The following is a 56417-nucleotide window of genomic DNA, read 5'->3' on the forward strand; positions in this document are numbered from 1 at the left end:
GGAATGTTATAATGGTATATTCCACCTCAGTGGGAGGAGTCTGAGATACTTATGTCTTCTGTGGCATTCAGTCATTCTGAGAAACTGAATAATGAGATTGATTCCCAACTGTTTTCCTTATTGAAGATCCTTTTCTTACTTCAGTACTAGTAGATTAAACTTTAGCAGGCAATTTTCAGGGGATCTGTGCATCTCTGTGGTATAATTGTGAAAATCATCTCTGATACAGTTTTTCTCACACCTGTTAAAGACAGGCCATCTACATGCCTGAGGAATTAGCAAGGCCTGTTACAGGCAGTTTAGATACATACATCGTGACTGGGACGTTCCACTAGCACTGGTGAAGGCTATAATGTCCCAGGTATATTTGATTTAGTGTACACTTTTAGCTTTCGGTTCCAGAGGCTCCAGCATTGATGTACGAACTCCACTACATAACATTGGTAGCATTTACCAATGAAAGACATGTCTTTTGGATTATAAGAAGCTCTCTGATACTTGAAAGTATAAAGATACTTGAAGTAGAAAGATCTAAAGAATATCTAAGTGCTGAAATATTGCACAGTACAAATTATACTATGGCATACTTACATTAAGACAGAGTCAAAGCCCATTTGTAGGGTACATGGCACTGCTATGCTACCAAAGAGCACCCAGAAGTGTTGCTTCCCATCAAGCAACATTTCTACAGAGTGTTTATTTCTCATTAACACATTTAGTTATTTCTGAGGGCAACAATGATCCTCTCAGGAGGCAAACAGTACTGCTGTTAAATGCCATTCAACTGACTAGGGCTCAGATTTGCTCTGCTATCAGTAGTGAAAGGACTATATTTTGCCTCAAGATTCAGTGATACCCCTAAAGAAGAACAGGATACATTTTTAAGAAAAATATTTTCCAACTGTACTATGCATAGTAGTGTCCAGGTGGTTTAAATCAATATACACATGAGCAGGTATCAGCTAATGTGCCACTTTCTCTCAGATTGCCTGTAATACCTGCCCACATGCCACTATAGACCTTGTGTTAAGCTAGAGGTTAAAATAGAAGGAGTAGCTGGATTTATCAGTCTGTCACAGGGTGTATCATTATTTTTTGCCTTATTTAGGCAATGGAGGCCTTAGTGAAAGATGAGTCATTTTATTGTGGCTATTTGCATGTAGTCTTATGTGTAGACTTACATAATGTCTCTCTCTCTCTTCAAATATTTGAACCATCTATTGTTTAATCTTTGATTGTTTTTTAATATTCATTTAAATATGATGATTTTCATTATTGTCTTTGGTTAACATTTCATGCTGAGTGCCCAGTGTTTCTCATGTTCATTTTTCCTGTGTATATTTAAACACAAATATGTGAGTTATTGCATTGCTTGTGTTTTTGTTGTTGTTGTTTTCCTTTCAGTCTGAGACCTTTCTAAAACATAATTTATTAATCCACAGAATACTTTAAACTCAGCAGGGCATTAAAATCAACAGCTCAAGTTCAGTGGAACCTTGACATGACGTCAGATGGCCAAGATGTTTATATTACACAGTCATAAGATACACTTGAATACTAAATGTCCCAGAGTGGTGCTGTGTGACCTGTTAATTTGTGGAGTATGTTTAGTTGAACTTCTGCAAGTCATTTACTTTCTTGATTTGTGACACACCAATAAACAATTGGAGACTGATTCAGAAGTATGCACATTTACTCAAGTGAGTATGAGTTTGAGAGTATTTCTTCAGATTTATAGTGTGTTTCTCAATTAATAAAGTGTTTTCATAATGTAGGATATGCCTACTGAACAATCTATTTAATGAGATGGTGGCCATATTTTAAAATAATTTTATTACTACTTTTACCGAATAGAAATCAATGGCTGTTTCCTTTCAATACCCCTTTCTACAAACTGTTTGACAATTCCATTCCAAGACAGTGCCATGTTTGAGAAACCTACCAGGCAATTCAATAAAGCAGACCAGTAAAAAATGTTTTAAGTGTGATGATGAGTTCAAGCACTGTAATTTCAATTTAATGAAATAGTTTTGCCCATGGATTCTTAATAATAATGTTGATAACACAGACTTGACAGGTGTACTGTCTAAGGAAAGGTATCTAGCCAAGCAAAACTGAGGCATTTGTACAGTGTAGAGAGAGAATAAGGTACTTCAGAATAGGATTCACTAATGCCATCACACTGACTCCCGATGCAGTGAATAAGAACTGCCAAGAACCATACATATAGCATAAAATAAGCTTAATGGTATAGGATTCTCTCTTTTCTCTCCAAGTTATGGCCTTTGTCCAGTCAGGATTCCCTACTCTTGCTACACCATCTCTTTTTGTTATTTTGCATGATGAGTACAAAATGAAAGTGTGCTGCCACTGCTAGAATTTTCAGAGTAACTCAGTGTTGGGAAGTAGAAGATGAAAGACATTGGACAGAGTTCCAATTGGTATTGATGGATCTTCTGTCATGAGAGATGTATATGTCAAAGCACCTACCAAGACTTCTGTGAATATTTCACTCACTGCAGGGCACTTCAAAGGGAGGACAGGAGCACTGCCCAGCTATACAAAGTACAGCAACAAATCACTTTCAGCACCAGCACTTCTCAATTTTCCTTCTGGGATCTTAAATCCTTCTGTGGTTTTATCACTAATCACACTAACTGTCATTCACAGGCGGAATACCAAAGCTTGTCTGCTGTAATTGTATTTCATAGTCACTCTTTTTGTCTTTAGAAGATAAGTTTATTTTTAAGTTACAAAAGATCATGCTATTTACCTTCTTAGTACTTGATCAGCTTTATGACAACATGACATATATATTTAGTTGAGGCAGAGTTTTCACACAGTGATATGCAAGCTTGGTGTAAGTTCAGACATGAGGAATAGAGTAGAGAAAGCTTAATTTACCTTTGTAGGTACTTCTTGAAGTCCCAGAGTGGCCTGAAGTCAAGATATCAGTGAAACTTGATAAACTCTTCGTGTAATCTGCTTTTCTTTCACCTTCTTATTTATTTATTTTTTTTTATTGTCTTTGGAACACTTTGCTGAATTAGCTGGAATGAGGCTGGTTGTTGTTAATAGTAAAATGCTAAGCTAGGAGCCCAGCCAAAATTGGTTCTGTTGGAGTTCCTTATAGTCATACTTTTTGCCTCTCTTCTGCAAAGTCATTCATGGAATTTTCATGAGCAGAGGGATCAGAGACTAATTTTTGTATTACAATTTAAACACTCACCTTCACAACATGCTAGAGCCCAAGATAACTACTAAAAGCTGAAAAATATTGTTTTCTATTATCAAAAATAGCTCCTGTGGCTGCTCAGATTTATCTTGGAGGTCACTCATTCTAATCCAACATTTGTAAGGGCTGATAGTGCCTGAGAGAACCTGGTAAAGTTATAGGCTGTTACAGTGCAAATTTAGGAATCTTTAAAAGGTTAAATAAATGTCTGTTTATCTAATTTAATGTTCCCTGTATCACATATCAGTTGAAATTGCTCAATATTTTGATTATGGAATATTCATTCTGAGTAATGTTGTAAGGCTGCAGAAATTTGTACGTGTGGATAACAATATAAATTCTGTTGCTTAGGGATATTTTCTTGAACTGAATTTATCTAATTATTTACAGCTTAAGGATTTGACTTTTAGGTCTTTAACTTTTAAGAACGCAAATAGACACAGTGCTGCTCTTCACGTACAAATTCAAATCTCGAAAATATAATAAATTTAATGTGTTAATTTAAAACCTTTGTGCTAATGTTCCTAGCTGTTGGGATTCACTGCTGCTTTTTTCAACACTGGTATTTGATGTAGGTATTGTTTTATACTTGTCTTTCATGTTTGGACAGTCATCGATCTGTGCAGGCACTGTTCAACAGAAACATATGACATAGTAATAGTGGCTGAAGACAAGTGAATAATGGAAGATTCAGAATAAGAAGGATTCATTCAGCAGGATATCTATCTAAGTAATCTTCACTGACAAGTAGGCAACATATGAATCTTGAATTCAAAAACTGAAGTTGTTCTTAGGCTAATACGTTCTCTTTTGACGGTTTACCACCACAGGATTCTGAATGAGCTACAGTAAGAATGAGAATATATCTGCATCTATCTGTGCTGATCCAGTGTAATGAAGACTTCTCATAAAGCTGTGATTGAGACTCAGAGAGCACAAAATATTTATACTCTTTAAACAATTAGTTATATTACAAACTGTATTTATATTTGCAGCAAAAGAAGCAACATAGGTGTTGCCATTTATGTTTTTTCTCCTAGATGAATTTGCTGCTGGTAACAGAATACAGTCCATTACTTACCATTACTTCAAGTGTAAATAATGAGCAATGCTTGTGGTTCTAATTTAAATGTTAAGGAAGATCTTCTTTAACTCTTCAAGAAAGCTCCAATTTTTGACTGTAACTGCAGAGATAAGCAGGCCCATTTTTATGTGTTAAGAATGTCCCTAAGTTCCCAGAAGTGAGACCCAAGGTACTTGTGAAGTATGTGAAAGGTGACAGTTGAAAGCTCTTTATTCTGTTAGGAGATCGGAATGTATCTGCTTTTCTCAGTGTTTTGCTGTACCATGTAAAAGGTCAATCTTTTTTACATTTGCTTATGTAAGGAAAAGGCCTCCATTTAAGTAGCAGAAGCCCGCTTATCTTATTAGCAGAGAGGGAAAAGGTCTTTCCCTTTTCCCTCTCTGCTTTCTTTTCACCCAAGTCTACCTATTCATGCAGGGAACAGGATTAAACTTAATTTTGCCATAATAATAGCCTTATGTTTTGCCTCCAACTTGTTCCCATGTTCATGAGTTTTCTTTGGTCACCGTGTATGATGCACAGAAGCTCCAGTATGCTCCCTGCTACTCAGCCTCTGCTTATTAGCCATGACAAAGAGTAAAGCACTGATCTTTGGCTCCACCTTGTGATTTCCCTGTAAAGACCAGCAGAAATGAAATGGAAATCTCAATCCTGATTCCAGGGCTGATTTGATCTCTCTGCCAAATAGGAAATGAAAAACAAGCAAACAAAAAAATCCCTTAGGTCAAAATATTGACTTCATAAGAAAAAGTATAAATAAAAAGAAGCAGCCTAAAAAATGTAAAATAAATAACTCCAGAGAGCAATACAAAGTAAATGGCCATTCAAGAAACTTGATAGGCAACCTGGGGGCTATCAACAGAGGAAAGAACAATCATTTTGTTAAAGAGTCAATACTAGAAAAGGTAAAGGAGGATACAGATTTACCTTTTTTTCCAAACTTATTGACAAAATGAACTAATGAAAACTGTACTTCGGTAAATTTCCTCTCCATTTCCTTTAAAAAGAAATGTAATGTGAGAAATAACTACAAAGGTAACTTTTTAGTTATTATGAGGGAAAAAAAAAAAAAAAAAAAAAAAGGAACTAAAGCTCTGACATCCGTTTCTGTACTGTGTGAGGATACCGTGTCGAAAAAAAAGATTTTTGAAATCATTTGCACTTTCAAAGCTTGAGTGAGTAGCACTGCATCAAGCGGATAGTGTAGGCTGGGCCCCAGGAAAGTACTTCACTTTAATATTTCAGGACTGTTACTGACATCAATAAAGCACAGAACTGTAGAAGATCAGCTGCTCAGCAGACAAAAGGTCAGACTATGAAACTTTTCTTGCCGTTTTCCAGAGCAACTTCATCATATTAACTCGTGGAAAATAAGGGGTGCTTTCTTATTGACTTCCTTTGGGTCTACTACCCTGAATTTGTAGTTGATTTGTTAATTTATTATTTTCTTTATTGATCACAGTGTAGCATGTAAAAAATATTGCTTCTTGGATACTTTATATATGTATTTGCACTGCTGTAAAAACTATCAGCAAGCCAGTGTACTGAAATGGAATATTTGCAATGTGAATATATTTGTTGCACAGCTTTGTTATTACAGTTATACATGGACAGGACTACAGTCAGGTCTGATAGATGTTACACTTAGTTTGTCCAGTTTCACTGTCTTGTGTGTAATGCAAAATTGTAATCAAACCATATTAAGACACAGAAGTTCAAAACAAATGGTGAAATATTGCTTAACTTCTATTATGTAGGCTAAACATTGCTAATACTGTCAGAACATATCATGGCGTAAAGATAAGTGTTGTATCGCCTTGTGTTAAAATTTTCCTGAGGGGGAAAAGAATTAATAAAGAATGAAAATAGAGAAAAGGAAATAAAATTATTTCTAAAAATGAATAAATTTCAATAACACACTTAAAAATTTGGCTACAAGTCTAATTTAATAATAAAATTTACTACACACATGAAATTATTTCTAATATGGCTTATCATTATCAGTAAAATAAAGGTATATATTTTGTAAACATTTCTCTTTTCTTTATTCTAGATGAAAGTGTTAATTGTTTTGGGAATTTCAGCAGCTATAGCCTTCACAGCTGTTTTCTTCTCTTTCCTTCAGACTGGCAAAGATGTCGTCTTTGGTAAGTAACAGATAAAACATATATCATTTTATTTCATTGAGCAATTTAGCTTAATCTTTTATTTTCTTTTTAATGTGAAAAATACTCGATCTGACTTCCATGAGAATTATTCCATGAGCACTTGCTTTTGAAATGCACCTTCATCACTCGACAATGGTGAACACGACACATGCTGTGTATCTCAGTTATGTATGTATGTCTAAAATTGATTGAATTTTCTTAGTGGCATCCATATGTCAACTGTAATGTTTAGAAGCATGATGGCTGGATTTCTCTACCAGAGTGAAAGTCACTACCTTTACTCACTCTGGACTGCAGTCAGTTGCCATGTGATGTGCCAGCTGGTACACTGCTGCTGTCCCATGAGGCTGCACATCTCCATGGATCTGTTCCCATTAGCACCCTCTGGGCTACTGGAGGGACTTCAGAGCATCTCAGACTGCAGAAGCACCTATATTTAATTGATAAAATCCCACATTTTTGAGTACCAGAGCCATTTATTTTACATCTGATCAGTCTAAATCAGTGAGGTTTGGTAGACTAGTACAATAGATACAAGACTGATTTTTGAAAGTATTATTTTCAAGAGGCTGATTTTTACATTAATAGAGATTGTGAAGAAACAGGATTTTTTCAATATTTATTTGTCAATAATTTTTTCAATATTTACATTTCCTTAACTGTTAGATAAGGTTTGGAAGGGAAAGATCTTCATCTGATGTAACTATAGAATAACAGATAAAATAACAGATAAAATAAGTAAATACAGTGATATCCAGACTATAAAATAAATAACCCCTGAACCAATATCCAAGACATTATTTTAGATGGTAAACAGATTTCGGACTATCTCTGTGAAACAGGATCAGATTGATTTTCTATAGTGGATTCTCTGCTTGATGCTCCCATATTAATTGCTGGTAAATATATAGTTTAAAATGAGGTTATATTTTAAGTTAGTTAACAGAAAATGAACATATGAATAAATGGAAAAGAATGAGAGAGAGTGGAATTTAGGTATAGAAGATGGATCTCCTCTGAATTAGAGCCTAAATCAATATGCCATGATGAAAAATACTTTAAGCAAAATATATTTCACAGAGACAAAACCCTTAAGTATAATTTAAAATCTTTCTGTATCAAATTCTAAAAGTCTGTGTTAACTGTAAAGATCAGTCTCTAATTTTAACTTAGACTTAAAAGCATTTTCAGTTGTAACAAATCCGAATAACATTAAATGAATCATATGAATGGCTCATGCTACCTGCAACGTGAGCTTGGATTTGTCCTTTCAATCCAAGGACAGCCTTATGCAGCATCCACATGAAGCCTATAGAGCATAATCCTCACATAACAACACGTTCTCAGATGGACTTGTAGGTGTAGCACTACACGATATATGTAGCTGAATTTATGCTGGAAGAAAACAAGGGAAAGCCTAACACTTCATACATTATGGAAGAAATGATTTACTACTCTTAACTTATTTTTCAGAAAGATCAGAAAACACAGCAGTAAATAACAGAGATATTTTAATGGGGAATAATTGCATATGACAGTATTGCAAACCTATTTATTTTATAAGTTTATTTAAATAAATATCTTTTTTTTTTCTTTTTTTTTTTCCTGTTATGTTGTTTTGTTCTTCTGTTGAGAAGAAATTGAAGATAACTGCATTACTGAGGCTATCCAGAAGGCTTCTAATCTGGTGGATTATGCTACACAATATGCTCTGAAAAGGTAAAAATAAATAAATAAAAACAGATAAAGTGAATTTATTCAGCAAAAGGGTTTCCTAATAGAAGTTTGATTAAAATGAAGCTATATATTCACCCCAGATAAATCACTGGGTCACTGGACTTTTTAACTTCCCTCAAAATACTGAATATGTGGCATTATACAAAGTTGATATCACAGGGGTCCCTTTAAAGGCCTTTATGATAGTAACAGACTCACATAGTGTCTGAGGTTTGCATCTAGCACAGCTCCTGCTCCAGCAGGGACACCTAGAGCAGCATGCCAAACCACCACCTCATCCAGGTGCCTTTTTTGGGTATCTCAAAGGAGACTCCACAGCCTCTGGGCAGCCTGTGCTGGTGCTCCATCACCATGCAGCGCAGAAGTGCTCCTGGTGCTCAGACAGAACCTCCCATGTTCCAGTTTGTGCCCATTGCCTCTCATACTGGGTACCAATGAAAAGAACCTGGCTCCATTCTACTTTCACTCTCCTTACTGGTACTTGCAGACACCAATTTAAGCCACCTGTTCTCCAGGAGGAGTCCCAGCCTTGCCTCATAGGAGAGATGGTCCAGTAATAATTATAGATATATTACAGAAAAGGTAAACAAATAAGATCTTTTCCCTTCTCCTACTCTCCTCCCTTCCTCTACCCTCTCCTTTTCCTTCTCTCTCCTTTTTAGCCCTTTCCTTTCCTGTTTCAACAGCAGAACTTGAAAATTAGATCAGTAATCCAAAGCTTTTAAATTAAGCATTTGATCTGACAGGAATTGTTTATGATCTTTGGATATTTCTTTGGGCAGAACACTGTTAGTAAAAGCAATGTGTGAGCTGTTTATGTCTTTTGCAGTTTGGATTTAACCCTATAAGCAGCCACAGGGCGAAGGCTTACACTGTCAGCAGAGCATCCAAAGATGTATATTAGTATCAGCACTTGCATTCCTGTTTTATCCCATCTGATGCACAAGTGTCCTGTGCCAGCATTAGAAACCTTATGTCCATGAGAATATAATTTACTCTTGTGTTAACTGGTGTAAAATAGTAGGACTGTTAAAAATTAACAGCAGTAAAAACTATTTCTGTTGCATGCTCTTATTTAATTCAGTACCTCATGGATTTAATCAGCTTATTGAGAGACTTCTTGCTGTTTTAATCCAGGCTGTTACACATGCTCAGCACCTGCCTCTAAGACACAAGTCTTTGGCAATTTGCAAAGTACCAAGGACTGAACTATTAACTAATCTCATTATTGTCTTGAGGAGGGGATGCGTTTAACTCCTTAAATTATATAATTCTACATTTTCATATCATATGAATCTGGAACTGCTAGTGCCTTTTCCCTTTGTAACAAAGAATGCTGTATACTTGAATTAAAAGCTTTAGTCAGCACAAAGGCTAAAACAAGAAAGAAGTGCTTCTGACTGCATATTTGAAATACTGGAAGTTATAGAGGTCGCAGCACTGTGAAAACTTATTTTACTTAGGCTTACAAATAATTGAAGGAAGCTGCAGTGCAATACAGATGAGCTCTGTGCTATCTTTGAGACTGAAAAGGCAGTTCTGAGATGAAAAGGCAATATCTTTTTCAGGTTAGAATCGGAAAACTCTTAATCATTCCATGTATAGTAGTGCAACCTGATGTTTGCTGAATTTCTGATCTTGGGGTCTGAGCTACAAGCTGTCTGAAACAAAATAAATGTTTGTTTGTTTTTTCCTTAGACCTCAGCTTAACCTTGAATTGTGGTTGAACTGAACAAATAGGTTTCCTCACATCAGGTGTTTAATTCAGGAATCTGAGTGATTATATTATTCTTTGCTTACCATGTCTCAGCAGTTTCAAAGGATCTGAATTGTAAAACCCCAAACTTAATATGTTTTACTGTATTTTGTAACAATCTATGCCAACTCAGTTTGATTGTCTATGAGACTATATGCATAATGAATTGCAAAATCATTTTCAATGTTTTGAATCCATTGTTATAGTTACAGTTGGAGAAACCCACTTGACATCATACTTCAGTTAGTGCTACCTTGTGCAGCGTTTGAGGCACGGACTCAGATGTGAACGATCCAAATCGTTTATTACAAGTTCTCACATCCCTTATATACCTTCACAAGTTGTTATTTTCTAACTTTCCCATCCGCCCTTACAACTTTCCCAAACATCTTACATGTCAACAAAGCATTCTACAAAACACTTTTCAACTGTCCATGCAGGCACATATCCAATCAGAGCTGTGAGACTCTTCTTCTCCTTGCAGAGGTGTCCTTGGTTCTCATGCTGTTTATCTCGCTCCACACTGCTGCTCTGAACAGCTTTTCTTGTATTCCCACAACCTTGGTCTTACAGCAACAGTAGCCATGTACATACGTGTTTTCAGAATGAAGATACTCCCTTTATATTCTGTACAGTGCTGCTGTTATGGGAGATCAGAACAGCAGCAAATGTCTAAGGCATTTGATCTGGCTTGGAATATCTAAAAAATAAAAAATAAAAATCTCAGAAACAGAATATCAGATGCTGGATGGCAATGCATAGATTTTACTTTTGGAGAATTTATTTTGTGTATATAGATATGCATATATTTTAATGTTGATCTGAACTGAGACTCAGTAACTGAGCATCTGGCAAATATAAACAATCTTCCTCCCAGGAATCTATCTGTAATGACTGAGATGGTCAGTGATATTAAATGTTACATAAAAATGAAGCCTATTCACTTAGATGTCTCAGTAGGAGGAGTTCTATGTTTTGATTATTCTTCACGAGTCTTCTCAGCTACTTTGTGCTGCAGACTTTGTCCACCATATCAGATTTTGTTTCATCCTGACAGCTTCACACAAACTTTAATGCTGTTGTGTGTGCTCAACAGAAGGGCTCTTTCCAGAATTTTCCTTGCAAAACAAAGTAAAAATGTAGTTTTCATTTTTGCTTACCAAGCAAATTCTTTCATTCAAGTTATACCTCAAACTTAGAACATGCCCAACATAGACAATTACACCTATTAATGAGTTCTTTGTTTTATTTTCATTATAGAAATATCCAAGGGAAGGGAATAGCAAGTCCTACCTCATTGCTGACCTTCTCAAAATTTCCAGAACAAGACAGTCAAGATATTTCCCAAGCAGCGGAACGAATGGAAATGTCAATTCAAGTATTGAAACAAAAAGTTTGCAAGAAATACAAGCGTTCTTTGCATCCAACTGGTAAACACATCAGTAAAAATACCTTTTGATTTCTTGAATATGGTCTTTTAGATAAAAACTGTAATAGCTTCTTTTATTTTTTTTTTTTACTTCAGGAAGATATACATATCTTGTCCCCATCCTGGGGCCAGGATGCTCTCCTTGTTCTTTTAAAAGCACCCCATGTAGACACATTTTTCTTTACTGGAGAGTTGACTGTGTTCCCACAGTTGAGGAGAGCAGCACTTTGCTATTGCCATCCTTTGAACTCATGACCATATTGTCTATAAATAGTCTTGCATATACATATTGTTGTAAACTTCTTGTTTATAGTGAAATGTTTTGGGGTTATGTGCTTCTGTGACAGAGCTCACAAGCAAAATAAAACAATTCCTATCACACTATGACGCAGGCACTTTGAAATATATTGCCTCTGGAAACAGACAAACTTACTGATAGTTTGTTTAAAGAAAATATTTTCATATTTCCAAAATTAATAATACATTGCAGTTGTAAATTTTATTTCAATTTGTTTATATTTCAACTGTTTTTATACTAGATGAAGAAATAAAGGGAGGTAATCAAGAAGGTTCAGTGCTGTATAATTATCTAAGTAAAACATTGTTGCTGTTCAAGATTACTTTCAAGATTAATTTCAAGATGAGTCCCTGGTGTCAGGAAAGCCAAAAATTCAGATATTTTTTCCTTCAAAGTATAATTCCTTCACTTAAAGTAAGCTGGAGATTTATAATATGTATTCTCTGTATTGATATTATACCATGACACTATTATTCAAGGTATTGAAGTATTAGAGTGTTGTAGTCAAACAAACTTATCTTTTTCTTTTTCTTTTTTTCCTTTTTTCCTCCAGAAAATGTCTGATGTACTAAATGAATGAGATTCTTGTAGAACTATAAATATTTCTATTTCTGTATGTGTATATTTATACATTTACAGACTCACAGAGATACAGTGATCTTTCTAGTGGTACAGTTTTAGAAGAACTGGAGTTTTCAAGTCACAAAGTCTACAAAACTCATAAATTTACAGAACCAATGCAGTCTGCACAGAAGTTGGATAGACCCAATGCATTTTATTTGCTGTGTCAAAAGGTAGTGTTATGTGAAACAATGAACAAAACATTTTAAAGCAAACATGAATCAATACCTAAGAAATACTGATGGTGGGAATTGGATTCAGAGCATGACTTTGAACCTGAACTAACATGTGAATGCATCTGTATCCACAAATTCAACATGGGTAGCTAGGACATAATAGCAACATTATATAGCTGGTCAAGCAACCCATTTTCTATCTGCTCTCACCACTACCTTGCACAGGTTCTAATTGCTCAGTGGAACATTTTTCAGCTGATTGAAACTTTTTTTCATTTGTTTGTTTCTGGCTTACATTTTTCACTTGATAATGGACTAAATCAGTCTAGTTCGGGGTTGGATGAGCTAAACTGATAAGAGATGAGACTGACTGACCTGCAGCAGGCAGTGAGGAGGCAGGGGCAATAGTCACTTTCTGCTTCTACTATTTTGTTTGTTTTTTGTTTTGTTTTTGTTTGTTTGTTTGTTTGTTTTTTAATCACATGAAGGTTACAGTCAGTTTGAAAGACAAAGGTTTCAGGAAGGATTCTGCTCTTCCTTCATTTTCACCTTTAATTCCAACCTGCTCTTCAGGTATGTGTGTGAGAGAGGTTGCCAGCTCACAGAGAAATACAAATTTGCACCTCATCAGAAGGACTCTTATAGTTTCATAGTTTCGTGCAGGTTGGAAGGGACCTTAGAGATCATCGAGTCCAGCCCCCGGGATTCGAGCCTCTGTGTAGCAGAGCGGCACTTCTACCACTTGCGCCACAGGGGGGATTCGAACCCCGGGCCCCAGTGTTGCAAGGCGGCGTCTTTAACCACTGCTCCACCGGGGCACTCTTATGACAGAGCTTGCAGTGTAAGAAATGCATCCTGTTTTTCCCTGGCCCTCAAATTCTGGGCAATAATTCTATTCCTCTCCCTCTCTGCAAGTAGCTATAGATGTATAGCTATCCTAATTTTAATGTTCGGTTTCCTTCCCATCCCATGATTTTGTCCATTGGAATATATATCTGCTCCTGAACAGTATTTTTTACACCTTTGTTTTAAGTGTAATTACTTGCCAAATGATTTGACCACAATGCATGGAAAGAGAAGAGAATGCAGGGGGAAGATCAAAGGAGAGGAATGAGCAGGTCCACCTCTGGTCTCAGATATGGATAGATGGCTTTCCTCTTATTCTCTACTCACGAGATAATAAAAATAGCTCTTCACACTTTATATGTCCTCTAAGTCCCTAAGACTACCTACTGCAACACATCTAACTAATGCTCTTTCCCAGAAAGAAAAGCAAATGCTGTAATTGCTGCAGACAATAATGTCTTTTCTCCTATAGAAGCCTTATGTCAACAGAATATTTGGGTTCTTCCTTTCAGATCATTTATCAGCTGATCTGCTTACTATGATTGCTAACATTTCTGGATGTCTGCCTTATATGTTGCCACCAAAATGTCCAAGCAATTGCTTAGCTAATAAGTATCGACTCATCACTGGTGCCTGCAATAATAGGTATGTATGATAAGGATTATGCCCTGAAAAATCTTTCCTCTTTTTTTTGTCCTTTCTCTGTCTTTCCTTCCTTCTCTCTCTTTAAACTCAATAATTTACCTTTATTTTTCCTAGAAAAACTGGGTAGATGAGTTCAATCATCTGACATCACTGTCTCTCTAAATGAGACGCCACTTAGAGCTCCCAAGGGTAAATACTCTTCATCTCAAATTAAGTGCACTAATTTTTGCAGAGAGGCTCTACCTTTGAAAGCTTCTAAGATTATGTAAGGAGCTCTAAACACAGAGTGGACTTATTCAGTAGATATGAATTAAAGAGATTGAATTCTCACCCAACTTCCATCTTTCATTAAATTAGAACAATGTTGAACAGGAAAGAGTTACATCTTCAAAATGAACAATAATAAAATCAAGTAGATGCTCATTTTTTTAATTCTACCACAACCTTAATACTTAGTGAACATATACATAAAAATTATAGGTGATAGTTTTATATATCTATTTTTATGAATGTGCTGATTGGCTGTCTGAATGTTTATTGTTTACTTATTATCTACTTCTACCCTAGTATAAGTCAGGATTGTTTCCTACAAAACTCACCATAACACAAGTGACTATATTTTCAAAATACTTCAATACAATAAGGATGTAAAATGTAGAATAAGAGATCTTTCAAGTATAAGGATAAATGATATTTATACTTGGCCTTGGGTTACCTAGGCTTAAATTCACAAATGGAAAGGCAGACCAATGGAAGACTATTAGCATTACACAGGTTAAGGCATTCTGCAATACGGTTACTGAACAGTGGGAACATTCTGCAGTTTTGTTATTCAGTCACTCATTTTAAATGAGATGAATCAGTATTTCTGCATCACAAGTCGTTTGTAAGGAACTTGCATGTTAAGCTTTTTGTTGAAAGGACACAATCCAATATGCATCAATGTCATATATCTATCTGGATATACATGAATTCCTCCAGGCACTTGCAGAATTGCTTGGAATCTGAACTAACAGTATAATATTTGCACTGACAACTCTGTTGGACCTTGAAAATATTGGCCAAGCAGCCAAATAGAAGCACGCAGCTGAAGCTTCTAATACTCAAGCATTGTTGCTGAGGTCTTTCTCTTCATTTTTGGGGAGAAAAACAGTTGAGGGTATACTAAAACATTGTTTTCTCTGTGGTAACTAGTAATACGAGGATTTGTATAGAAGTTTCTAAAATTGGCTGTTTTTTAAAAAAAAAAAATTGATAATATATTTAAAAGTGAGCATGGAATTTCTTAACACATTCTTTACTTAATCAATTTGCATATCTGGGACAGATCAGTGCAGTTACAAAATGTTTATTCTGCCACCAAAGAATTTATTTTTGCATAAAAATCCTGGAACAAATGCATAACAGAACGGTATGAGCATGACTGTCTTTGGAAACTATTGTCATGACATCAAAAAATGAGTGTCATTATCCTCATTCACTAGTAACACATATCAACAAATTTTACTTTTTTGTGTGCCTGAAGGCTTATGTGTGGATAATAAGCAAACTAAATGTACAATAATAATTAAGAAAACTGGAAGATAAGGTACACCTAGGTTGGTTTTGTCATTTTTATCCCAACTAATTGCATTGATATATCTGTTTTTTTTAATGTTTAGGGCAATGAAAGTGATTCAAAGGCAGGGAAATTACAGTACTAAAAGAAAGGCATCTCATGGTGCAAATTAATGTTCTCTAATCTTACACTTCAGAGGTACTGATATGTCTACTGCAAGATTGTGTCTTCAGTTGTTCATAATAGTGAGAGATAGTACAGGATGACAGGATGGCACTCATGAGTTGACTCTTTTTCTGGTTTGATGCCAGGAGTTTAGATGACTGTATTGCATTTTTTGATGCTTGGTATTTGAGCATCTACCAGGAAACTTATCTGTCAGATTTTTGTTTCATTTTTGTGCCTTTAATAGTTTTATTGGGCAAGGACTCAATGGTTAGTTTGAAGCTCTTATACTATAGGAGTTATGGTTTTGAATATGGTACACCCAGGGTAAAGAATGTACTGTAAATGAATGTACAGTAAAGAGTACTGACTGAATCCGTTAACTATGAAAAGAAATCAGGATGTTTCCTTTAGAATGGCTGCTTCACTTACATATAAGCTAGGTGTCATTCAGAAGACACAAATATGGAGAGTAAGCAGTATCTTGAAATTCCACTTTCCTCCTAAGGGAGTCAAAACAATATCCAGACAGTGTAATCCTACAGTTGCACTAGTGAAGGAAAAGTTCCACTTCCCATAAACAGAATGTATTGTTATCAAATTTGTCTACTGTGTAAGAGTATGATACCAAATTCTCATCATTTTGTCTACCCTAGATAAAACATTTATATCTCATGCACGATTCCAAGGCATTAACATGTTTAATAGAATAATAACAAGGCATCTGAGAGGGGTTTTACTAAAGTAGTGTTCCAGTGAGCTTCTACAATATAAAAGCAATCAGGAGAAAAATCACAAGTTAAGCAGCAAAATTAACATTTCATTATTTTTAATTGAGTGAAATAGCACTACACTATGTGCAGTATTTTATGCAATTTCAATAAAGACAAATCAACTGTAACTAATTTGAATGCTTTATTGAAACATACTTCAACTTTCAAATGTGAATTATTGTGGATAATTAAGTGCATTACTCTGTCATATTACTTGGCAAATTGAGTCATATCAGTGTGCCAGAGATCAATGGAGGATTAATAAAGTAACTGCTCCCTCTTCAGTACCCAATAGAAATATAAACATATATTATAACATGCTATATTTTTACTGTCAGAGATCACTGTGTACATTTCTAAAACTGTATTTTTTCTTTTATATTTAGCAATTCTTGTATATTTAGCAATTTCTTATATGTTTAGCAATTATAAAATTTATTGCACAGATCATGCAAAGCAAATCAACAAGCAGTAAAAAAACACCTAAAATATTCTTCACTTCAGGAAAATGCAATAGGGATTTTCATGATAGTAGGAAAACTAACTGGGTCAAGCCCTATGACTGTTTAATTAAGGATGACCTTACTGCTATCTACATTCCTTTGCTCTTAAACTCTTGTCTGAGCCATTTTACACTCCTACCTTCTTCCAAAAATGCTGGCAGCAGCATGGAAAACTGGTCTGCACTAATCCCAAGGTGTGTGTAGACAGGTGTTGATTGGAAAACTGCTGGATGATATTAACAACTAAATGAANCCCCCCCCTTTTTTTTTTTTCCTTTTAATCTTCCTTCACTTTTATAGTAAGGCTCCATCATCATATTCTCCTAAATCTTGATTCCCAAGCTATTCCTCTAAACAAGCATCTTTTTAAAAAATGTGAAAGCCCTTACCAGTATTTCTGACTCCATAGGAATGTGAGTTCATTATCAGCAAGTCACAACATCGCAAGTACTTCAAAGACATCAAAAGGTAACCAACATAAATTAGAAACATGAGTCAGATAGCATGTCTACTTGTTAAATTGATATTGGCTTACATGAAGACCAATAACTGATTCCTTTGCTGAGATCACTATATGAACATCTTGTTACAAGGGAATATTGTCCTGTGGCTGACAATATTTTATATTCAGAATTATTCAGAGGTGAAGGTTCTTTGTGTGCAATTCTTTATTTTCTTCTTTTTTCCCAGGGAGCACACTAGATGGGGAGCATCCAACACAGCCTTGGCTAGATGGCTCCCACCAGCCTATGAAGATGGACTCAGTCAACCTCGAGGATGGGATCCCAGCATTCGATACAATGGAGTCCGGCTGCCCTTGGTTAGAAAGTATACCATGTGAAACATTGGCTGTAAACACACCTGCCACAAAAAGCCTCCATTTATGCCAAGAAATCAAACAGCAAGAAAAGCTGGACCATAGAATGGGCAGCCAGGACTCCCTTCAGTTGCAGGGCAACCAGTAGACACAGGGTTGTTATTGCTCAGCCTTGAGAAAAGGAACCATAGGGTAGCCCTAGACATAGTCCCCTCATGCTGAAGAGGCTATTACAGAAAGAGGAAGGTACTTTCTTCACAGTGATGCACACTGACAAAGCAAGAGCCAACAGCTACGTGTTACTCCATATTTTTTCTCGATATAAGAAAAATGCTTTCCTGTGAGAATTATTAAATGTCACAATAGACTATCTAGACTACTTCTGGAGTATCCCTCATAGCAAATATCTAAAAGCCAAAAGCTTGCTGCTCCTGGAGCTTTAAATAGCCTGTTTCTTTCTTGTAGCAGAAAGTTGCACCACTTGGTCTCCAGAATTTTGTTACTACATAAAGATGCTGATGATTTTATGACTCCTTATTCAGGAAAGAAAGACAGGAATGGTTATTAAATAAATAAACATAATGCATATACAACAATCTATATGTATGTGTACAAATACACAATGTTGCCACAGTGATTAACATACCTTAGTTGGAAAATATTACTATCAAACCCGAATTTTATTTTTTAGAAGGTTCAGTTTACTAAGCTAAGAAGACTTTGCAGTATTTACAAATCTTTACAGACCATGTGATTAGAAAATAGCAGTGAGAAAATTCTGAACAAAAAGTATCTGCATAGGGAAGCGAGTGAAAAATTCTCCATTGCAGTGTACAGTGATTTCAGCTAGGCTTACTATTCCTGGTTTGTCATCATTTCTTGAAACCTGACTTTTAATGGGCTCAAAGTCTTGTTATTTTAACCACCACATGGACGAAGAAGAGAAATTAGTGTTAATGTCACCTGCAACTCATGTTATTAATCAAATAACATGATTTCTAAGCTACATAATTTAGTGCTTGGAGAGGAAAACCTGACATTTGCACAACTAAATTTCCAGGCTCTACAAACTGCCTATTTTTAGACTCATTAGAGAACATTCTTGTGAAGTAAAACACATTTAAAAAACCTTACACGGTTTCATAGAATTTGATTATATCTGACAAGAAAGCTTCTCTGTTACAAGTTGAAGATATGATAAAACTAGTGCCATGGCTGTTTTTCCCTACGTACGTTATTCCATCCTTTCTTTTACTATTGACTAACTACTCATAATTTTTAAAAAGAAACCAATAAAGTGAGTGTAAGGTAGAAGTCCAACCTGGAGATGTTCAAGGCCAAGTTGGGTGATGCAGCCCGATCTAGTGATCGGCAATTCTACCTATGGCAGGGAGTGGAAGCTCAAGGATCTTTAAGATCTCTTGCAACCTAAGCCATTTTATAGTTCTATGATTTTATGATTCTTTCAAGGCTGAGGATTATTATAAAGTGATAGAACAGAACATAGTTGAGAAATTCCAATTACAAACTCTTCTGAACTTGAAGAAAAAAACTGTGAGACCTGTGATCATCAAAGTTATTCAAATACTGATATAAGGACTTGTATTTCTGATGAGTGGCACTCTTGACTATTTCAGTATAAAGACTGATGTTCTTAGCAAGTCCCATGTTGACTCTTGTCCTCACCAATTCTATTTTACTGTATCTGCCTTACGTGTTCATTATATAACCCTCAAATTTATTAGACTTTTACTCTGCTGTCCATTCAGTTGCTTGGCTCCTAATTGATGGAATGTTATGCCTCATAAGGGAGGAATTTGTGAGTGATATCAATATCCTAATCATGTCAAACTGACTGCTGATTTTGCTCCAAAGGCTCCAGTGTCAGCTGAGCCTATAGCGTTGGTGTCTGCAAATGTTCCCTTGAAAATCATATGTATCTCTGTGCAAATTTCACAGAACTGATTCAGGAAATACTTTGTGACTTCTCCCTGCCTGGAATAATGAAGCAGAGTTTCCAGTTGCTATGTATTTGCTGCCATGCCTGTCTTCTGGGCTGCGCAAGGAGCTCTCGTTATGCAAAACAGCCCAGAACTGCCGCGCATCCATTTTGCTCAGCAGAATCCATTTGTTAAAGAAAAAGAAAACACGGGGAAAAAAAAAAAAAAAGAAAAAAAAAAGAAAAAAAAAAGAAAGCTTACAGTATAAAACAAACAAACAAACAAACAAAAAACAACAAGGTTTGCAAAATTATCTGTGAAGGAACAGATCAAAGATAAACAGCTCATTTGGCAAATACAAAGAAAAATGTAACTGAAAAGTCTTAAATCTCCGTTGGGCACCAGCGTTTTGTTTTGTTTTGTTTTTCTACTTCTTCAAGCTGGACATTAAAAGTACTCTACAATATCATTAATCCCAGGGAGGGGTTGTGGGAGGAGATAGCTTTTATTACTATTCATCCTGATTTTAGCATTTTATCAGATTGTGAGAAGTAAGTACTACTTGACACTTAAGGTAAATTGGTTCTTTTCCCAGGTCCGAGAGGTGACAAGAAAGATAATTCACGCATCTAATGAGGCTGTCACCGAAGACAACCTATATGCTGACATCATTATGGTGTGGGGACAGTATATAGACCATGACATTTCATTCACTCCTCAGAGCATAAGTAGAACCAGCTTTTTAACGGGAAAGGAGTGCCAGATGACATGTGAAAGACAAAATCCCTGCTTTCCGATAAAGGTAAGATTTGAAATGAATTTCTTCAAGACAAATTCCAGGCTCCAGACAGGTAAGTAATGTAAAATGCATTAGAGATATACATATGCTAAAATAATTGCAAAGGAAATGGATAGATCATCAATAATACAACAGATGATAGAAATACTGATATCTAGTTTATCAATCTATCTGTATATCTATATATCATCTTATAACATGTAACAGGTACGGATTTAAATTACTTTACAGAGATAACAAACTACAGCTACAGTACTTAGTACAAATATATTTTTCTACTTCTCAGGTTTATGTTGCAGAGAAACCTTATGTTTCCCCCACTGTTACTGTTTTTATGCATCAACATTCTGAATTCTATAATAGAAAATAGATAAAGAGATAATAAATAATTCTGCTTTTTAAACTGCTAGTCAGGTAAAGTAAAAGGATTTTACCTGCACTCAGTGCAAGCAAAGATAATTCCAGCAGCTAATGCAAATTTTTGCAGAAAGATATCTTTTCAACGTACATATAAAACAATCTCCAAGGAGTTGCTGAAGCTTACATGCATCACATCTTTGCTTTGTATAGATGGAAAATTTGAATTCAAAGCTTGATAGTTAGAAGCTAATTAGAAGGAACATAAATTGGTATAAATATATAATTTTATCTTGTCAATTAATTTGAAAGTACAAGCATTCTTTCACTCAAAATAAATAAATGAATGAATGAATGAATGAATGAATGAATGAATGAATAAATAAATAAATAAATAAAAGTGAGTAGCAAAGTCAAAATTTTTTTTTTTTTTCTCAAAACACAAACCATTACTTTATTCTGCAGAAGGGACTCTTGCTTACCATAACCCTTGAACTGACATATAAATTTGTGTTCAGAGCAATGTAAATTATGGACCTTAAATGGACCTTAATTACCAATCAACTTCCGTGTGCACTGAAGTTTGCATAGGGTACAAGTTCTAGCAGAGTAGAAAACTATTTTCCCATAAGAAAATGTAGCTGATGAGTGTACCAGAGTCTCCTTTTGATTTAAGTGCCGCATGCCACTTCAATTAAACGCAAAGAAAAATATTCTTCTGACTGCAGTGAGAACTGAATTAGGCCCTGTGTTGAAAGGTGGCTCTTCTTCTAGTCAGTGAGATAATCCCTAAGGAGTGCTAAGTGAAATTAATGACTGCCTGCATTTTTACTAGTCAGGTAAATTTATTCTCTCTTAGAGATTTGGACTATTGGAAGTCAGCAGTCATAGCTTGAGAGTGTTCAGAAAGAACACAGATGTCTTAAGGAGTCAAATGCTCAGATCATATCTTAAGTATTTAATGTATGAATGTCTGATTAAGCTGATTTAGCCACAATGCCAAAATGTACCCGTTTCTATCTGCCTCAAATTCCCATCTTTTAACTAGTATGTGATTTCCTGTCTTTATACTCTTAATTAATAGTCATAGAAATATTCCCATTCCTCTATTAGGATATGCTAGGGCAGAAAGCCCATCCCTGATAAACAGTGTTTCACATGACTTGACGAAGGAGGTAGAGCATGATTCCACCATATGACAGAATAAGGTTACGTATTATATCACATTAAATATGGTTTGTTTACTATACTGGAGATATAAAACTGCAGAAATATTTGAATGACTATGATTCTTGTTTTTCTACATGACATATGTACAAGCAATGATGATCTTTAACTTCAGAAAGCCCTCATTCTCATGTCAAGGTAAAAGCCCTCATACTCATAAGTAGTAATTAGACTTTTAAATTGAGAACATGCTCATACTATTGTTTATGGTTTGAATCAAACATGAAACACAGGAATGACAGGAGTCTAGTCATGGCCTCTAACTAGTTTAAGCTGCCTAGTAATCCTACCAGCTCAAAGAGAAAGCAATTTAAGGGATCTTCCACAAAGGACTCCTAAAGTAATGTTACCCATGTACCAGAAAAATTGCAGTATAGGAAGAAGTTGTAAATGAAGGGCATAAGTCTTGTTTCTATCTTAGTGTTGTGAAGGGTTTCATCACTGAGTGTGCTTCAACGTTCTGTGAAGACAAATTACATGTACATGTCCTAAATTCAGCTTTGAATCTATCCCAGGAGCTGCTCATGCTCAGTATTATATAGCCTAGCAGAGGAGTGGAATCATGACAGAACTCATGATCACCTTTAGGATTCAGTGTCTGACAGCCAGAATGGCCACGGGAAAGAAAAAATAAATAAATTTGGATGCAATCCTGTTTTAGATAAGTTTCCTGACTTATGGGTTCATTACTTTAGTATAGTTCCATTAATTTTCAGCCTCATTTTATTCCACTGTTACTCACAGCTTAAAGAGGGGCAGAGGGGCAGTTCTTTTGCTTTTTTTATACACCAGTATTTTGTGACTATTTTTGTCAAATCTTCAGTAAAGCTAACATCTACCTGTGAAATATTTGGAAAGTGGCCATGCTTAGTTTCATACATTCATTTTTTATATGAAGACACTGCAGCTAGTTTCCAAAGGTGCTGAAATGTATTATCCAACAATGCAAATGCAGAGGCTGCTGTTTGCACTCTCGCTGTGTACCTAGAACTGTGGCACCCAAGGGAAAATTCAAACACATGAGAGGACAAATGTGCTCAGCCGTATGGCCGCTCCAGGGCTTTCACTTTGGAAAGGCAGCTCTTGGCTGTGCAGGTTAGGAAATATGTCTGGAAAACGTTATGAGACAATGCACTTCAAAGACAGATTGAAATTTGCAAGAGTGCATTAATATTAATGACAAGTATAGGTAAATTATTTATAGGTTAGTAAGAAACATTATGATTTCCTGTTCTGGACATTTCATAATAAAGGCTATAGAGAGTGAATCACTCAGTGATTCTCGCACTGAGCCTGTACTTATCTTGCGGGACATTATCTGTGTCTCTTTGGAATATCACAGTTTGAACAATAAGAACAATAAACTAGCTTTTTTTAAGGCCTGACACATGGAAGTGAGATGCTGAGAATTTGTCATTCTTCCAATGATTTTTTTAGGCTAGACCTGAGACACTAGAAAGACTTTCACAGGAGAGCTACTGTCTTTATTCAATATTAATTATGTTGTTGACATTAAGATAGGCACAGTACATAAATATAATAAGATATGATCCTGAAATGCTTTCATTTGGTTCGCTCCCCTACATAAAAGCTGGAAAAGAGAGAGAAACGAAGTGAAGTGATTTGCAAAAGGTATCATATAATTTGACTAGTCCATTTGTCTCTCCCCTTCCAACATTTCTGCTACAGTTCCTACAGCTGTTAAGCTATTCGCATGCCTTTCTGTATGTTCACCTGTGCCAAAGCTTCCAGGTTTGGGCTGTATTCTCCCCTCATGCCCTTATTTGTACCGCAGGAAATTAGATAATTTCCACACATCTCTCCCATGCCCTTTACCTGAATTTGGAGTAGCTGATTGAGCAGTAGTCTGAACCAGCCTATATCCATGCTGACTAGTCATTCACCTCTTAGCTGTCTGAGGTTCAAAGCTTGGGAGGAATATAACGAGAATTCTTTGCTTTTTATAAGGACAGTCAAAAAGGTCAGGCTGAATGGGGCTCTGAGCAACCCAATCTAGATGTAGGTGTCCCTCTTTACTGCAGGGGAGTTGGACTGGATGACCCTTAAGTGTCTCTTCCATCTCAAAAGTCTCTATAACTCTGATTTAAAACTTCTACGAAAAGCTGTCACCATAAAATAATGTGGGAGAATGCTTGTGGGACCAGCAGAAGGCAGAGTGAATAATTATGTATGCCTTTTTTAGTTTTGTCACCAAATTAAAACTGAGTATTGAAACAATGCTCTATGGCATGCTCCTGCAGACACTGAAACTCTTCATTACTTTTTTATGTACACATGTAAAACTGCTGTTTCACTTGGTGCTCAGCAGAACATAATTTGACCAGATGTTCGCATCTCCACTGTGATACGTTTTGTGATGAATTTTAAATGTGAAGATGGGCTAATTCAGGCATAGAACTATTCGAAAGGTGTTACATTGGTAATTTGATCTAATGATAGAGCACGTGTTTAAATTTATTTCTGTCTTTTTCTTTTCACTTAAATCTGAGGAGATAGAAGACCATATCTGTGAGTTTAGAAAATGTCACATCCTTGCATTAGACCTGGGAAACAACTGAAAATGGAGACCATGTATGGAAATACTTATGCAAAAATTAATTCAACATCTGTGTTGCCTTCAGCTCATTATACAGGTTTTCATTATACAGGTAACAACCAATGACACATTATCCAAAGGAGTGGATTGCCTGCCCTTCTACCGCTCATCTCCTACATGTGGCACTGGTGATCACAGTATTCTTTTTGGAAATCTGTCAGCTCTAATACCAAGACAGCAGATCAATGGTTTAACCTCTTTCATTGACGCTTCTACTGTCTATGGAAGCACTTCCAATGTGGAAAATAAGCTGAGGAATTTAACAAGTGAAGAAGGCCTTCTCAGAGTCAACAGTAAACATCGTGATAATGGTCAGGAATACCTGCCTTTTACAGACCGGGTTCCATCACCTTGTGCACAGGACTCTAACACAAGTGAAGATGAAAGGATTGAATGCTTTATGGCTGGGGACAGCCGATCAAGTGAGGTCACATCATTAACAGCCATGCACACACTATGGCTGAGAGAGCACAACCGCCTGGCCCGGGCCCTCAAAGCCATCAACAGCCACTGGCAAGCTGAAACTGTCTATCAAGAAGCACGGAGAATTGTTGGAGCTCTCCATCAGGTGAACTGCCTGTTTGCTTATTGACACATTGCAGTGAATATCCTAGAACAGAATCTATCACAGAACTTCAAGTATGTTTCTGTGAGTAGTTTCAGAGATGGTGCTGCACAGTCTGTGCAGACTCTGTCCTATGCTTCCCATCTGACGTGTTTAAAGTTTGCTCTGTCCCATTCTTCCCCAAATGCAGTGTTCTCAGTATTCATATCTCAGATCTTACTGCCCTGATTTTATGGCAATTTCTACTTTTCTTCGTATTTCTGCATATTTCTCCCATGTCTATTTTATCTGCTGAAGTCTAAAGTAGCTCTTTTAGATACATCTCTTTGTAGTTTTTGGTAAAGGAAATAATTTGAAAACTAGGTCTCTGCATTGACATGGTGCCCAAAATATTTACTTTCTTATGGTAATTAAATAAACAAGTAGTTGCTTTGTGTAAAAATACTTGCTGAATTTCTCAGTACTGTATTAATGAAACTTCAAGGTCTAATCTCCAACTCTTCTCTCCCCCTTTCCCTCTGCCCTCTTTCCCCTTTTACCTTTTTCATTTCCCCTTTATTTTCCCCTTTTCTTCCTGAAATAGTTATGCAGGCTTGTGCTGTCCAAAAAATTCTCCTACTTCTCCTGCAGAATATAGCATAAATTGCAGCAATCATGCAAAGGGCTCTGTCAGATAAGCATTCATATCAGGAAGTTCTTCAAGCTCAAATAACACCTTTTACCCCCTTTTCCCTCTGTTTTCCCATGTTTGTTTGTCCCCAGTCTCTTAACTCCTCCCTTTTTCCACCTTTTCTCCTGTTCCCGAATACCATAGCATCTCACACACTCTAACAGTCCCCTTAAAACATATCTTGCAGAATTCTACACAGATTCTCTCTTCCCTGTCTCCCACAGTTAGTGCTGTCTCCTCTCAGCCCTCACTCCTTTAGCATTCCTGACGTTCAGAGGACAGTTTCTCTCATTGTCTTATCTTTCATCCTCAGGTTTGTGGTCAAACCAGTGTCTTGGTACTGGTCTCTGGGAATACCTGGTCCCATCAGCCCCTTTTTGATGGCTTGGATAAGCAGGCTATTCCACCTGACATATCTCCAATTCTGACTAGGGCTTTTGTGTTAATAGAGATTCACCATTACTATTATATCAGAGCCTGGATAAACTGAAATCTACTTGACTTTCACATGCTTCTGATTCTTGGAAACAGATAATTTGGTATCAAAACATGACTTTTTTGAAAGTTAATTAGAAGAAGGGGCAGAAAAATTTCTCTGTTGCAAAAATTTTCTTTACTGTTTCAGAAGTTTTAGTCAAGAGAAAAATGAAATCTAAGATTTTTGTATTCATTTAAAATATATTTTATTTACATTAATCATGTAATCTTCTTTGATGTAAATAGACTATTTGCATCAAATAATTGCATTGATGAGTCAGAATGGTTGTTAGTATTTGTTAGAAGAAAACTGAAAATCCAAATTAGACCTCTGCATGTTCAACTATTTCTGAACTATGTCCAGTAATGTTATGACCTGAAAGAAAATTCTTTGTGCAAAGCATTATACAGCATAAATCTAGGCTACTCATTATCTCAACCAGTATCACAGAATAATGAGATTTCCTTATGGCTCATTAGAACTGTGTTTCAGTTATATCTGGCTGGTTCAGAGGTAGTCATTCAAGGGAGATAATTGCAATATCTCTATTAATGTGGAATGTTAACCAGCACACTAATGACAACTCTAGTTGAAGTTATCTTGAGATTTCCACTCTAAAATTTTGTTTCAGTTGCTATGCATTTCTCAAATTCTCTCTCTTTTGAATGAATAATTTCAAGTGTAATTTTTGCCTGTGGGTGTGTAATTATAGAGAATTGAACAAAAAGCATTCCTTTATTTCTAGACTAAGGAGAATTTTTAAAAAAATAATAATAATTAAAAAAACCCTTTCTCTAGACCATGCTTTTCCTCATAGATACTTTTTATCAGCAAAAATAGCTCCCATGACAGAAGTTTAATAATAGAAATTTCACAAAGCTACCACACATAACAACTGCCTGTTGATATCTTGGACAAAACACATTTTTTGTTGCATTGTATAAATGCTTCTTTGATAAGTAGTTGTTTACGTAAGCCACAACAGTGATTAATTCAATTCTCCTCTTGAATGTGAATGACACAAACTTTACTCTCCGCTATCAACTCTGCAATATGCTGTACTAAAAATATATACCCTGACTGAAGAGTGTTTCCTGTAAATAGGCATTTTTCATTGTCATCTGCTAAATGAAGTGAAACTAACTCCTTCTTTTAGTTGTTCCTATTTTTTTCTGAGATGTCCAAATGGGAAAAATTACATTACAGAATCACAGGATTATAAGTTGGAAGGACTCCTCCTTTCAAGTTATTTGAAAGACAATAGTTAAAATTCATTCTTCCTTTAAAAAAAAAGTGTAGACAAAACAGGAAAAAGTCACTATGTTCTGAAACCACTACTGTCTTAATATTGCTATTTTGTTGTCCTGATTTCAGCTGAGACAGAGTTGTGTTTTTTTTTTTCTTAATAACATCTGGTATGATGCTGTGTTGGCTTTACGAGAAAAAAGCACTGTTGATAACAGACTGTTTTAGAAGTTGCTGCTGTACAAGTGCCAAGGACATTTCAGTTTTACAGGGTCATGAGATGCCCTGCCAGTAAAGGGTTAGATGGAGGGCACAAGGATCTGGGAGAAGACTGAACTCAACCGGACAAAGGAATATTCCATACCATATGGCATCATGCAGAAAAACACTTGGCTGGGCTTGGAGACTGGCTGGGCATCAATCAGTGGGTGGTGAGCAACTGCTTGTGCATCACCTGCACATTTATATGATCAAAATTACTGTTATGCATTTTTTTTCCTTGTCATTTCTGTCTTAGTAAATGGCTTTTATGTCATGCCACAAGATCTACCTTGTTGGGTTTGGGTTTTTTTCCGATTCTCCCCCATACTTCCTTGGAGAGTGAGCAAAGAACTGTGTGTGTGGTTCTGAAGTTCCTGCCAGGTTAAACCACAACATTTATGGTTTGAGAATTGAAAATACATGCATGTGTACCAGTTTTGCTCTGATGTGCCATTTGACTTGTAAATGTCAAATGAGGTGGTGCTAGCCGAAGAGCAACACGGGATAAAGATCAATCTGATTTAAGCTCTCTTTGAATTTGATTTCAGAGAAGGATCTCTGCAATGATGGTGTTACAGCCAGTAGATCGCAAGTGTAGTTATCAACTGAACTTAGCTTTCAGTTTTTTACTTCCATCTATACTTACTTGTGTTTTCTAAACATCTTGCATTCTTACTTCTCCCCCATGTACTTATACATTAGCTTAAAATAGGTCTCTTCTGCAGATGACTTGAATGAAAATTGTTTATGAAACTGGATGAATACCAAAACCTCTCAGAGCTTAAACTTTATGAAATGATTAATGATAAAATAGATAAATGATACGTATTATAAAAAAAATAAATGTGCTGCACAATGTCATTGCTCATAGAAAGTATAGCTCAGACTGTTCACTGAACTGTAAAAACGTGTTTATTTTTAATTGAAACTTAAGCTGTTCTACCATCATTCTCTAGGAAAGTGTTTAGGACTTCAATGTCATCTGAAAATTTTTGAATATAACCATAAGAATTTCAAACCAACTGTGCATAGCACTATAAGAGATGACACAATGTTGATTGTTCTGTACAATTTCTGCAGTCTTTCCCAGGCATAGGTGCTCAAGTTAATTGGCTCTTTGCTATCTCAGTGAGATGCTATTTTTTTGCAGTCACCTCTGGCCAATGGCAAAGATTAGTTGTCCTATCAGCCTTACCTTTTTCTTACAGTCATTCATATATTTTTATATTCTCTTTTGCAGAGTTCTTTTTATCTTCCTTTCAATCCACTGTACCTTTATTCGCAACTTTTTTGGAAAATGCTTGAGGGGTTTTGAAAAGTCTGCTGAACCTAATGAGGAAGTGATATGAGTTTCTTCATCTTTTGCACCTCATTTGAAATAGCTTTTGACATGAACAAAAAAAAAATAAAATAAAATAAATTAAAAAAAGATCTCAGAAAGAAGTTGAGAGTTTCAATTAACTAGTGCATGGAAGAATTCTGCTGAACGTGATCCATCCTAGAGGGAAATCCAGTCAGGATGCTGCCTGAGTTCCGAAGGACATTTCAGAATCCCTGATATAACTCTGCTTTCTAAATGAGAAGGATAGTACTTTTTACACTAACAGCCTGTTTGACTTCAAATAATGTTGTGTTTGCAGGTCAGGATTTAGTGATGCTATGACAAATCCGTACAAAACATTTTCTGACAATCTGTTATCATTTAGATTCTGTCTGTATAATTACCAAATATTTGGTTGTATTGCTAGGAAATCAGAATTTTCTTTTCTCAGATGTGACTAAATGAATAATATACAAATACTCTTAATCCCTGTTACTTTCTGACTATATTGGTTATTACAGTAATTTAAGTACTGAGCATATGACCTCTATTTAAAAGACAATGTCCATTTTTAATATTTTTTTTCTACTAAATTGTAGTTCTGAGGCAATTACAGCCATGAGACAGTCTAAATATTTACATTATTGATTAAAATTAATTTCTTAATGAGGCTTCCCTGTAAATCTGAGCTGATGCTATCATATGTTAAATGTATCCTAAGAGGAAATTGGATTAGCACTAATATTATAAATGTTACAAGGAGCTGAAACCATTCAATTGTTGAGCTCAGTCGAGTTAGAGGGCTCTCTTAGTTTCTTGTAGCTCTGGAATAGTTTTCTTTATTGTGTTCAACATATATCTTATACACCATTCACTTACAAGCAAGACATTCCTGTTCCTCTAACAGTTCCTCTAATCAGTTAATTGGTCCTAGCTTCTCCCAGACAACAGTGATAAAAGATGAAAGGTTTCTTAAAAGTAACAGGATTAATAATGCATACCTAAAGAAACTCCTGTCTACCCTTGGACACAAACAGACACTGCTCGCTCTTTGTCTCAGGGTCTGGTCTTCCAGGGTTTCACAGTGATAAAGTCTATCTAAGAGTCTGATAAGCTCTTCAGTGACTTGCTCAAAGTTACATCTTCCCCCACTCTCAGTACTTTGCAGGTTCAGACCCACTATACCCACATAAAGCTCTTATGTTCTTGCTAACACCTAAACTGAACTTACTGCTCATAGATCAAAATAAGTAATAAATGGTAGCATAGTTCATTGTAGTTTCTTGTAATGCTTTTTCTATAAAGAATTACCACATTCTAGCTCTAATTTTATTGACAGATTTTAAGAGAAGAATGTTCATTTTCTTTCCACAGAAGAGTCCCAATTATTTCAAATCTTTCAAAAATTGTTCTGTCATAGCAGAGAGGAGTTCATGCCAAATAATGTTAAGAATTTTTGTTTGTTTGTTTGTGACCTATTTATTCTTTCTCTGACACTTATATATATGCCAGTAACAGTGAGTTTATCCTTGTCTTCATGCAGGCAAATTCACTAAGATTGTTCAGAGTATATATAGAGGATGCTACATGCTGATATATTTTGAATACAGTTCTCTGTCAGATTCCAGATTATTTATTTATTTATCTATTTATTTATTTATTTATTTATTTATTTATTTAATTTTTCCATATAATCTTAGTCTGCATTGTCTAAAAACTACCTCTACTTAGTGGAGTCTTACTCAGAAGCCATAAGTTTCCATCATACATATGTCTTGCCTAGTTGAAAGCAGGCATATGACTCTTTATTACCTTTAGCCTTTTAATTCTTATTTTTTTTAAACAACAGTTCCTCTTTTGCTGCCAAGGAAATTTGAAATTAAGATCTTGCCCCTGGAGCAAATGAAAATTTTGAATTGACCTTTCAGTTGGGCAATCCAGCCGTAATGAGCTGCTTAACTTGGGATTTCATATAAAAAGAGCAAAAAAAAAAAAAGATTGCCGAATCGAATTGCCATATCAGGATGTTTGTCTTATCAGAGTTGATGTAATCTTATTTAAGGTCTTTGCACAGCTGTTAAGATGTACCTATATCCTTTTCTACTAGTGCTTTTGAATTTGTGTTACACCTGCCTCATTCATACTTCCAAGTTGCACTTGGCCCAAAGTCAAGATGAACCAGGCTTTGAAGTTCTGTATTCCTGCCCTGTGAAATGATAAGACAATGTGCCATATCTTACCTGTAAAGACTAACTAAATCTAAATTTAGAAAAAATTGTTGTCTTGCAAAACATTTGTGAACGTAACAGAAAGGTAACTTCTCAAATGATAATGTCTGCATTAATTTCCAACAACCATTTGATTTTTGTTTTATGCTGTATTTAGGGAGTTCTAAAAGGACTCCTCACCTATAGTCTTTCAAATATTGTGTCCACTGCATGACCTAACCTCAAATACCTGCAAACATAAAGATGTTACCCCTGCCTTATGAGAAAAGTGACTGAACTCTGCAGGGGCTTTCTTGACTCTTTGTGATGCCTAAAAGAAAGATACAAGTTTCTCCGTTCCTAATTTTGTGACAGCTAGCTTTTCAATATCCTCTTCACCAAGCTCAAAGTACATCTCTGTATTTTCTTGTGCACTATATTGAATCTATAATGTATTTTATTGAATTCACTATACTTTATATTCATCCCTTTGTGCTTTATTGAGTGCAGTGTACTTTTTCAGCTATAACACACTTTCATTTTATTTGGTATGTTAGATCTTATTACATCTTGTGTGTGTGTGTGTTTGTGTGTGTGTACCCATATACTTTGTTCACGTATTAGTAATATTTAGTAATAATAAATTACATAAACTTTTGGCAGAAGATGTTTATCACCATTTTCATTTTTTGAGTATGTTTTTATGAGTCCAAAGACTTTAGCATAAAGTATTTACTAAAGGAATCTCAGAGCCAGTATTTCAAAGCCTGGTCATTTTAAATATTCAGAAAAGAGAATTTTCATTACATATATATGACTGAAAATAGAATCTGTACATATCAACAGCTATTCATGGGAATTACAGCTTATGCCCAGGTTTAAATCACAGCAGAGCTCTTGTGAGCTGGATTTACCCTCTTGAACTGGAAGTGAGCAATATTGGTAATTTGCCCTAGGTTTTTGTCTAGCATTATTACAGGATGCTATACGAGCCTGGTTAGTGTTAGTGTACTATGTACTTAATTTTGCCACTGGTTTTCTCTTGTCATTTTTTTCCAGGCTACACAAAGTATGAACATCTTGTTACTTTCAAATTACCACTGCTTTTAGCCATGCTTGGGAACAATTGAGTGATGAAAAAGGCATTCTGTAAATGGGAATCATTACCATTCATCTATCAAAACACTGAGTGCACTGAGTGATGTTTCTTTTTTTGTTTTCTTTTTTTTTCTTTTTTTTTTTTTTCTTTCTTCAGATTATTACTTTAAGAGATTACATTCCTAAAATCATTGGCCAAGATGCTTTTAATCAATATATTGGTCTTTATAAAGGTTATGACCCCACAGTGAATCCTACAGTTTCTAACGTATTTGCAACAGCTGCTTTTCGTTTTGGCCATGCAACAATCCAACCAATAGTAAGGCGGTTGAATGCACAGTATTTAAACGATCCAGAACTCCCAAATCTTCATTTGCATGAAGTTTTCTTTAGTCCTTGGAGGCTTATTAAGGAAGGTATGTTTTTATTTAAACTGTTTTTTGATGTTTGAGTGTCTCTTTTCTGTCGGTTTGTTTTCTTTTCCCATAAATATTAGTTTAATGTTGCTGGTCTCAAATTAGGAATAAAAACATTTATTTATCTGCACCACTAATTTAGGCTGCCAAACACATTCCATAGAATTAATACTAACTGAAACAATTATTTTAGGTAAATAGTACCTAAATATTGAGTACCTAAATATATGAGTACATAGTAAAATAGTTTACTCTCCAGATTGAAACAGACTGATAAACTGACAATAAACTGATCTTTTGTATGCATTTTCTGTGGACAAATGTATTATCAGATTGCCAAATTTTGTATCCCAGAGAAAGCAGGTGGAACATTTTCATTGCATTGCCACACTTTCAATCTGAATTAAATTTTTCCATTTTGCTTTTTTTTTATTATTATTTTTACTTATTTGCTTATTTTAATGTAAAAGGCTACATGGCCAATGTTTAAAAACAGAGAAGTATATATGTATTCACAGTTGTTGAAAACGTTATAGTGGTCTATACACATGCTGTAACATATTATTTTTGTGTTTGAAGGAGGCTTGGATCCATTGATAAGGGGTCTTCTTGCACATCCAGCAAAACTGCAGGTGCAAGGTCAACTGATGAATGAAGAGTTAACAGATAAGCTGTTTGTGTTGTCCAATAATGGTTCACTTGATTTAGCATCACTGAACTTACAGCGTGGCCGTGATCATGGACTCCCAGGTCTATTGATTTTCCTTAAATCTTCTTCCAATCAGCAACTGAGCTATCAGTGTTTGTATTTGGGATGTAATTGTAAGTTTTTAAGTAACAGCATTTTTATAGGAAACATAGCTCAATTTTCTTTAAAGTACAAGAAGCTAGTATTTTCAGCTTTGACGGAAAAAAAATATTCCCCAGCATTTGAAATTAAAATAAATTCCCCAGTCTGTAGTCTAGAATGTGAAAGATCAGTATTAATGAGTAGATTTTCATGCACCTAGTGTCTGAGACTCCCTCCTGCAGGATTCAGCTCCTGAGGAGTGGGATTTTCTGACTGCAGCACCTACTTGGCATTGAAATGTTTCCAGGAGTGGTTAATGACTTAATGGAATGTAAACCTAACTTTTAGAAACATTACATTTTTGTGCCTGCTTTTTGCATTAGATTTCTTGCTCCTGTTAGCCCAGTGTAATGCTGAACTAACAGTCAAGGACAATGAGCCCACCAGACCATGGGTGCACAGAGTTAGAGGAAGACTGTGCTGGAGCCTGGATCAGTTTAATGGTGACAGCTGATAAAACATACAGTGTGTTTACAGTCCTGAGTAAGAACATCCTGTAAGTGTGTCACAGTCTCTAAATCCAGAGGCAACAACCCTCTGCAAAACAGATATAGACTGTTTCTTTTGTTTTACAAAAACAAAAGATTGTTCCAATCTCCTACCTGATCAGACCACTTGTGTGCATGACTAAGGAACAAATGGTTGCCCTTTTATGCTCTTATTTACTAAGGCTGTTACATTTCTGGGTGACAGACCTCTCAATTTCTCCTGTTAAGGCTGTGTGACTGTAGCTAGGAATATTAACCTGGACAGTAGAAATGAAGTCTGATCACAGCCTGGATTTTGAAACTCTTAGCCAAGTAGGAGTAGAAATAAGTTCTGGTCGTGGAGACCAGAAGCAAGTTTTACTGGGAGGTGGGGAAAGTCATTTGCAGTGATGTGAAAGAATTGGGGGGGGAAAAAAATTATTTTCCAGAGAACTAGACACGTCCTACGGCAGTCTCCTTAGTGAAGAGCTTTGGGTGCTAATGGAATTCATAGCTGTTTGGGTAGGGGTTTTTTTGTTTATTTGTTTGTTTGTTTTTGTTGCTGGTTTTTGCCCTGTTCTTCATCCAAATCTTGTATTCCCGGATTTGAAAATCTCCAAACAAAATGAATGCTCCTGCCTGGATTACCTCAAAATATAACCCTTTATTTCATATTTGCATTGCTTAAATATGGGAGAACTTACACTCTTGTCTTCCTTCATGAGACTGATGTTTGTATACCCTGTAGTTGCAGATCCTTGTGTAATTTCTCCAATCATTTTAACCAATAACAGCAAGACTATTTTTAGTAATAACTGTCCGTGATTGTAATTAAGGTCATCAGAATGCAGTGCTTTTGAATTAATTAATTTCAAATATCATGCCTAATAGTAATCTAATCTTCCTTATAATCATCATATTTATAGGTTATAATGACTGGCGAGAATTCTGTGGCTTACCAAAGCTGGAAACTCAAACTGACCTGAATGCAATAATAACTAATCAGAAAGTTACTGAAAAAATCATGGAATTGTACCATAATCCTAGTAATATTGATGTTTGGCTTGGTGGTTTAGTGGAAGACTTTCTACCAGGTGCTAGAACAGGTCCCCTGTTTGCCTGTTTAATTGGAAAGCAAATGAAAGCATTAAGGGATGGTGATCGGTAAGTTTATTCATGATGCTGAATCTTTTGTGTGCCACTCAGCAGCAATTGTCATTTACAGATACATGTGGATACTTCTTAGCATGGGAGGCATTATGATGCTTAAACATACTTTTAATTATGTAAAGAAATTATTCACTGCCAATACCTAATTTTTGCATTAGTCTCTTCAGATTTCTTGAGTTTCACTTCACTTATTCTTCTTTGATCTGTATGTAGTCTCAAATTCAGATATAGGGATTGTTTCTGTAACACTGAGATGCCCGCCTTTGAAATTCTGTTAACACCACATGCATACCGGATAAACCTATCTGTTAGACAAGCCTACATGTTAGTCAGTAGGAATTTTAAAGCATCTTTTTGAAGTTACCAATTTAAGTTCATCAGTCAAGACTAAGTGGAATTTTTAACTGACAGAATGTCATCCTTATAACCTTAAAATCTACTGTCAGTATCCTGATGAAAAAAAGAAGAGAGATCTTTCACTACTGTAATAAACCCAGGCCCTTATGCTGGGTCTGGCCTTAGCCTGTCTTGACTTCAGCCAAATCACCTGGAAACAATTATTTTGGTTCCATCAGCTGTTACCTTCTTTTCTGTTCTTGCTCTGAATCCTTGTCTGATCTCAGGGTTTGAAATAACAGGGTGAAGATTTTGTACTTGACTACATTCTCACCACAAGAGGCTTGATCCTCTATTTTTCTTCTTCTACCTATTCTTTTTTTATTATTATCTATTTTGTTTTGTGTTGTTTTTTTTACTCTAATCTTGCCAAATTCACCTGTAAAATTTACACAACTAATTACAGATCTGCTGGAGCAACCTTTGTTAGAGCAACCATCTAGCTGCTGGATAGATTAATGATCTGCTCAAACTTTCTCAGCAGTGCAGATAAAACTGAATTTTCTGATGAAAGTAGAACAGCTTTTAATGAAAGAGGAAACTGAAGGGTGTGGGGGAGCTGAGTACAAAGCCCTTCATGACTTTGGTTATAGGAAGGGGTCCAGAAACAGTCAGTGACATTTCAGAATGCTCTGAGAAGTTTGGGGATACTGTGTAGGTGGGAAGCAGAAGGGAACACTTTTTCTTCTCTCTCCAATTCCCCACTCACTTCTGTACCTCTTATTGTAGTGCTTCTAATTTGTGGAATATTTGACCTATCCTTGATCATGTAGATTTCAATCTACTCCAACACAGGCAGAGCAGGAGAGTTGTCTCTTCAGACAGTCCCACTGTGGGTAACTATCTGCCTCTGTCTAATGCTGGTTCTGCAAAATTCCACACACACAGAGTTTATTTGAGTTTTATGATTCTGAGTGGCTTCAGACTTCTGAGTAGACTTCCATAAGCATAAAAGTGAAAGTAGTCCTGAAAGGCCTCCCAGGGCACACTAACAGCCTCTACATTTCCCAGAGCACAAAAGGAGTTATTAGGCTTCTTACTTTCATTGAATAATTACAAGGTGTTTGTATAAATATAACACATGATACACTGCAAGTTTTGCACAATGTCCTCAGCCAACACTGTGTTTCCCTTCTCATCAAAGGAATGTAAACATTAAAAGCACAGACATCTCCAGAAATCCCAGTGTTTTTCCTCCAGTATTACGGATGAACAACTCCTATGTTAAATCTGAGACCAACTGGTGATCACATCCATACACTACAGGTCCTAGGTCTTGTTAGCCCAGATCCTGCCTAGCAATAGTGAAAACTCCATCTGTCCTGAGCACCACCGGGAATTATTATAGCAATATAGCAGTTCTTAATATGGCTAAATAAAGATGCGCTATGAAACTCTACAAAAATATTATTTTCTATTCATTATATCCTAATCTGTAAAACTACAACGAACACAGTCTCTGTGATTTTTCATGGAGTATCCCTTTCTTTGTTATAAAATTTATAATATCTTGTTTATCTTTTTTCCTTTTCCGTGTTTCCTTTCACTTTCTCACTAAGCCTCCTATTGATTTTTATAGTTATTTGTACATGTGCATATACACATATAAATTGTAGATGTATAATAAATACACCTTTCCACCAACTGATTCTTTCTCTCTGCCAGCACACTGCTGGTGTGACCAAAAGGAACAAGCAGCTCCTCTCTCTAATTTGTGATCAAAAACATAATTACTGACGACATAACTACAACTTTTTAGCAAATGAAAAGCTCCATGTTATACAAAGAAGCATTAAGTGGTTACTTCATAGCAACAATTCTGCAATGGCAAGAAGAGTTCAAGTGAAATGATGTGTATCTGTTATGGCTACTGCTGCGACTCTCCTGTAATTATGTTTAGAACAATTTATGATTGCATAAGAATGCTGGTTTACGTAAGATTAAGTATCCAATTCAAATAATTAGCATCATTTATTTATTTATTCTCTCAGTACTGCAACTTTCTTTTGTGGCTACAAGCAACTCAGCACATGTGAATTAATTGTTTTACTTATCTTATTTAACAAACCACTTGAGGTGATCAGAACATGCAGATCACAACAGCCTTCCTGTGACTTGAAAGATGGATGTGTGAATCTTCAGATTACAGAGTTTCCATTTATTATTTTTGTATCTACTTAGATTTTGTTGTAATTAATTTTTTTAATGTCTTTTTATGTAGGATACTTTGACAGTAAAATTAATCAGCTCTGTGAATTTAATCATTTCAAATATTTCTATCAACCTTTCCAGATTTTGGTGGGAAAATGATAATGTTTTCACTGAAGCTCAAAAGAATGAACTCAAAAAGCACTCATTGTCTCGCGTGATTTGTGACAACACAGGGATTTCTGATGTGCCAGTAGATGCTTTTCAACTTGGAAAGTTTCCACAGGATTTTAAAGATTGTAGTACTATAGATGGAATGAATTTAGAAGCTTGGCAAGAAATCTTTCAGGAAGGTAATCTGGTAATTATTATTTTATTTTATTTTATTTTATTTTATTTTATTTTATTTTATTTTCTGAAGGGGGAGAGATTAACCTGTAGTTAGAGCACTGACTGTGATTATGCAGGTCTTGATCTGACGTGAAGCTTTAGCATTTCTGTCACTTAGAAATGAGATCTTGATCTTTCTGTCCTTTCTCAATTTCCCCCTCTTTAAAAGGATACTGTCTGCCATCTTCATCTTCATAAAACAGATGGCTTTGTGAAATACACAAACATGGTAACTGGGGCAGGAGTTCTTAGAAGTACAGAAAAAACATTAAATAGGATCTCTGTAGGCCATGCTGTTTGGAAGTAAAGTTATTTTTACAAGAATTGTAAGACAGACCTGAGAAATTCCATATAAATTCTTGTCCAAAAATGAACAATAAAATTCTTGATCATCTTAAAGCATGTAATTTCACTGAAGTTAATTTATAACAGTAAAGGAGAATAATCTCCATTTTTGAAGGTAAACTGGTATGTTTTTTAAAATGTGGTTTTTTTTATTTATTTGTAGAAGAAATGTGTGGAACACCAAAGCATGTAGAAAATGGTAATTTTGTATATTGTTCAGAATCTGGGGAATCTACAGTGACTTATTCTTGTCAACATGGATTTCAGTTACAAGGAGAAGAGCAATTGACCTGCACAAATAAAGGCTGGAACTTTCAGGCTCCTGTTTGCATAGGTATCTTGCTGGATATATGCACATGTTTCTGAGTTTTCTGAAAGCTCATCCAACACTGTTTAAGAGAAGTGAACTCCTTTCATTTATTGTCTTGGAATGTATTGTTTTAATGTCATTTTTCCTTTGTGTTCCTTGTAAATGAATGCAGTTTGTGAGAGAAAGATAGTCAGTCTGGTAAGTCTTTAAGTAAGATGACAAGATAATGCAAAACTTTCTGTGATCCAGGGCTGCTATCTTAACCTCTACCTGTGCTTGACAGGGAAATGTCAATTAACAACTGGAGGGTGGGGGGTGGGGGTGGGGGTAACAAAACATTACTCCTTCCTGCATTCAATGTTCAATGTAATAATGAATCAGACTGTTGTTTAACTCATTTTCCTAAAGTGATTCAAAGGAAATTCTAGATACAAAGTGAACTCAGCCCTCGTAGTTGGTGTGTTATCCTAATAATTTAAGCAAAGGTAACAAAGAAATACTGAATACAAGAGAAATTAAGCAATTCATCATTCTATTCCAAATTCCATCCCCCAGATATCAATGAAAAAAAAAAATTAAAATCAGTTAAAAGACATTTCATGAGCATTTTTAAAACGAATAAATTTCAGATAATTTATTTAGTATTTACTTTCTCTTCTTTTTTCTCTATTCTTTCTATTGAAATGAGGGTTGAAAGAAAGAGAACCTGGCAAATATTTTGTTGCAAGACGTTCCCTCTTCACTGCTCTGAGGGATGAATTCTCTCAGTGTTCATATTCCTAATGAGAATGTTCTTAATGATATATATGTGTGTGCATATTTCTACACATATACTCAAACTGTTGCACCTCATAAGAACGTGAGAGAAAATCAAACCTGAAAAGGCTGTATTTAGGAATATATTATGGACAGTGTTAAATTGCTTTGAATGTAAGGGCTGCAGCTGATCTGCAATAAAGTGTGCTTATCCGTATTTCTGTGATAGCAGAATAAAAAGCTATTGATTCTAATTGCATACCTGGTATATCAAAAGTTAAATGAAATTTGCAGCTCTTTCTTTTATTCATATCCTATTTATTTGCTGAATCCCACCCACATAAATACCCTACAAAGAAATAAAGCCGTTATATGAATTATAATAAAATCTTTTCAGTAAAATTATATTCTGGCTGCAAACTGAATAACTTATATGAATGAATCATTCCTTGTCCTAGTTTCTTTTAATATGTTCAGAAGTGTAAACAAAAGACTTTATATATGCTATAGGAAAACAAGCTGCTGCATATATTGAATAAGAAATGCATTTATTAAAAGCAAGCCATCAAACCCCACTTATGCAGATGTTACTTCAGTTTTACAGTAGAAAGTACTTTGTCCCATGCATGTCTGTGCAATGTGTTCCCATTCTTTTCAACGTTTAGCAAATTAGGAATAAGTCAAGCAATATAATGAGGAGGATAGAGCTTAGCATTTCTGCAGATGGTTTCAAAATTATATGCTTCTCTGAAAAAGACAGAGTGGCCTGCTGACAAAAGCACAGAAATTTGAGAGCTGTTAATTCCTGCTTACTAACTTTGGCTTCGATAGAAATCATTTCTATTGATTCAGGAAGACATTTAGTGCTATATTGTGCTACCTTGATAATAAATGCCATCTTACATTGGATAAATAACTGTGTTTACTTTGTTTTAATAAGGTACCACAGTCTTTGAGAAGTAAGGTAGGCTTGTTAGATTTGACATACACTATTTCATTGCCATAAAACCAAATAGTTAGTTAAGAGATAACATGAGTATGAGCTGAAATTGAACCTCTGAATTACAGTGCAGAAAAAGTCTGTTCAGGTTTTTCTTTCCCAGTGATGAAGTCAGTGGGAATCAAAGTAAAATGTGGTCTTGAAGGTGTAGTAATTACTAAGGACACTTCATCCTGAACAACAGTCTAGTTTACTAATTCATTGAGGCATTATGGGAGATAGTATTTCTTAAGGATTTGTACATCTGTAATCTTCAAATTATTCCTTGTGTGATTACTCTTTTGCCTGTCTCAGCCGACAGTTAGCACTGGGCACAGCTGCTGCTTTGTATTAAAATTTAAGAAAGGATCAGATTTGATCCCATTTTTTGTGACAGATTTCCCCAAGTAGTCTGAGCTACAATGTGAAGCTAAGCCAGTAATCCATTTTTACAGGGTTACTTTCTAATACTAATACTGATGGGGGAAAATAAATAAGTATGTAAATAAATAAAATTAAAAAAAAAAAAAAAAAAAGTTACATAGGAAAAAAAAAAAAAAAAAAAAAAAAAAAAAAAACCTGTGACAGAGAACGAAAGTAAAAGAATATAACCAAAAAGAGAAGGCACTGGAGGCTCAGTGAGTTGGCTACATATGGGCTTTCTGTGTTTCCCAAGGCTAGGAATCCAAGGTGTTGAACATGCTGGCAGTTATTGCACAGCACTGATGGGAAAAAATCTAAAACAGTGCTGGATGTATTTAGGTAAACGAGTGAAGTTGTATAAGCAGATATTACACAGAAGGAAAAGAGATGCAGATATATGAAAAAGACTACTTTCTATCTCTCGTTGTATATTTTCTTTCCTGCACTCCATACTAATTCCCTTTCATTGCATAAGACTGAAAGCAAAAGGACTTGAATGGCCTCATCTTGAAATGGATAAAAATGGATAATTGTTCATCTACTCATCATTATGTCAAGATATTGCCATTTCAAAGAATTTATATTCCTTCTAGGAGCAATAATTTTTTTTCAGTAGTATCACAGATATATCCAAATCTAACCTGAATCTTAGACTGTTCAAAATAATGTCTGGAAATGTATAGAACCATTTCAGTCTTACTATTTTTTTATTACTTCTATGGAGCATGGTATAAATAAAGTTTATAGAGGAACTGGAAGTCTTAGGATGTAAACCCATTCAGCTCAAAAAGTAAAAAGCAAATAATAATTTTTAAAAAGGTAAAAGCAATGAGTATCAATGTGTAATGCACAAAATTTCATTTATGAATAGATGTAGTAGTTGTGTATATGTTATTAATCCTTCTCTAATTTGTAATGATTACCGATCATTGTTTGTTTTGCAGATATCAATGAGTGTGAAAATGAAATTAATCCACCATGCTCTCCAACTGCTAAATGCATTAACACTAAAGGCAGCTACAAATGTCTCTGTACAGAACCTTACAAGCTGGCAGAAGACGGAAGAACATGCATTGATAGCACTTTTTAACCTACTGTCCATTAAAACTTTCTCAGTTCTTTTTTTTAACAGCACTGTAAAAATGTTAAAATTGAGATCTATGGAAGAACAGTGAAAATACCTAAAAATTTCTGCAGACACTCTTAGCCATAAATATACCATCAGATTCTGTAAAGTAAATAAATGTATTGGATAAATAACATGGAGAAGGTTGTCATTTTCCATTCTTCACTTATAAAAAATATTATTTTCTGACAGTGTATATGAAGGGAGATATAATCCCAAATCACTTATTTTGCTCTACCTGTTAAATATCAAAACAGTTTACTCTAGCATAAATTGCACATTTTCTTATTCTTCATAATTCCAGCACCCCTAGAATACATACTGTGTATTAAAGTTTAGGTGGGGAGCACTAGAATAGTTGCCCGCTGATGCTGAGTAATACTTGTTCTGGGGAAAGAGAGTTATATCTGCCAAAAGCTCCATGAAAACCTACAATGCAAACTCAAGCGGTTAAATATTTTCTTTACCAAAGCACTCAAAAGAAGCACAGGAACTTCAAAGTGCTCGAAACTTGCATATTCTGTGCTGTGTATTACTAATTATAAGTAGATTTGGAATTTCACTGACAGCACATACCTTGTTACCAGTTTCAACGAATAAGTGAATTATGATGCTGGATTGAGTTGTCCATCATTTTTATTTGCACAAAGAAAACAGATTCTGCAGAAAATTTATCTTCTCACAAACAAACAAAGCAAAACAAAAAAATCAGTGATATGATGTATTTTCCTGCTGTGCTTCAGGACTGCTCTTCCAGCCTTTTTTTTGTTGGCCTATGTACTTATTTCTTTCTGGAATAAGAGTAAAAAGGAATGGCACAAGTCAGTCAGTATTTTATCTTTTAAAATACCACAGAAATAGAAAAGAAATACCTCACTTGAAGGTGTTTCTTATCTTTATTTACAGTTGTATTTCATTACTCATTCAACCATAGTCATATTTCTTTGCCGCTTTAATCCAGAGACAAAACCTGCCATCAGATTAACATAAAGAGTTCAGTGGTGTTGAGAACAGCAATTATATGTGAATACATTGCACTGGCATGAAACCAGGGCAGTTCCAAATATTAGTTTAGTTTTATATTTCAAGGGAGGAAACACAGCATTGTTCTGTACCAAGTAATCATTATCCCAAACCAAGCCAAACATGTTTTTCTGAACCAAAATGGCCTTCTAACAACAAAAGCACATATGTGAAGCTCTTCCCTCTGATCTTTGCACAACACTGATGAGGCAGCATCTGGAGTGTTTCACCTCCTGTTCTGTATTCTCCAGTACGAGAAAAACATGGAGGCATGGGGTTAACAAACCAATTCTTCATTTGAGTCCAGTGAAGAGAAATGAAGTTGATTAAGGAAACAGATCATCTTTCATACAAAGTGATGCTGAGAGAGCTCAGACTGTTTAATCTGAAGAGGACACGGCTCAAGATGGCCTTAACAATGTGCATAGTTTTGTTTTGTTTTTTTTAAGTTGAGGGAGGAAAGATAAAGGTTGGATACCAGGGGGAAGTTCTTTACAGGGAGAGTGGTGAGGTGCTGGAATAGAGCACCCAGAGAGGTTGTGGAGGTCCATGGAGGTGTTCAAGGCCATGTTGGATGGGGCCCTGGGCAGCCTGGTCTAGAATTAGATACAGAGCTCTGGAGCCCTGCATGAGGCAGAGGGGTGAAAGTCTCATGATCCTTGAGGTCCCTTCCTACCCAAGACATTCTGTGATTCTATGATTTAGATCAAGAAAAGAGGCAATTAATAAAACCTTAAAACCATGAATTCCAGTTGAACTCAAGAAAATACTTTTTAACTGTGTGGGCGACTGAACACTGGCACATGTCACCCAGACTGGATGTGAAGTTTCCATCCCTGATGTTATTCAAAACCTCCATGTACACAATCCCAGGAAAACTGGCTAAGCAGGAAAGTTTAACCAAGTTTCTTCAAAAGAAGATTCTTCCCAACTTCAATTCTGTGATTCTGTAATGAGGTATGATGAAAATTTCTTTGTAAACTAGTCCTAAATAGGCACGTGGGCCCATCTCACTATAATCTCTCATACTGTTTCCACTGAGAAAGAAGTAGTTAATTAGGTACTTGATAGAAGGTTATTCCAAAAAGTATTCATATGAGCAAGTGAAAGGAAAACAGCACAATGAGTCAACTCTATCCTATTTCTTCAATTTCCCTCTTAGAAATACTTATGAAAAATTATACTGTTTTTTTCATTTTGATTAAAAGTTTTATCATTATTGTTGGTGTCTTGGTTTGTTTGCTTACTGTTTTTGCTTTTTTAAGAATTCTATTCAATTCTGGATACTTTCACTGTGTACTTGGAATGAGATTTTGATCCTTGGTAAAAAAGACAGTATAATACTTTCTAAACTAAAAGGTTGATTGCAGTTAATGAGCAGCTGAAAATTTACAGCAGTAAGAGTTTGGGGATTTGCAGTATAGAGTGATCTAGACTTATGAGGGCACTTCACGTTATTACAGACATTTCAATATTCAAAACTAAAGTGCTCATAAAATGTTGAAGAGCTCTGGTAATGTTAACTATACAATACTGCATATCCATATAACTTTCATACCTATTTTCTCTGAGAGAATTCATCAGTTCACTCAAGCCTGTCTTTTCTGAGTTTGGATGATGTTTTTGTCTCAAATGGAATCTTGAATAGGGTGACTTCATTAAGGATATGAATTCATTACATTGCTTCAGACCAAAGCTACCTACCCGTTGCTACTTCTGTCTGTTGTTGATCAAAGTCTGAAGTAAAAACAGCAACAACAATGACAACACCTACAGTGTTGAAGAGAAACGTCCCAACTTCTATTCTGCTCATATTCTTAACTGTGAGATAGTGTTGTGTCAACATACAATACAGATATTTAAGATAGATGAAGCAGGCTAAAACTAATAATTTTTGAAGACTTAGCCAATAGACAGAAATATTTTTAAACTGAAGTGCATCATTGTCTTGTTTTCAGCTGAGGTAACATTAATAACACACTACTGATTCAGTTGATGATAAATGATAGGAACACACCCAAACCACTGGCAGGAAAGAGCCACTGCCTTTACTATTTTGTAGTAGGGAGTGGGGCAGAGCCAGCACAGCTGGCCTGAATTAGGCGAGGAGTTGGACCTTATTACAGAACTGCATGTGAAAGGCTATAAAGCTGCAGTGAGTTGGTTAGGAGTGGTCAAAGATAGTGGATTAGGCAGGAATTGGTGAGATGTGTTGCTTGTGGGATAATGGTCTGTAAGCAGTTTTACTGTTAGCTAAACATCAGTCAATGAGCGGGTAGTAATTGCACTGTGGATATGTACGTATGAGTACATAGACAGCCTGAAGACTAGTAAGTCTTAGGTGACCATTGGATGAGGGTTATCCAGAGTCTCTTGGAAATTATTTGTGTAATTCAGTGAGTGATATAATTTGAATTCTAATTTATAACTAAATGATAAATCCATGAGAAATCTATCAAGTAAAATTCTACAACCTTAATAGAACTTTTAAGTAGCATTATAGTCTGAATATATTTTACATAAAAGGGATAAGTATTTGTTACGTGAGTGTTCTGTTTTCCTCCTGTCTGTGTTGTTAGCAAAAAAAATAAACAGTATTTATCTCTTTCACTGATTTTCATTCAAAATACATTAAAGATTTAGTTCTGTCATTAAAGGTTGTAAAGTAGTCTAAAGGAATTAAAGTGAATAGGTTTAAAATGAATGATCAGTATAAGTGTGAAAGAGTCTCATCTTCATCTCAGTAGTCTTGATGAGTAAGTTCATGTCATCTCCAGCTCTGCATACTGAAGTAAAAGTAATTTCAAACTGGTAAAAAATCATTCTTTTTTTATCATGCTGTTTCCCACAATGCTAACAATTACTTGTCTGTTTCAACATAAATACCCATGTATACCAAGTCTCTCAGTTTTTAAGACTGTGAAGTCTAGCTCAATAGGTAGTAATTACACTTGTAAGCTTCTGTTTTCCTGAAGCACTTCAGTCTTAATATTCTAGAAACACTGCTCTGAAAAAACTAGGTCTTGGATATTTGGCTATTCTCCCTCTCTATTTATTTCACCTGTATTTAATAATCAGGCAGATGGTAGTATTTACTGCAGTAACTTCATGAGAACTATTACTCCTGTGCTTTCATGATAACTTTTGGGTTCAAGATTAAGTTGTTTTTATTTGTCTTTCTCTTCAGTTGATGTTTACATTTGGTTGATAGTTTTTATCGTTACTACAGATTGAGATCTGGAAAAAAAAAAAAAGAAAAGGAAAAAAAAAACCTTTTTATTTAGACAGTTTAACTTGTTTTTTATGATATACATGAAAAATAAAGCAAATAAAAATTGTCAGCTCCTTGTGACTTAGTCAGAGGACAATTCCTGCTCAGACAGTGTCCTTAACAGACCAGATAACTTGAAAGAGGATACAGAGATAGAGTGGTATGTCAGGTTTACCTGTAATACTATAATAATAGATGTCTGGAAAAAAAACAAAAAACAAAAAATAACACACACCAAAAAATAAGGGGTGGCCGTTCTGGATTTTGACTTTTGTGGTTACTTGTGAATGAGTGCTGTAAATGCTCTGTTCTGGGAAAGGGTACTGAGAAGGGCTTTCAATCAAGTTATGTTTATTTACCTAGTTTGTTCTAAATCTCTGAGAAAATTGTCAACATGTGTGATAGTGTATTGCAGTGCGTACTTTCACCATTTTTTTTCCTTCTCAATTTAAGTGTGTCTTTAAAATGTAGCACGTGAGGTTCAGTTTTCAAACATATGTTCTTTAATTACTATTTATGTTCTCTGTTATGAATTAGGTTCTGAAACCATAAGTTTGTTTTTTCCAGTGAATGAAAACAAAATGAGGCCTTGCATTTTTGAACCAACTCTCCCCCTTTCTTGCTTTAGGAGATCAGCTCCCCACGTGCCCAAGACACAGCGAAAAATTTCTCCTAAGCATACATGCCATGGTGGCAAAGTGACCCAACAAAGTTATGATCCCACAGCCTGGTATTGTGAATGTGTTCTTCTGTTTCTACATATTCCAAGCAAAGTTGAGTTCTTGCTTCCTATAAACTGTATCTGCAGTGCTGTAGGCTTCACTTAGGATAAAAAAATGCCCTCTTCTTCCTTATTGCTTGACATTATCACAAACGTGGATTAAAAGAGGAAAGGCAGCAGAAACCTGAGCATATCTCATGATACCTCAGAAAGAATGCTTTCCATTTTGAAGATACACAAGCACAATATCTTCTTCTGACAACAAGTAATCAAGACAGGCAGGAAATTTTGTCACTAGCCCAGTCTATGGACCATACTTTATTTTTTGTTCTGAATTTCATGACAGTAGCAGACTGTAACCTTTGGAGAAATGATCTTACCTTTTTGTGTGCTTGTACCGTTATGTTTCAGCATCAAAGCCACATAAATCCTGAAAATAATAGTTCTTTAAACTTTTCTGTAAGTAAAATAAAGGGGAAAATGCAGGATGCTCTAAGGGACTCGTAGCAGATGCTTTAGCTGACAAATTCTCTTGGTTCTCTGAAACACTGTACCCTACAGAAGTAAGAAAATCAGCTGGTCTGAAGTGACAAAACCTGTGAGTTTTGACGTCTTTGTCAAAGCTATGAGAAAAACCTTTTCTCTCTTTCAGAAATTTCTCCTAAGGAATCTTCTGATTCTGTGCCATTCAGATCTTTAAAAATAAATCATTTGACATGCTCTATTTCTTATTTCCCGATAGATGGGTTGATGTCCTTGTAAATACTGAAGTGAAATCTGAGATAAGTACTGAGCTGTTTTCAGAGGATGATGAAGAGGATGGACTGAAGGAAAGGACTACCCCACTTCAAATTAGGGGTATATTAAACACAAACAGTTATTTTGAGATTGAGATGCATGTAAGCAAAATGAATTTCATGAGCGTAAGCAGAATTGGAGCTTGTTTTTAAAATGCTTAATAGCTGTTAGATTTTTAGATTAGATTTTTAGATTTTTATTTCCATTCATTGTTTCTTGAGGTTACTATATTAAGGGTAATTATTATCACTTCACTGTTTTGATTGAGGTTTGAGATCTGGCCACAAAGGACAGGATGAACATTATCTTCTGAAGAACACAAGAAACACTAATATTGCTTCAGTAACATGGAAATGGCAAGAGAGATTTCAGCCAATGTTTAAAATAAACTGTTGTTTCTTCCCAGCACTTATCTGCCATTTAGCTCAGTTGAACACTATATGTTACAAGCACTCAGTTTCACATCTTCAGTAATTGTTGACATGACCAAAATAAAAGTATTGTATTTTCTTTTCTTTAGAGCTCCTAGAATGAAGAATCACAGACATTGCCACTCTCTATAAAGCCAAATAGCAGTAAAAGTAAACAAGTACGGGCTGAGGTTAGTGCCCCATTAGGTGAGTTTTAAATCAAAGGTATTGACCCATTTGGACCATTAAAATTAAATGATCCTTTGTATGGAGAGATTTAGAGATATGGTTCAAAGTTCTTGGGTTCCATGAAGCTTCACGGAGTTTCTGAAATTTTTCACTGAGTTGACAATTAATCAAGATGTCAGGTGGAAAGTATCGTAACATTTCCTTCTTTGACTAAAACAAAATGCAGGCCCATAGCATTAAGAATTTTATCTTTTTTTTTTTTTTTTTTTTAATGATAAAAACATTTTCCACTCTTTTTGATTAAATTTGCAAGACTTACCTGCTTTCTGTTATTAATTTTAGGAAAACGACAGAAGATAGGCTTAGGTCATCTTCCAGTTAGAATATATCTGGAGATAACCTTAGGTTTTTTTTAACTCTGCCATGATGAACTTTTCACTGGGGGTTCTGATCTGCTGAAGATAATCAAAAAATATCAAGTGGTATTTTGTGACAATTGACCGCCCAAAAAATTTGTGACCTTTGGAGGCATAGTAACATGGCAAAGCTGTTGCAGGCTACAGAGAGCCCACTGAGTAAATAATTGCTGATGCTTAGCTCTGTCCTGTGTATTCAAATTTGAAATCATCAAGTAAAATGTAAAAAACATGATGAAATCACAATTACAGTTATATACAATTTTACCAGAAGGAATTAAAATAATTATGTTTCAGAATGATGCTATTCTGACCTATTTTTGCCTGTTTATGAATGAATTATCCCATTATATCCGTCTGACATATTATTCAAATAAACTCATTAAATGCAGTTATTTTTCATGGAATGAGAACAAGTCCTCACACTGTAAAATTCTGACATTTTCTTCCACAGGAAAAGATAACTCCCTTTGGGCTGTAACCATGTAAAGCAGTACCGTTCCCTTTGACCTGTTTCTAAGCTTGTGATATCTGGCTTCTATCTGGTTATGTATTACACTTTTAAAATAAAGGCAATCATTCTTAGTTGAGGTATGTACAATGGGATTACTAAAGTAAGTGTATCATACAGTTTGATGTATTCTTTTGTCACCTAAACTGGTTCCCTGAATTCAGCAATATCAGACCTACTCTTTCTTCCAAGTTATACTATATATAATATTAGAAGCATAATAAAACACAAGAGGAAGAGTGACAGACCAGCAAGTTAATGCATTCTGCATCCTGGATTTACCTTTCCTCTCCCTTGTACTGTCCTGAGTCAGATGTGCTTTCTTCACCTCCCTGCTCTTGATCTTCAGCATTCTTTCACTTCCACTCCAAGAACCGATATACCACGTACAAAAGACTTGTTTAAAATTTATTTTCTTGCAAAGATCTAGGCCTAGGTAAGTCATTTGTTGAATAAAATTTGATCTTCTAATTGACTTTCATATAAAACAAGGATTTACATAGCTGAGGCTCAGCATGTTTCCCTGTTTTAAACAGTGCTTGTTCAGTGAGCAGATCAAGTCAGTGAAACACACTCATGTATGAAGTTAATCTACCATGCTGATCCAGCCAGTGAGATGTAAAGCCCCCTAAAATCAAAATAGAATAGAATAGATTTCTTAAGTAAAATCTTACATCTGATCCAAGTCTTTATCAATAATAATAATAATAATGATAATTCAGTGGAACTCCAAAAATAACGTTTAAAAAGTGTGGCTGATTTCAGTCTCATACACTTACAAAGAATGATCTAGCTTCCAAGTTCAGAGTAAGAATAGAAGATATGGGAGCAACAGTAAAAATGGAAGTGGACATATAAAGCCTTGCAGAAGCACTGTGATGTTCTCCTAATATTATGTCCATTATCTGGGGGGCAAATTATGGTATTTTGCTTTTGACATTAACCTTTGAAAATATATGAAATACTTGAATACACGACAGAGACAACCTGATATCTACTGATAAAGTAAAATTTGCCTAGCCCATGGATATCTTCCATGTGGAGTACCACAGAAAGGAAGATTAGAGATAGCGCAAAGGATGTCAACTGGACATTAGGTGCTGACTAGGATAAGACTGCATTGAGATGAATACCAGTATAGGCAGGAAAACAGTGAAGCTTATTAGCTAGGATGGAATGATGACATTATATATTTTAGCAAACATATGAAAGAGCAGGTGACAACTATCTGCATAGATTAAGAAACCTGAACTTTGGGAGACACAGAATATGAATTTTTAAAAATCAAAATAAGAAAAGATGGGTGCATGCAGGAGTGTATAAACAAGATGAAGAAAGTGCCACTGTTTAACATTGGCACCTAAGACAAGTACACAAAGATTTGCCAACAGGGACCATAGCTGGTGGCTTATAGCAGAACAAAATGAAAGTTGCTTATGGGATAAAAATAAAAATGAAGAGAAAGAGGGAGAGATAGAGAGAAAAGGAAGGGGTTCCCTTATAACTGTCTGTGGTAGAAATGAAACAGATTTCATTGGCTACATAGTCTAGTTGGTAGTTCCTGTTTATAATGCTGTTATCACATTGGCAAGAATATGAGGCCAAGGAGGAATACGAGACTACGTGGATGGGGTGCCAGCATGCAGCCTGCCAGGAGAAAGAAGGTGCTCACCTGTATGCAGGAAGCGGTCAGCAACACAACAGCACCTAAGACACCATAACAACATGAATACTGCAAGTTAGTGCCCAACATCACCGTTGTCTAGTGACGATGTATAGCATGAAAATTATTTTCTGAGTTGTCAGCTGTAAAACAATTTTGTTTTCGTCATTCATCAGTCCCAGGGTTCTAAAATTAGACACCTGGGATTTTCCGCATGTGCATGCAATCAGATAAAGCAATACATGCAGATAATTTATTTTTTTCTTTCTGTTTAGAATCCTCGTAATTCAGTAGGGGCATAAATGCCATAGAACATTGTGGAAGACAGTATAAAAATTCAGAGTGAGTTTCATTAGTCTGAGAGCATGTGGTATACAGATACTTTTGAACTTTTAACAAAGAGTATTCACAGCTCAATGTCACCTTACTTTAAACATTTCAGAGTTTTAGTATCCCGTATTATCACTAATATCCTTATTCATAGTATGGCACTTTTAAATCTATTTGGTCTTCCAGTATCTTGATGCAATTACATTGAAATACGAGGTGTCCAGGTTTACTCTCTATCTAGCTCCAGATAAACCTTCAGTAAGAGGAGACAAACAAACAAAACAAAAGAAACACCAAAAAACCTATTAGCTGTTGTATTCTCTCGATTTTATTTGTTTGCAATTTGTGCACGTAACTGCTTCATCCTAAGGCACTAGCACAACCACTGGAAATATAGCTTCCTTGCTTTTTTTCATCTAAATAATCACCTTCTATGCTAGCTGTTTAGAATCTTTAAAGATCCTAGGCTTTGGCAGTCTTAGTCCAAAAACCAAATTAGGAACATACAAGCAAGATAGATGAACATGCATGAATATTATTATTAAAATGTGACAATTCCATTTACACCAGTGCATAGCAATATTTCAGATTGTCATATTTGATGATACTTACATCCATTATGATCTCTGCATGTGACACTATCTCTTGATGCTGACTATCTTCTCATGAAGGTCTGAAGGTGACTTTTTAGTCTTCCCCATGTATACAGGTAACTATAATAATGTCTGTGATTTTTTTTTTTTTTTTTTTTTACATTCCTGATATATTTGACTGCATATTTGTGAAAGAGAGCTTGTTTTTATTGCTGTTGGATGAATAATAATTCTAAATATTTTCTTACTGCATTCTAATAAAACTTTATCATCTGTTCCAACCTTTTTTTTTTTTTCTGAGCTTCTTTTTGGAATTTCAGGCACCAATTGTGCAGATTTTAACAGACAAATTTCTTATTTGAAAGAGCATGGGGGAAAAAAAACAAAACAGTTGTCTGAAATATGTTGGGATTTTTTAATTATTATTTAAGTGGATAGTTCATAGAATCATAGAATAGCTTGCGTGGATAAGGACTACATTGATCATCTGGTTTCAAGTCCCCTGCTATGTGCAGGGTTGACAACACCAGATCAGGCTGCCCAGAGTCACATCCACTCTAGCCTAGAATGTCTCCAGGGATGAAGCATCTACAACCTCCCTGGGCAAACCGTTCCAGTGTGTCACCACCCTCTGAGTGAGAACCTTCCCCTTAATATTGAACCTAAACCTTTCCTGGTTTAAAACCATTCCCCCCTTGTCCTATCACTATCCACCATCATAAATAGCCATTCCCCCTCCTGTTTACATGCTCCCTCCAAGTTCTGGAAGGCCACAATATGGTCTCCCCAGAACCTTCTTTTCTATAAGCTAAACAAGCCCTGTTCCGTCAACCTTTCTACATAGGAGACGTGCCCTCTGATTTTCTTTGTTGTCCTTCTCTGGTCTCTTCACAAGAGCTCTGTGTCTTTTTTGTACTGAAGGCCCCAGGCCTGGACACAGTATCCCAGATGTGTAATCCAGATATTTGTAGAAGACAGTCAACAGACCATGGATGAAACATTCAGAAGAAATGGGGTGAAAAAGCAGAATATTTGAAAAACTATTTTCCCTGAAGCAGATAAATGAGTGTAAATATGAAAGCATGCACAAAGTAGGAAGGTAATGCCTATAAATGTTACCTAGCACACAGTCAGCAAGGATTGAGTACTGCAAAGACTGGGAAACTTTGGCTTATTGTCAGTGCTGATGAATATCAAAAACATCTTTAAAGTAGGAGCACTGAGATCTTCCAGGCTGTACTGTCAGAATTTTTACTTGCTCTCTGTCTTCAAATTTAGACTGATGTTTCAAAGGGATGTTGAATGATGCACTGTTTCTGTATTGTAAGACAGGATAGCAATGTTCTGCAGTGAACTACAAGTTTACTATAAGATAACACAAAATGACTTCTAATGAGTTCTATTTATCACTTTGAAGTGACAAATTGACCTGTACCAATCTTCTTGCTAAAATAAAAAAAGAGAAAAGGAAGAAATCCTGATACGTCTTGAATTCTTGTCTCTATCACTAAGAGGAACTGATTCCATGTTCTGTAGAGACAAAAGTCTGAATGTAGCAGCAAAAAGAAGTATTTGGTTGAACTCCAAATGACTTGGTATTTTGACAGAGCACAACCTAGAGAAAAACATTTGTTTTGTTTCTTTATATCTTTATTTAGCCTGCCAAAAGCTGCATAATGTGTTAGAGATTCACCTTTCAGAATTTAAAATGTGTGTTTGTTACAAAACTTAGAGATTGAAAGCTACTTTCCATTACACGAATAAAGCAAGCATTAATACCAGCATACCATTTCTGTTCATTATAAGTAACATAAATGACATGAAATACATGTTCAGCAAATGTGCAGATTACAAATTAGAGGTGACAGAACAAACAGAAGTTTCAGTCGAGGTAGACCTTCCGTCTAAAGACTGAAATAACGTATTTTCTGACACTGAACATAGAATGCCAGTTTCTGTAACCAATGGTGCTGACACTCCCTGCATGGGCATTATATCCTCACCACATTTGCTGCAAACTAATAGCTAAGGACCTAAAGAAAATATTTATTTTCCTGATGGAATAGCTCACCATTTGAGCAGGTACTTCAGATAGGTCATGTGTCTCCATCTTTGGAGGTCTTCAAGACCCAAAGGCCTGGCAAATTTGCTCCTCTGTTGGCAGTAGTTTTGCTATGAGCAGGAAGCTTGCCAGGTGACGGTGTTTCTAATTCTACAGTCCCGTGTTAGCATGGTTATGGAGTTACTTCAAATGTAATTAAGGTGTCAAAACCTCTTTACCATAAACAGATCTGCTACACCACTGAGATTCCCCTAAGTTACCATGATCTATGCTTCCTAATTATTTTGTCCCACTATTAACTAAGTGTTACTGCTGCAGGATTTGTCCTTAGTCTGAACATTTTTTCTCCAAATTTTCACCTGAAGATGTTCTCTTTTTCAAAAAGAAAATAGAATTGAAATGAGTTCCTTTCAAATGTAAATTACAAAATGCTGACAACTATTCTTTGTAACTATCCATGTTTTGGAGCTGAGACATGAAAATGATAGCAAGAATCATACTTTAAGATAGTATTATTTTTTTAATATGCCCAACTTTAGCCAGACCATTTATGTTTCCCAATCATACAAGTAGAGCTAAAAATTCAGGTAGTATTATTTCCAACAGAACAAGTACACTCAAGCCCATAGAAAGCTGAACAGATGGAGGAGCCCAGAACTCCTGTGGAGAAGAGTAGGTAGGGTTAAAAACAATTTATCTTGGGATACAGGCTCTGTTCATATTAACAATTAAACATGCTTTTTTTTTTTTAATCTGTATGTAGCAGATATGCTAAGTCACAGCCTGAACCAGTGATTGATCACCTGGTAGGAAGGCAGGGCCAACCCAAGGGAGCTTAGGTACGTGCAATGCATCTAAGTGATGGGAAGGGGTGGAGCCAGAATCGACTTCTGCCCAGACCTCACTTAAGGGTTGGCAGAGGAGATGAGCCCATCTCACTGGGGATCCTTGACTACTGGAGGCCTTCTAAGGGTGAGTGGTTTTTCTTCTTTTGCTTTTTAGTCTTTGGCTGCTGTATTTGGGCTTGTTCTTATTTGCTACAGCCTAGGATCATTCTACTCTGTAATTATTGTTGCACTTTTCTTCATGTTATAGCATTACACCTGTATCAGTTTGCATTCACCTATATAATGTTGAGTGCAGTACGTATGGTGTACATGGAGTCATATACTGAAAGACAAGAAAACACTGGAAAGCACAGATATGCTATGCTGGTTCATGTGGAAACAAAAATAATATGCGGGTATTTTGCTAAGGAAGTGAAGCATAAACACAAGGGATTAAAGTGTTATAATTTACAAATTGGCATCCCTATATGAATTTGCATTTGTCTTTTTATGTAGCAAAAATTATTCTTTTCATATTCTAGCCTGGTTTATTTCTACCTCCCTGCTGTAGACTTTTGGGATAAGAGGATATATAGTTTTCCAAAATGGAAGCCCTGGGAACCAGGGAATCTGACTCCAAGTTTTAAACTCTCTTCAATATTATGGACCATTCTTAAAGGCTAAAACAAGCTTGGAATCAGAGCTTTCAAGTTGCAATCTCTCCTAGGACTGAGTTACATCCAGTTATCTTTTTTGTGTCCTGTGTGGTATTACCTTCCCTTTTTCCTGTATTTGTATGTGAATTGAAGGTGGTTTGGTACTGATAGGTAAGTTCCACTATGCTGCTTTCTCTCTCCTTCAAAATGACATGGGGAGGTAATATGATTTAAAAATAAGCTCATGAGTTGAGGTAAGGACCTGTAGATTCCTCATCAATGACCATCATGATCAAAGCAGATTTGGCATAGGGAGATTAATGTAATTTATAGTCTGTTGATAACAGACTAGAGCAGTGAGAAACTACAAGCACGTTTAAAACACCTTCCCCCATCCATTCTCTTCTACCTCTTTCCCTCAAGCTGTGCAAGGGATTGGGAGCTGCAGCCAGCTCATAAAACTTCATCTCTGCCCCTCCTTCGTGGTCAGTCTCTGCCTCCATTCTGCAGTGGGTTCCCTCTGATCTGATCCCGGACAGATTACCTGTAGCTCTTCAAGCATAGCACCAACATGG

At 35.7% G+C, this 56417-nt stretch overlaps 1 protein-coding gene across 1 annotated transcript; it reads left to right on the top strand.

Moving 5' to 3' along the window:
- Positions 1–6369: 6369 nt before the first annotated feature.
- Positions 6370–42506, top strand: TPO (thyroid peroxidase). The gene is made up of 13 exons (XM_032443884.1): positions 6370–6466; positions 8125–8206; positions 11241–11410; positions 13863–13995; positions 17685–17814; positions 20326–20553; positions 24804–25319; positions 32754–33012; positions 33592–33762; positions 35256–35493; positions 38188–38396; positions 38942–39112; positions 42191–42506. Exons 1-13 carry the CDS (start codon positions 6373–6375, stop codon positions 42334–42336), a joined length of 2547 nt encoding a protein of 848 aa, XP_032299775.1. The 5' UTR covers positions 6370–6372; the 3' UTR covers positions 42337–42506.
- The last annotated feature ends 13911 nt before the right edge of the window (positions 42507–56417 follow it).

This window comes from Coturnix japonica, chromosome 3, assembly GCF_001577835.2.
Source record: "Coturnix japonica isolate 7356 chromosome 3, Coturnix japonica 2.1, whole genome shotgun sequence".
In the NCBI taxonomy this organism is placed as follows: Eukaryota; Metazoa; Chordata; class Aves; order Galliformes; family Phasianidae; genus Coturnix; species Coturnix japonica.

What these genes read in the sequence shown, in the direction of transcription:
- TPO (XM_032443884.1), top strand. Translation starts at nt 6,373, where the DNA reads ATGAAAGTGTTAATTGTTTTGGGAATTTCAGCAGCTATAGCCTTCACA. An exon ending in ACTGGTGCCTGCAATAATAG is followed by an intron (nt 13,996 to 17,684) that starts GTATGTATGATA and finishes CTTTTTTCCCAG; the next exon opens with GGAGCACACTAGATGGGGAG. An exon ending in ATCCCTGCTTTCCGATAAAG is followed by an intron (nt 20,554 to 24,803) that starts GTAAGATTTGAA and finishes TTCATTATACAG; the next exon opens with GTAACAACCAATGACACATT.